The following is a 72,089-nucleotide window of genomic DNA, read 5'->3' as shown; positions in this document are numbered from 1 at the left end:
GGTGGGGGGGTCTCCCCAAACCACGTGAGCGCTGGTCGTGACTTCCACTCATCTTGAAATTCAGGTCCGTTTCAAGATAAAAAGAGATATTTTTCTTTCTGAAAAAGGAAATGGTATTATTTTTTGTGTGTGTAAGCAAAATCTAAAACCTAAGCACAGCAAGTCAGGTACAAAGAGCCCCAACTCCAAGATACACATTTCCTCCTCTGCTCTGGGCTGTCATTTGTCACCCGTGGAGTCCCAGTGGGATTCACCTCTTATTTGGGACAAAGAGGCCCTCCTGAGACACGGTGTTAAAGGAGCCTTGAGATGCCGTGATGAGCCCTTCTTGGAGCAGTGGAAAAGAAGAACCCAGCTTTCTACTGGAAATGCCTCCCTCAAATGTAGCGAAGTAGATGTGTGTGTGCCTGACTTTTATGCCGCATAAAAGGAAGCATAGAGAAGGCAAAGAAGGGCACACGGCTATGCGCCCACAGCTGCGAATGCAGATACCTGAGCGAGAGTCTTGGCGCTGCCCTGAGAATTTACCACTAGCAGACTCTGAACTGTTCACCTACGCATATTTAAGTAGCCCGGAGTCCTCTGTTTAGGTCATAAAGTAAGAATTTAATAAAAGGATTTTCCTGGACTGCCCTGGTGATCCAGTGGTTAGGACTGGGTACTTCCACCACACAGAGTGTGAGTTGGATTCCTGCTCAGGGAAGCAAACTCTTACGAACTGTGTGTCATGACCAAAAAAAAAAAAAAGATACTACAAACACTAAAAAAAGGTGGGGCGGATTTTCCATTTTCCTCCATTTTACCCATTCAGAAGGGTTTTCCATTGAGTTAGTCGGGGGGGGGGGGCAAGAAGAACAGATTATGCTGAGGTCATGGCAGCTTTCTTACAGCTGTCAACGGCTCCTCCTTGTTCATATCTGGGAGGCCCATCTATTTCTGTTGCTATGGAGATTTGCAGTGGGTTGAGGAAGAGCATGGACCTTTCCTTTCACCCCACAATTTCAATAAGAACATGTATGCTGATCTAAGCCTCAGCTATCACACGTCTCTATATCAATGAAGAGATCTACTCAGGTAGACATCTGAATCTTAAACCTCTCTCCATTCATGCTCCCCCAGCTCATCGATTGCCAGCAACACAATAACACACTTCTTTTATCAATATAAATTAAAGACAGAAGACTGCAGAACAGGTCTCCATCACTAGCAGCTTATGGGATAATTTCTGACCTTCAACCTAAGCTCTCATTTTCATCTAAACTTGGTCTCCTGAGCATGACTTCATCATGTCTGCAGCATATGATGTGCACTGGAAGCGTAATGAGAAAAGAAAAAATTGAAAAGTGGTCACTCAGCACTATTTCTCATACAAAGCTCCACAACCCAAACCATCTTTCTCAACCAACACTGAGTGATCTTCTTCAGCTGGCCAATAACTAAGTCCAATAGGTTATATAACATGTGCACAGATCCTTGTGTCTACAGAAAGCTGAAGGTGGGAAGGAGAAAAAGATAAAGGATAAAACAGGGAATGTTTTAAAGACATATGGAAAATACTGGCAACTATAAAGAAAAAAACTTTATCACCTGCACTCTATGAACTGCCAGTAATGACAATTAACATGTTGCCTCAATTCACTCCAGCTCTTTTTCTAGTTTTCCTCTCCCCATAGGTGAAATTGTACTGAAAATATAAATTTATTTCCTGATTATTTTTCTTTTGACATTATAAGAAGACTATTCCCACATTACCCGAGAAACCCCACAGACAAGATTTTTTCCTAATTAGCTGTTTTGCGCTTGCCCTCCTGTGATACAATCATTCATCACATTTTAAATGCTTTTGCTTCAAGGTTTCATTAGGTTCTCATTAAGCAGGGATTGCAAAATGATGTTCCAATGTGACTGAGTTTTGTGGGTGTTTGTTCTAAATCTTGAGTATGAGAAGATGCTATTGGACTGTCCGTCCACACATACACACCCAGGTTCAAAGCACAAAGAGTTAGCGCTGATGGAAACAGTCAGGTTACAAAAGCCAGTGCGAGGATTTCAGGCTGACAAATGCAGAGACAGAGAGCAGAGGGATTATTGGAAAAGTCAGATTAACTGCTGATCCAAAGCCCAGATCATACATCTATTAAGTCCTATCAGGTCCGAGAATCTCTTGTTAGAGGTCCGCAAAGGCAGTAGGCAACTGGTCCTCCATGAAGCTAAAGAAACACGGGGAAGTAGTAAAAGAATTTCACGGTTTAAAGAAAGATATGTTTTCTTTAAGCCCAGACATGGGCAACACCAGGATTAGATGAGCAATAACCAAAAAAGGTTTAGAAACAGCGTCACGGGGGACTCATCTGGTGGTTCAGTGGTTAAGACTCCATGCTCCCAATGCTGGGGGCCCAGGCTCAGTCCCTAGCCAGGGAACTAGATCGCTCATGCTGCAACTAAAGATCCTGCATGCTACAGCGAAGATGCCAAGTGCCCAGTGCAGCCAATTTTTTTTAAGGGTCAATGGCTATTATTAATAGTTTTAATCAGATTTTTATATTTCTTGAATCAAAGTCAATCAAAGATTTGCATTATGTCCCCCCTCAAATTCATATGTTGATGTCCTATCCCCACACTAGAATCGGACTCTATCTGGAAATAGTGTTGCTATAGATGTAATTATTAAGCTGAGGTTATGTTCTTATTGTTCAGTTGCTAAGTCATGTCCAACTCTGTGACCCCCTAAACTGCAGCACTCCAGGCTTCCCTGTCCTTCACTATCTCCCAGAATTTGCTCAGACTCACGTCCATTGAGTCACTGACCCTGTCTAACCATCTCATCTTCTGCTGCCCTCTTCTCCTCCTGCCCTCAGTCCTTCCCAACATCAGAGTCTTTTCCTGATGATTCAAAAAAGCCAACTCTTTGCATCAGGTAGCCAAAGTATTGGAGCTTCAGCTGCAGCATCAGCCCTTTCAATGAATATTTAGGGCTGATTTCCTTTAGGATGGACTGGCTGGATCTCCTTGCAGTCCAAGGGACTCTCAAGAGGCCTCACCAGCACCACAAATTGAAAGCATCAATTCTTTGGCACTCAGCCTTCTTTATCGTCCAACTCTCACATCTGTACACGACTACTGGAAAAAGCATAGCTTTGACTACATGGACCTTTGTTGGCAAAGGGAGGTTATACTGTACGTTAATGCCTACCCTACCCAAAATGATCAGTGACCTTATGACAAGGGGAAATTTGGACCCAGAGACTGAAATCCGGTGCGAACACCATGTGCAAGCTGCAGTTAGGCTGCCGCAGCCAAGGAACCACTGTCAGCAACAGCTCCCCTCTGCTGGCTTCAGGAGAAGGGCGGCCCTGCTGACACCTTGACCTTGGCCTTCCAGCCTCCAGGACTGTGAGACAACTTCCTGTTGTTTAAGCCAGTTAGTCTGTGGTACTTTGTTCTAGCAGCCCCAGAAAACAGAGTATAGAGGGAATCCTACAAGCAATTTCCTCCAACTTCCTATTTCATGCAGATCTCCTTCCTGATATGGATCGATATTCACTTCAGCCTCCGTAGAACACTTTCAGGGATGGGAGCAATGTCCATGGGGCAATGCATCCAATTATTGAATAACTCTGATTATTTCATTGTATGGGTGTCATACTTTTGCAATGTAATCGTTAGTAATGCTAGCTACTGTTAAGCCTTGCTATTTATTTTACATGAAGGTCTATTTGATGTTCAATAAAAGCATGCTGCATAGAAAATATGTAGGCATCTACAGCTTAGCCCGTAACGAAGGAACCAGCATTCATTCAGGGGCAGTGAAATTATTTGGAAGGAAACTATTTGGATGGAAATAAACAGCTTGGGGGTCAGACAGAGAAGGAGCTATGTCATATGACATCCCTTATATGTGGAATCTAAAAAGAAATGATACAAATGAACTTACTTACAAAACAGAAAGAGACTCACAGACTTAGAAAATGAGCTTATGGTTGCAGCGGGGGAAGGGATAGTTAGGGAGTTTGGGAAGGTCATACAAACCCTGCTGTCCTTAAAACGGATAACCAACAAGGACCTACTGCATAGCACAGGGAACTCTGCTCAATGTTTTGTGGCAGCCTGGATGGGAAGGGGGCTTGGGGAAGAATGGGTACATGTATATGTATGGCTGAGTCCCCTTTGCTGTTCATCTGAAACTATCGCATCATTGTTAATTGGCTATACCCCAAAACAAAATAAAAAGTTCAAAGTGCAGGGAAAAAAGAAAAAGAAAGAAATAGCTTCAGAGTTCTGGCCCCGCCAATGCAAACTAAAAGGCAAGAGCATACTCACACCCTCCCTGGGACTTGTAGAGCTTCCCACCCCCCACCACCCCAACAAAGAGCAAATCAATGCTAACTGGTTGACCGACTGAGTCATAAGCAGCACAGTTCCTGAGCCAGAACAAAGAGTTTTGCTTTCCTGCTACCAAAGGGCAGGGAAGGGAAAAGAGTAGCGCATCACAGAGGACCACCGGCAAAGGGAGAAATCCCTCCGGAGTAGTCAAGGGCATGGAAGAAACATCTTTGATGTGTTCCATTGCATTCTTTTGTTTCCCGACCAGCCATACATCAGGACGGATTGAGGCCTCAACTGCGGCCGTCTCCCTTCCGTCTGATTCAATAAGCATGTGTTGTAGATACGCTGACCATTTGCCCCAGAGAGAAACAACCAAGTGACGGGAGCAGATTAATCCTTGTGAGTCAACTGCAAGGAGGTGTCTGGAGACTGAGTGACTCATGATCAGAGATCAATGTCTTGGGAAGAGATGGCAAACAGATTTCATTTCCAGAAAGCCTGGCTCTGGATGCTGATGAGAAATTCTGTCCTCCTCTGTAAGGTGGCCTTCCTCCAACGTCCAGTGATGAGATCTAGCCGCCTCCTGTAGGAGCAGATTCTGTATTTTCACCCTCCGTGCCTATGAACAATGTTCTGATCCCTTTTCCCCTGGCAGTGCCAAGGGGACTCACACATTCACATAAACACTCACTGAGTGGTGCTCATTCCAGACCAGCCCATGCTCGGCGCTGCGACTCAGTGCCCTGAAGGAACCTGGGGAGAAAGCAAGCCAAACACACTGTCTTCACCTGCTGGCATCGGCGCCTAAGCTGACAGTTCAATGCATTTTTCACATGGGGATCGGAGAGATCGAAGCCCATACTCTGGCACTAGGTATTTGCTTGCTGGGGAACACTAGGCAAAAAATTCTGGAGGAATTTCATAAAATCTGACAAACTGATTGAGAAATGCATTTGTTGTTGTTCAGTCGCTAAGCCGTGTCGGACTCTTTTTGACCTTATGAACTGCGGAAACCATTTTAAAGGCGATAGCTAAGGTTAGGGGTCCTTCACTGCAAGAAATGAGATCAAGAGCTGTTTGGAGCTGTTGTGATTAAAAGAATGTGGTATCATGGAACAATGGAGTCCAAGAGAAAGCCAGAAATAAACACACCAATGTGAAGAAGCAATGTAGGACAGAGATTTGTTCTTACAAATTTTGTACTGACAAAATAGATCAAGAAAGAAATTTGTTCTTACAAATCAGTCAAGAAAGCATGGACTCTTCCCAAAAGGTGTTGAGAGGATTATTTCAATAAAAAGTTAATTTCACTGGGACTTCCCTGGCAGTCCAGTGGTTAAGACTCTGCTTCAACGGCAGGGGGCCCAGGTTCCGTATCTGGTTGGGGAACTAAGATCCCACACGCCACATGGCATGACAAATAATAACAATAGTAATAATTTTACTGATCAAATGATCCAATTCTGTCCCCCTTCTGGATCCAGGATGGGGTTGCACTTCCCATCCCTTCTGAATTAGATACACAGTCACAAGACTCTACAGCCACTGAAATGTGACCAGCAGACAAGCATAACCTTCAAGTACAGCCCTCGGCGGCCAGTGTGTGACCTGCCATGTTCCCCTCCCTGCTTCTGGGGTTCTGGATGTCCCTGTCTAGACAAGCCTCCATCAGCCTGGATGCCTGCACACTCAAGGTGGACAACAGCATCATGAGACATAAACTGAGGGTTAAACCTCTGAGATTTGGGGCATTTGTTTCTTCAGTTATAATCTAGCCTCCTCCCAACTAACATAAAAATAAGCCCCCAAATTAATAACCTAGATGTGAAAACTATACAATTTTTAGAAAAAGATGCAGGCAAATATTTCTCTGACCTCAGAGAACAGAAAGACTCCTTTAAAGGTTTTTAAACATTATAAACCATAAAGGATAAGATCAATGTATTTGACTGAATCCAATTTAAACTCATCTGTTCGCCAATACACACCATAAATTGAAGACATAACTACAAACTGTTAAAGATACTTGCAGTCTGTATAACCAGCAAAAGATCAGTTATAGAACATCCATAAAAATACTCCAGAGGTCAACACAGAAAAGACAAACAGGCAAAAAGTAAAATAGGCGAAATATGTGAAAAGACGATAAACATATGTAGTAACTGGGAAACTGTCCGTTAAAGTGATTTAAACCACTTCACCTGGTAGTTTTGGTAAAAATTTAAAATATGATAATATCTATGATTGCCAGGAGTATAAAGAAAAACTGCACGGAGGAGCAACTGAGCCAAGTCTAGAGCCTGAAAACATGCATACCTTTCAACCCAATAATAATTCTTCTGCTTACTGTATTTCCCAGGAACTCTTGCACATTTGCACAAGGAAATGTTTAATCAGAAACATTCAGGGAATTTCCTGGGGGTCCAGTGGTTAGGACTCCCTGCTCTCACTGTTGAGGGGCCGGGTTGAATCCCTGGTTGGGAACCTTAAGATCCCACAAGCCATGTGGGGCAGGCTTGTGTTTAATGGCAAATAAACAGAAACAATTCAAATATCCATCATCAGCAGAGCAGAGAAGTAATTTGCTGTACATGCAAAGGAATACTATACATCCGCTTGTGACAGTGTGGATGAATCTCAAAAACACAACATTAAACAACAACGGACACAATGAAGTTGCACAAAGTCATGTGGTATATGTGCCATTTATACACAGTTTGAAAATACACACACTTTAATAGTCAAATACATATACTGTATGTGTACGTTAAGAGTTCTGAAGGGGGCATGGAAATAAACCCAGTTAGAGAGGTACTGGGGTCAGGAACATAGGGGGTTTCTAATGCACATGTATCATTTTAATTATTGAGAAAAAATGAAACAAGTACAGCCCAACTTTAGACTGAATTGAAATTGGACAGTGCCAGGAGGTGGTTCACAAGTGTTCATTATGATATTCTCTGTACTTTTCCACTAATGAAATTTTTTTCATTTATGACTTCCTAAGGCTTCGTAATGAGCAAATGGTAGGATGAACCGCAGATCAGTGTTTTATTCACCTCCCCACACTTATGTTAACAAATGTACAGTCAGTTATCCCTAATTCTAACATTTCCGTACCTCTCTCACATATGCCAGCTCCGAAAGACCCTGGTTCTCAAATTTGGCTCCACATTGGCATCAGCAATGCCCCTGGGTTCCAACCCCAGAAAGTCTGATTAAACTTGTCAAGGATGTGGCCTGGGCAATAAGAGATTTTAAGGCTTGCAGGTGATTTTAATGTGCAGCCAAAGTGGAGGAAAAAAAAAATGCTTTCAGGAAAAAAAAAATGGAGAAGAAAACCCCGAGTTAAGAATCTTGGGGGGAGAATGGATACTTGCATATGTATGGCTGAGTCCCTTCACTGTTCCCCTGAAACTATTACAACATTGTTAATTGGCTATAGCCCAATACAAAATAAAAAGTTAAAAAAAAAAAAAGAATCTGTCGGGGAGAACCTCAGATCTATGACTGTTTTATAGCCTTGGGCAACTGCACTATCCATTTCTCCATCAGTATGGAGGGGATAATATCATCTATTTTGGGGGGGGTTGCTAGAAGGGCTTCCCAGGTAGTACAAGTGGTAAAGAATCCACCTGCCAGTGTAGGAGACACAAGAGAGGTGGGTTCATTCCCGGGTTGGAAAGATCCCCTGGAGGAGGAAATGGCAACCCACTCCAGTATTCTTGCCTGGAAAATTCCATGGACAGAGGAGCCTGGCAGGGCTCCATGGGGTTGCAAAGAGTCAGACAACACTGAGCATGCATGCACAAACACACACTCACACATACATACACACAAATTCACACACACACACACACACACGAAGAACTAAATAAGAATGACGTGTATAAATTACCCAATACAGTGTCAGAGTAATAGCAGTAATAAGCGATTTTTCTCCTGAGGATTGAGAAATGAAATTCTAATCTATTTTATGGAGGTAGAAATTATTACCATCCCAGATGATCTTATAAGAAATGAACACCAAGCAGATCACTCAGATCCTGGGAGAGGAAGGAGCATCGTAGCACCACCCTCTGCCCCCAGCTCCAGGCTTCTTCCCTCTTCTTCAAACCTGGGCCTATGCCATGAAAAAGCCTAACGTCCTATTGCTTTCTCAGCTTTTTTCATTTAAATGAGTGCTTGGAATTTTTAAAAGCCACAATTGCATGTTTAGGCCCAAAATACAGCCCTTCAGCCAATGACTTGGTCTGTTGATTCCTCAACACTTCTTCTTAACTTGTATCAAATTGAACACAGGGTATATGGGAACTCTGTCTACAGTTGTCTAAGTTTTCCTAAAAGGAAAGTTTATTTAAGAAATAATTAATGCCACTCGGAAGCTTGCCATGAAACCTTTCTAAGAGTCTCCGTCCCAAATCAACAAAAAGCTGAGATCTAAGAGTGTAGGGGAAAAGGGAAAGCAGATAGTCGTGGAGAAGTAAGCCTGGGTGTTAAAATATATCAAGGTATAAACATCATCAGTAGAAAGATTACAAATGGCACAACTAAAAAGACTGGATAGAAGAGCAACTAGGGGGTTGTTGTTTAGTTCCTAAACTGTGTCCAACTCTTTGCAACCACATGGACTGTAGCTCACCAGGCTCCTCTGTCAATGGGATTTCTCAAGCAAGAATACTTAAGTGAGTTGCCATTTCCTTCTCCAGGGGATCTTCTTGATCATCTTGGGATGATCTTCTTGGGATCATCTTCCAAGTCTCCTGGATTGCAGGTGGAGTCTTTACCACTGAGCCACCTGGGAAGCTCAAGTAGCAGGTAAAGGTAATACAAGCTAAACAATTCCCCTCTTATAAAGGTAATACACAAGACTCCTCTTATGGGAATCAAGAAGTACTGTGTAAAATAGATTAAAAAAAATTTTTTTTTAATAGTTAAAAGGGAATACCTCTAGGAAGTGCAGGTGGATTTGGGAGAAGAAAACTTTTATATTTTACCTGGTAGCATCCTGAATTTAGCTGCTAGATAGAGATATTAAGATAATTGCTGTGGGGACTTCCCTGGTAGTCCAGTGGTTAAGAATTCACCGTGTGATGAAGGGACATGGATTCAATCCCTGGTCTGGGAAGATCCCACATGCTGTGGAGCAACTAAGCTTGTGTACGACAACTACTGAGCCTATACTCCAGAGCCCGGGAGCTGCAGCTTCTGAAGCCCATGAACCCAGAGTCTGTGCTCAGCAACAAGGGAAGCCTCCGCAGCGAGAAGCCCAGGGCCGGCAACCAGAGCAGACCCCGCTCACGTCAACCAGAGAAACCCCGAGCAGCAACAAAGATCCAGCACAGCCGAAAACAAATGTAATTAATTAATTTTAAGAACGAGTCACAAGAAAATAAAATTACACAGTGTAATATATTTATATATATAAAAGCACAATGTAACTTTAAAAGTGCAGAAAATTACTTAATTGCTCAACAGAAGATCTCACCTCTACTTTCGTATGGCTTAATATATAGCATGTTATCATTTTGCAACCCAATGTTAAGCAGTAATTGGCTGATGTACCAATGTGTCAAATGCTTTTATAGGCAACAGACTCCAGCCTCACATTTACCTGCATAATTGAAAACAAATGATGCCTGGCAAATGCTTAATTATTCCTGAATTTCATATGAGAACAATGTCAGCATCTTGCAAAATAGAGTTTGATGAATAGCCTAGCTGCAGTAAACCTTTTAAAAGAAAAATACTGACTTTGATGATCTGAGATTTTCAGTTTATGAGGTCATTAATCATGGGAAGTGTTATGTCTCCTTTCTGCTAGAGAGTTATTTTCTACCCTTAGGGCCATAGAATGTTTATTAGACTTAAATAAGAAAATGGTTTCCGCTCATGGCTATTCAAATTCTATTAAAAATAATTTCTAATCCAGCAACCATTTCCCCTACCTCTCTGTTAAACATAGGAAAGAGTAAGCTTTTTAAAAATCTACCAGGCTGCCCTGTATAATTTTTCACCCCCTAATGTAGTGAGATGATAATAACACCCATTGATTTTTTTTAAAAAATCCTTTTCTTTGGTGAGACTGCTACAAGGGTAAGTGTCTCATGCAGTTTTGAATTTCAAGAGGACTCATCCATCTTTCAGGAGGAATCGGTACATGACAGTGCATGTGCTTTCTGAAAGTGCGTAACCTTTACCATGTTGTGTACCTACTTCAACCACATTATAAGAAAAAAGTTCTAAGATTTCCAGAACCCATGGAAGTTCATTTGGAATCACCACAGCCAATAAACCCAGTGAGCACTTTATTGGAAGCTTCCCCAAAGCCTGCAGTAGGAGCGAATGTCAGAGGCATCAAGGAGGAGGATGCTAAAGAAGCGAAGCCAGTTCATGCCGGAAACAGAACCTTGGAAGAGCTCAAGAACAGAGGCACCGTCTCCGAGGATGGAGTCACAGGGTTGTCTGAGAGTTAGCACAGTGGAGAAGGCCATGGCACCCCACTCCAGTACTCTTGCCTGGGAAATCCCATGGACAGAGGAGCCTGGTGGGCTACAGTCCATGGGGTCGCGAAGAGTCGGACACGACTGAGCGACTTCACTTTCACTTTTCACTTTCATGCACTGGAGAAGGAAATGGCAGCCCACTCCAGTGTTCTTGCCTGGAGAATCCCAGGGACAGGAGCCTGGTGGGCTGTTGTCTATGGGGTCGCACAGAGTCGGACACGACTGAAGCGACTTAGCAGCAGCAGCAGCACAGTGGAAACTGGCCTCCCAGGTCTTCGTTTCCTCCTCCTATTGGCTCCTCCCTAGTCTGCTGAAGACCAAAGACCGAGGCTTTCTTTCTAGAGGAGGTGCATCAGAGTTAAGTCTGTCTCTAGAGGCACCGGGAGCATCTGAGGGTGGAGGTAAGGAGTCCTACAGAGAACAGAAGTATGAAATGATAGGCTACATATTGAAAGAGTGTCTGACACCCTCCTCCCCTTGCTCAGCTTCCCAAACACTGGCAGCCAGCATTTCCTCTGTGAAGAAACTCATCAACTTAAAAGAAAGACCTAGATGGAGTGATAACTGAGCATCTGGAGGACCATCCCCAGAGGCCCATCAGTTGACAAGCCCCAGCCATGCCTACCGTTTCCAACCTGCGTATTTAGCTCCTTGCTAAACTGAAGACAGCCGAGGATCAGACAGATGAGGGATGGTTCTCCATGCAAATCTGAGACCAAAGGAAACAGACAAAATTAACTTGGAAGAAACAGACAATAGGGGGAACAAAAGAACACATAAGAACTCTAGGATGGAATATTCTCTCTAAGGGAAAAAGATGCTGTGTTCATGCAGTGAGAAGAGAATGCCATTTAAAAAGAGAAAAGAGACATTCAGAGACCAAGAACGCATTCTAAGAAATTTTAAATGATGGCAAACAGAAGTTAAAGAGAAAGGTTGATAGATAAAACTGAGCAAAATTCTAGGGAATTAACTCAAAAATGAAAGAGATGTGAGAAGTAGGAGAGACAAGATAAGCAAACCAGAAGATCGATCAGGAAGGTTCAAAAGCTGACAAACATGAGTTCCAGAAAGTGGAAGGGGAAAAAAATAGAAGGAAAGAGATTTTGTAAAGACGAATATGAAAGCATTTCTAGAACTAAGGGAATACGCTTTCATACTGAAGGGGTCTACTGAATACCTAGCACAGTATATGCGGGAGAAAAAGCATATAGAACAGATTTCTCATGGTGAAATTTCAGAACAACACGGACACACACACACACACAAAAGAAGCTAACGGTTGCCACAATGGAAACCGAAAATACCACATACAAAGCCTCAAAGATTAGAATTCTTAGAACTTCTCCACAGCAAACTAGGATTGCAAGGCAAACAAGCAGCCAGAGAGAATGATTTCAAAACAAAGCATCAATCAGGCCTAAGCCTAGAATAAGGATATTTTCAGACTATGAGGACTTTAAAAGTTATATCTTCTGTTTTCCCCCTGCAAGCTGCTGGAGAAGGTGCTTCATCAAAAAAAAAAAAAAGAATAAACCTGTGATGACATAAATGGGAAGGAAACCCCCCAAAAAAAGGGATTTACGTATACGGATAGCCGATTCACTTCACTGCACAGCAGAAATTAACATAACATTGTAAAGCAACAATACTCCAATAAAAATTAATAGAAAAGGAATAAACCAAGAAAAATATCTCAGGCTATTCAAGAAAAGAGGATTCCCAGGATAAAGGAAGTCCCTGGATGACAGCTGTGCAGAAAGCGACTCATCTAGTCACTTTCCCATCTTGATGGGATCAAGACGCTAAAGGGCTCCAGGAGAGTCAGCAGGCAGAGCATCTATTCTGCTTGACAGGAAGGAAAAGAAAGTGAAGTCGCTTAGTCATGTCCGACTCTTTGGGACCCCATGCACTGTGGCCTACCAGGCTCCTCCATCCATGGGATTTTCCAGGCAAGAGTACTGGAGTGGGTTGCCATTTCCCTCTCCAATCCTGTGTGACAAGAAGGAAAGATTTTTCAGTCTTCAGAGACTCTGGGGACGACTCAGAGAAAGTACAAGTACAGAGAAAGCAATGTAGATTTTTTAATGAGGCAGTTAATTCCAGGGAAAACTAAAAATTGAATAAGAGAGGAGTTGGTGGTGGTTGCCAGGGACTGAGTGGTTGGGAAAACAGGGAGCTATTGGTCTATGTCCAAGACGAGTAAGAGCTACAGACCTGCCCTACCAAGTGGCGTTGCAGTTAACAAGTCAGTATAATTAAGCTCATGTTAAGTGTTTCTATCACAAAAAAAAAAAAAAAAAAAAAAGAGGTGGGACAAGAGGGAACTTCTGGAAGTGATGTTGTTGTTTAGTCGTGGTGTCCAACTCTTTTGCAACCCCATGGACTGTAGCCTGCCAGGCTACCCTGTCCATGAGATTTTTCCAGGCAAGAATACTGGAGTGGGTTGCCATTTCCTTCTCCGAAGTGATGGACATGTTTATTACCTTGAATGTGGTAATGGTTTCATGTTGAGGTCCTTTAACAGACCGGAACCTGGTGGTCTGGAGTCAACGATAAGAAAGTAAAGGAGAGAGAAAGAGAGGCTGATATTCCTTGGTTTATGCAGAAAACCAATAAAGTCCCTGACACAGGGCTTGCTCTGTTCACAAAGGCCTCAGGCGCCCTCTCCATGGGGGAAGGCGCAAGGCACCTTCTCGAGAGGTTCTTAGAAGCCCGGGCAGGAAAGTGAAACCTGAGGACCTCTGCACTCCAAAGAATTAGCCTGAGAGACAGAGAGGGAGAGAGGGAGGGAGAGAGAGAGAAAGCAAGACACGGGGACCAAAGCTCTGATGGAGCAAAGGTGTTTTAATCAACATGGTGTGGGCATATACACTGTAGTTATTCTCAGCAAAGATAAAGATTAAAATTCCAGACTTACAAAACATAGGCGATCCAAATTAAAGAGAGAGAGTTGTAAACAATCACTTTTACCGTATGGTTCATAAGAAGGAAGAGGGTACTTTTCACCGTATTGAAAAACTAATGAAGGAAATGCCTGGATGCCTCAGCCCCGGGAGAGGCTTGCCTCTCAATTCCTGAATATTCAGGAATTAATAAAGAACAGACGATTCCTGACAGATCCAAAACAGCACACAGGAAGCCTCCTGTTAAATGCTTCCTGACAGTTTCACATAGTATTTTTCTTTGCCAGTATGGAAAGAAGAGATGGACGTGAGGGTCTCCATACGTGCATGCTGCGCGATAAGTCATCGTTTCAGTCATGTCTGACTCTGTGCGACCCCATGGACTGTAGCCCGCCAGGCTCCTCTGTCCATGGGATTCTCCAGGCAAGAATACTGGAGTGGGTTGCCATGCCCTCCTCCAGGGGATCTTCCCGACCCAGGGATGGAACACAGGTCCCCTACATCTCCTGCATTGGCAGGAGGATTCTTTACCTCTAGCCCCAGCTGGGAAGCCCATTGAGGGTCTCCAGATCCTGCTAATTTGTCATACGTGTACTAACCTTTCACCTCAATACCCCTTCCTTTCTCCTAATGACGACAACTATCTGCTTGCTTGTGTGTGATAGAGCTCTCCGTATCTACTTTATGAATGAGGTTTTGGTACTCAGAATCCTTTGATCTTACTCCTCCAGAACAAAGAAGGAGGTTGAATAATTCCAGTGACTATTTCCTGTCTTTATTACATATTTTTAAACAACTAGATATGGCTTCTAGGAAAAAGATAATGTCTGTCCAGCTGCACATTCGTTGCCCATAATTTGATAATCCATGCGGAAAACAGAAGCTGGCTAATGCTGACTCCACAGCAGGGACATGTACGGTAAAAAGCAGACGAACTTCAAAGGCCTTGGTAAGAACTTGGCTCTAATGCCTGTCATGTGACTCTTTCGACCTTTTCTCAAGAGTTTTACAATCTGTGAAATGAAGCAAGTTGGACTGTAATCTTGGAAATCTTTCCAGCTCTAACATTCAATGATCAGAACTTTAAATCTGGTGCATGTTTTTCAAAATTTGGAACCTTAGATTCCACTCTTTGAGAATTAACTGGGGAAGTATCTTGGCTCAAAACAATAACCAGTGGTTAACTATTCTGCTTGTGCCCTCCTTCTGCACATATTTAGCTGCTTCTCTACATGTAGTGTGCAGACTGATGCTGGGTTAGAGGCATAGTCTGAATGTGTCATTTCATAAAACTTTGGTAAGAATGTAAATTGTCTAATTTGGAAACAAGTTGAAATTGTGAACATTCTACTGCCCCTGCTACAACCAGCCTATTCTTGTCCTCTGATACATTTCACCATTCAGCTTGGACCTACAGCTTAATTATGACTCTCTTCTTGACTGTTTCCATAACTCATGTACTGGCTCCGTGGTTTACACCTGTAGTCAGATTCCATATTATAACTGTTTTATCCATTTCCTCGTAAAAGTTTCACAAAATGAGCACCCATTCCACACAAAATCAGTAGATGTTTGGAGGAAAGAACTTTGATGGTTTCATAAGTTTGAGAAAACATTGGATTTACTCATTAAGCAGGTTTCTTTATTTGAGTGTCTAAGACGCTTTACTGGGCTGACGCTCAGTGAGCTTCTCTGAGAGGAAGATACAGGGTGCTCAGTGACTCCAATGTGCACAACCAGGAAGTCCTCCCTTCCTGGACCACCTACCTGGATATGATCCATGTCATATATTTTGAAACAACTGTTTTCATAAGATACTCTTTTTAAAAACCATGATTGTCGTAATTTTTTTTCCCATAAAGTTTGACATCGTGGATGGCACATGAAAGAATCAAGGAATATTTGTACATCGTGCAGAATAGAGAGTTACTAGTATGAGTTAAATAATGAATCTTTTGGCTTCCCTTGTGGCTCAGCTGATAAAGAATCCGCTTGCAATGTGGGAGACCTGGGTTTGATCCCTGGGTTGACAAGATCCCCTGGAGAAGGGAACGGCTACTCACTCCAGTATTCTGGCCTGGAGAATTCCATGGACTACAGTCTATGGTGTGCAAAGAGTCGGACACAACTGAGTGATTTTCCTTTCACTAATGAATCTTTAGGTCATTTTATCAAGAAATTCTGACAAGGTTCCCACTTGGGATATAAAGCTACAGTATGGAAGAGGATTGGGCTTCCCTGGTGGCTCAGATGGAAAAGAATCTGCCTGCAATGCAGGAGACTCAGCTTCAATCCCTGGGTCGGGAAGATCCCCTGGAGAAGGGAATGGCTACCCACTCCAATATTCTTGCCTGGAGAACACCAGGGACCGAGGAGCCTGGCAGGCTACAGTCCATAGGGTCGCAGAGAGTTGGACACAACTGAGCAACTAAGGCTTTCACACTTGCACACATGGAAGAGGATTAAGCAACCAGCTCCTCAAGAGCTGATGTCCTGGCACCGCGTCGCTCCACCCTCCACTGCAGGAACAGAAAACCCACAAAAGTGTGGCGCGCTGTTGCTCGCTTGCAACTAGTGATTACAGCTCGTCAAATTACAAGCTGTGAATCGTGTCTTATTTTTTAAAATCCTAACTGAAAGTAATATGTGTGATGACAATATATTTAGCCATGGAAATACACAGTCCTAGCCAGAGTACCTTGAAAAAAATCACATCAGATGGAACCAGTGTCCCCAACCAATCCATCATACAGCTCAGGATAATCTCCACTGCTTAGCAATGGCAAATACTGTCCAAGAGGAAATAATCACCCGAGACAGCTGAATCCATCATTCTTTGAGAAGTCATAAATACAGTTGTCAGAGGTCACAAAAATATTTTTAAATGGTACTTAAGTGGACAATTACCAACTGGTGGGAGACTAATGTGGTTCTCTTTCGAATCTTTTTCAAATTTCATAAAATGTAAAGGCTTGGTATGCAAGCATGTATGTGTGTGTGTGCGTGTACATGCATGTGCAGGAGACATGGTGGAGGGCTAGGGGGCGGGGGGGGTTGCCCGTGAGGAACACTATGTCCTCCCATGAATGGCATCACAAAAATCAGAGGGAATGGGAAAAAAGGAAAAGTGCAGGAGGTTTTGGCTCAGCATGTTACAAAAACAGATGTCCATTTATTGATTAATAACATTATCTAATATTAAAAATAACATTTCATAGCAGAAGTGTTACTTTAATTCATTTTCCACATTAGACGCTAAGCTTTCTTATCTATAGATATGAAACACCAAAGGGCTTAATTTATTCTAAACTACTCAGAAGGAATTTGAAACGTTAAGCCAGCTCTCAGAATGACCTGACCCTAGTCTAGCACAAATTTATTACCCAAGAGATAATTCATGCTTGGCTCAACCAAATTAGAACTGTATTGGCAAGAGTCAGGGAAAGATACTAAGTTTAGGATCATACAGCATGCATTTTACCTACAAATAATACTTACTAGACATTTAAAAACATTATCTATAGACTTTAGAATCTGTTATGTGAACTGATAAAAGCTCTGCAGGCATTTCATCTACCACTCAAGGGGTTGAAAAATCTGAAGCCAGGAGTGACAGAGACAAACTGCCAGAATGGTATCAAGGCTGGGAGCATTCAGGGAACTCTATGAATGAACCCACCACCTAGAGGGGTTTTAGGGAGGATGGGGATGGCCAGGGGAAAAAAAAAAAAAAAAGAGGTTTTTGTATCTAACCAAACAAGATCATTTTGAGGAATAAACTGAGGAGCGAAACGGATTACTAGAATAACAAGAAAATGAAGAGTTCAAGAAGACCTGGTAAAGACTGAGGGAAGGGACTCAAGAAAAATCACAGGTATCGCTCAGCCAAGATGGATTCCAGCAAGAAGGATTCTGGGAGAAGTCTGCTCCAGTAACCCAACCATCATGCACTGCACTGCTGTTTTGAGAGCGGGAAGCTGGCTAAAACCCAGAGATTTGCCCAAGGTCACATGGAGCTGGTCAGGGAACTGCGATCCTGTTCTTTCTCACATCCTGGTTCTAGACGACGTTCGTGGTAGCCAGTTACGCCTCACTGCTCTGGGAACATCAGGTGAGATCAAAGGATGTTTGGGAAAGGATTCCCAAAGTCTGCAGCCCTGTCAGTTCCCACTTCTTAGAAACTTAGGCGAGTCTGCACATGAAATGTCCCGCCCTTTTTCTTCCTCCCACTTACACAGTGTTGAGAGGCTACTATGAGTCCACCACTGGGAATACTGAGATGAAGAAAACAGAATTCCCGCCCACAAGCCCTCAAGAAGAGAGAGAGAGGCACATGGAGCAAATACCGTATGAAAGCAGAGATTGAGACTGGGGTGATGTGGCTACCAGCTAAGGAACCCCAACATTACCAGCAGCTGCCAGAAGCCAGGAGAGAGGCATGGGGCCGATCCTCCTCGCCTTCCAAAAGGGAACAGCTGTGAAGACATCTTGATTTAGGATTTCTTGCCTCCAGCACTGTGAGAGAATAAACTTTTTGTTGCTTAAAGCCAAAAACAGAAGAATCACACAAACATGATTTGAAAGATAACTAGAGAGCTGGCTAAGCAACTTACTAAGTCGCTTCAGTCGTGTCCGACTCTGTGCAACCTCATAGACGGCAGCCCACCAGGCTTCCCCATCCCTGGGATTCTCCAGGCAAGAACACTGGAGTGGGTTGCCATTTCCTTCTCCAATTCATGAAAGTGAAAAGTGAAACTGAAGTGGCTCAGTTGTGTCTGACTCTAGCAACCCCATGGACTGCAGCCTACCAGGCTCCTCCAACCATGGGATTTTCCAGGCAAAAGAACTGGAGTGGGGTGCCATTGCCTTCTCCAAAGCAACTTAAGTAGAGAGTAAAGACATGTTTCAGATGGGTGGTTAAGAAACCCAAGTGGTATCATACACTGAAAGTCTGAAGTTAAGAGTCAAGTGCGTTATTTACAGGTTTAAAAAATGTTGTTTCACGGATGATTTGGATTTCTCCTTCTATGAGCTTATAGAAAACACTTCAGGAGATAAAAGATTGTTATACATTTCCATCTCTCCCTTCAATAATCAGATGACTGTAAAGACACATTCCAACCTTAAGATTTACCAAAGCTTTAGACAGGCTTCCATGAATCTCTCTCCTGCACCAGACACCTGCCGAGAGGCACCGGACCAGCTTCTCTTGACAACCTCCAGTGAGAGAGAAGTCAGTTCTCACTGGATTAGATTAGTGAGAAAAGTGAAATAACTGATTCAGGCAAAGATCCTTGCTGGATGCTAAGACCATCGGGTAAAATTTTTAGGGACAATGCCATCTGCATAGCACCAAAATTCACCACACAGATTATGTTGTGTTAATTGCAAACAGGAAATGATGAGACCTGGAGGTCACCCCCTCTTAACCGAGTGATAACTCAGCATTTCAAACGATGGGGCAACCTTCCACTCATGTCCCCGGATGGGATGCAACTCCAAGTACACGGCATCATCCTAAGACAAACTCTTGCCCCAAATCTGAATCCAATCACACTTCCAAGCCTAACTCTCAGTTTACAGAAAATACAAGTGATAGAAGTTAAATAGCACCATTTGTCTGACAGTCAGTCGAATCTAGAAGGTGGGGGCATTGTCCAAGGTAACGGGCCTGCTTTTTTGAGTCAATGTCACAGGGGAAACAAGGTGGGGGACTGCTCCAGAATAAAAGAGAATAAGATACACAACCAAATGCAATGTGTGGAGCTGGACGGGATTCTGGTTTGTAATTTGTGTTTCAAATGATGAAAGGTATTTTGGGAACAAATAGACAAATTTGAGTAGGCTGTGTATTAATTGATATTAGAAAAGTATTTTTTAAGTGTTTTAGATACAATAATGATATTTTAGTCAAATTAAAGTGTGTCCCTTATTCTTGAGGCTTCCCTGATAGCTCAGTTGGTAAAGAATCCACCTGCAATGCGGGAGACCCCGGTTCAATTCCTGGGTTGGGAAGATCTGCTGGAGAAGGGATAGGCTACCCAATCCAGTATTCTTGGGCTTCCATTGTGGCTCAACTGGTAAAGAATCCGCCCACAATGCAAGAGACCTGGGTTTGACTTCTGGGTTGGGAAGATCCCCTGGAGAAGGGAAAGGCTACCCACCCCAGTATTCTGGCCTGGAGCTTTATTCTTAGAGGAGAGAGAGCAAAAACAAATATAACAAAAGGTTAACTGTTGATGACTCTCAGTGAGTCTCTCAGCAGACGAGCATAAGTTAACATTCCTAAGTTATGACAAGCACAGGTAACTGTTTCCCTTAATCTGATGCTTTCCTCATTTATGTAGAGATTCGGAAATGAATGGAACCATGACTCCAGGTCAACATCTGGTGCCAATTTACTAAGTATCATCAGCATAAAACTGCAACATATTCCCAAATTATCATGACCTTGCCTAACACTGGTCATATTTAAATATTAGGTAAATTTTTTAAACTTGTACTGATCACACAGGGTTAGTGAATTCCCAATCAAAATGGATTCTGTTTTGCTCAGCAGCTAGGCAGTCTGGAAAACAAATCAAGCAAATTAAACCCAAAAAATTTTATTATAAAGACAATGTTTTTATTTCATCTTTCCTACTTTTGTCCTTTTCTTATAAAAAAAAAAAAAAGCATGAAGGTCTTTTATGATGGAGTAGATCAGCTTTGTCAGAAAGTTCTAGACTCTTTCTTTGTATAATAAAGGCATTAGCTTAATCAATGTCTTTGAAAGCTCAAGTTTGCGATTATCTAATGTCAAAAGAAGTCCAAAATAATTGAATTTCAACCATCAGTCAGAAAAAAATCAAACGTCTAGCTTGGAAACAATAACAATTTAATGGACAAATAAAACATCACCACAATAAATAAAGGATTGAAGCACTGCCCTTTCATTCAACATCATGAAAAGGCTTTTTGTTGTCATACATTTAAAACTGGTTAACACCATATTAACTTACTGGAAACTGGAGGAAAAAAAGAAAAGAAAAAAAGACTACCACAATACAGAGACGCAAAGCGAGCACTGCGGACAAATACGCAAATACGCAAAATGCACAGCACCCACACCCAGGGCTTTCTAGAGAGCCCGCCCCGTGATAACGCACCAATCCATCCAAAGTTACATTTCAGGCAACACGAGCCTTTTTTAAAAAACCTTACAAACATATAAATCCAAACTGCAAAACACCTCCTAAACATGACATTTACTCTAACTACAAATGGATATATGGAAATTGCATTCACAATGCCATCTAAACTAGATTTCAGGAAATTATAAGTGTATAGCTATATTGGGGCTTAAATTCACTGGGCCACATCCCACACATACTTTCCCGTCATATTTATCCTGGGCATACATAGTCTCCAAGTTAACAGTTACAGAATTAAAAACTACTGTTCTAGAAAAGTATCAATTTTTCCTGAATAAAGAGATTGGAACTGGTCCACTGTCCTTCACCCAAAAAATGTTTCATCACAAATAAGTAAAGTAACCTTAGTAATGCCCTTTTCTAAGAGTTATAAATATTTAAACGTTTATCATCAGCAATGAGTTTTAGGCTAAAAAACCTTTTTTTTTTTTTTTTTGGCCTACTTTCTGTGGGCATTCTATTCCCTCAAACCTAAAGTCTGCTAACCAATTTCTTCTTGTAAATATATACATTCAATGTCCCCTACCTCATGAAAAGAAGTTCATTAACTCAAGTCACATAAGCTTATGCTTTTATTTGAAATAAACTGCATGAGAACTTGAATCCATTCTAAAAGGGACTTAACAGGGATGGCAATATGGGAGACTGCAGGCTGCCCTTCCATTTTATATACTCCCTGGAAGGGCATCAGCTTGACATCTCTCTTGCCCATCCTTTTGCCTGAGCTACTGCACATAAACCTAAACCATTATATTTTGGTACAGCTCAATAGAACACAGCAAAATACTTAGGTTCTCGGCATATCAAACCATGAGCTGGAACAGCTCCTGAACTGTTCCTGGGTCTTCACTGCCACAATTTACGCCAAATTGTTACAGGATTAAGTTAAGTGAGTCCATACGAGAATTTAAAATGAAATGGGAAAAAAATAATCAAAATCCACATATAGTTACAGCAACTAATTTAAATGGAACCCCATCCAGGATAAAGGATGGTGCTGAATGAACAATGTGGTGTAAAAAAGAAGAAACTAAACTAAAAAGCTTGAAGGAAAAGCTCAAATTGGATCTCCACGAACAACAACTGCTCTGAGAGAATTTCAGAGAAAGCTGGAGAGCAGAAAATAAACATGGAGGAAAAAAAAAAGGGTGTGTGTCCAAAACGAGTGGCCACATTCTGCTTTGAGGTTTACTGATGCAGATTTCCCGGCGTTTTAAACTCTCTATAGTAACGTGACAAAACAGGCACATAGCTGAAACCACGCAAGAGGCCGGGTTCCTCTTGGCAAGTACCATGCACGGAGGGACCAACATCTGAGCTGGAGAGGATCCAGGGAAGTGCCAACTGTGGGCCAGGGGCAGGGGTGTGCACTGTGCAAATGGGTGTGCCCTGGGGCTGCCCCTCTCTTGGGTCTACCCTCCATCCCAGGCTAAGATGATGAGAAGAGGAACCAGTTCATGCCTAACCATCCACAAAGACACTGGCCGCCACAGCACAACACGTCGGGCCCTGGGGTCCGTCTAGCAGCTCTGCGTGGCGGCTGCCCTGTCTCTGGGAAGACTCAGTAGAAAAGCGCTAGAAGGCTGAGCTGATCCCTGTCTCTTTTTTGCTAACATGTAAGTAGAAACGAACATGTTACTTCCAGCATACAGGAAAACCCATCGAGTCAACATCTGGATGGAAAACAGACCACAGACATATGCCCAGTGGCTCTGTTCACGCCGTGGGCGCCGATCACAGAGACTGTGATAGAAAACAAAGGCTAAGTGACCTAACTTGACACGTGGCAAGAGGTGCCTGACTTCTCGGCGCACCCATCTCACTTAAGAGGACGGTGCCAGACAGTCTAGGAATTCGTGGCAGACGCACTGGCAGAAGCCGTACACCATCAGGATGACAAGGCTAGAGGGGACCAGGCTGACGAAGACAACCCCCAACGTGACCTTCTTGGAGACCAGTAAGTAGATGCCCAAGGGCAGCGAGCTGAAGTACAGCAAGCCCAGCAACCACACCAGCACCCGGATGGACGTCTGAAAGACCAGGGACGTGCAGTTCCACATGGTCCAGTTGTGCGACACAGCGGTGGTCACCGAGTCGAAGCTGGAGGGCCGGTAGAACTCGACCACGGGCGTGGAGCTGAGCGAGGGCGAGCTCTCCCGCTGCACCTCCATGATGGTGATGACCAGGCAGTTGGAGGACGCGTGGGAAGGGCTGACCAGTGAGGCCAGCCGCTTGGGGGTCAGCAACAGCTCAGTGGGGTTCTCGGGCAGGCACTTCTTGCCTTTGCCACCGCTGCAGGTCAGGTTCAGCAGGATGTTGTTGTCGTCGGGCAGGCTGCTGACTTCATCATCCGGCAGGCATGTCTCGAACCTGCAGAAAGGGCAGACGATGACGCCGTGCGGGGAGTCCCCGAGGTCGATGATCTTGCACAGGCATTTGGCACACACGCGGTGGCAGCACTCCAGCACCTTGGGCTTCCTCTGTTTCAGGTTGTACCGGTTGTAGCAAATCTTACACTCCAGCTCGTCTGAGACCTGAGACTCGGCCGCCTCTTCTGGTGGCTGACTGGCCATCCCGGGCTCTGCGCCTCCCGTCCTGGGCCGGACGGGTCCCGTAGAAGGAAGGCTTGGACGGCGCCGTCTCTCTGAATTATCACATCGTCCGAATCAGGCAGAGATGCACACAGGCAGGAAAAGGAGGGACAGAAATCGGCCGGGCATTTTCAGTTTCTGCATATCACACTCTGTCTCAAACAGCATATTGACAAAGGCCACGAGAGGGGTCTGCAAAGGAAAAGAGATTCTAATATGGTGAGCGGTTCGCTGAAAAGTGCTTTACGGAATTTTCTGAGCTTCCAGCGATTAGAAGTGGCAGACTTGAAAGGTTAAATCCCCGGCATCTTTTCACGTGTTTCTGCCTCCAGGATATAGGAAAGTGTTATCTCCATGCTTAGCTTTTTTCAGTCCACAGATACGATAGTAAAGAAGGCATTAAGAATCTTAGTGGTGTGAAGTACACTGCAGAGCACTGTGGGTTGAGCTCAATAGAGAGATTTTTCTCTCTGAAATTGTACAAATTCTGGCCTATCTGAAGACAGAATGGTACACTTACCAGAAATGCATACATTTGCAGTTAAACTCCATTCAGTATAAATTAACTCTTTTAGAGGCTCATTGGTAATAAACTCCGATTGCCTAAATAATCCCAATAGTGCTTCAGAACACACTGAGGGAAAACTTAAGGATAGATGTTTAAAACGTGTTTTCAGAAAGTAATTTATACAGATGAGAGTGTATTTAAATACAGCAGACTATTCTTACCTTCCCAGTGTAAAGAAATCTGTTACAAGTGTCTTCCTTATTTGACTATTCAATTTCAAACTTTCTGTTTCTATGCTAGTCTTGCAAACCATGGCTGTACACACACACTCACTCAAAGAAGAGTGAAGCATAAGACACCTAAAATAAGCATTATATCCAAGTCAAGTCTAATTGCCAAGACAGAGAAGAAAACACAGAAATGGAGTTGCTCAGTCGTGTCTGATTCTTTGCGACCTCATAGACTGTCACCTACCAGTCTCTTTCTCCCGTGGGATTTTTCAGGCAAGAATACTGGAGTGGGCTGCCACTTCCTTCTCCAAGGGATATTCCCAACCCAGGGATCAAACCCAGGTCTCCTGCATTGCAAACAGGCGCTTAACCATCTGAGCCAAGAGTGTTTAAACGCAGAACACACGTACAGTTATGTCTCAAAACATGAAGAATCATGCACGCATGGCTACCAAAAAGTACTCAAACTCCAGCCACTTGCCTACTTTAGCTCATGTAAACTCTGTGGTGAACAGAAAGCATGATAGTTGCTGTTACTGCTGACTTTGGACAAATGGCTGAAGACTGATGTCACATAAACAGTCCATTCTAAATTATTAGGGCTAAAAGAAGAAGCGAAGTGAAGTCGCCCAGTCGTGTCCGACTCTTTGCGACCCCGTGGACTGTAGCCCACCAGGCTCCTCCCTCCATGGGATTCTCCAGGCAAGAGTACTGGAGTGGGGTGCCATTTCCTTCTCCAGGGGATCTTCCCAACCCAGGGATCGAACCCAGTTCTCCTGCACTGCAGGCAGATGCTTAATCCTCTGAGCCACCAGGGAAGCCCCAGGACTAAAAGGGAGCAGCAATATGGGAGCTCTCCAAATAATTTTTATTTTGCTTTAATATATGTGACTGGGGGGTAGTAGATTTGTGTTGGGCTTCCCAGCTGGCGCTAGGGGAAAAGAATCTGCCTGCCAATGCAGGAGACTTGAGAGACACAAGTTCAATACCTGGGTCCGGAAGATCTCCTGGAGGAGGGAATGGCAACCCACTCCAGTGTTCTTGCCTGGAGAATCCCATGGACAGAGAAGCCTGGTGGGCTATGACCCACAGGATCGCTAACAGCTGGACACGGCTGAGCGACTTAGCACACAGGCGTGTGTGAAGATTTGTCTTAAATTATATTTTGCTTGGAAAAATATCAGAATGTATTTGAATTTCTGAGAAGACCCCCAAGGACATAGCAGCAGAGGGAGGTCATAAGAGTTCTGAGAAGTAGGATGCAACTCTGCCAGCATTTTAAATTTGCTGTGGACCCTACTGCCTTAACAGAGAAAAGCCGGTGTGCAGGTAAACTGGGATGATTTTTTAAATCATGATTAACTGGTTTGTGAACATATATTATCTCCCTTCTAAATTATGACCTTAGTTAATTTTAAACTGACTCAATATAGTACAAGGATGTATAGTGTAATGGTTAGTAAGATGTACTCTTGGTGGGAAAAGGAAGTCAGTCAATAAGTTAGGCTCTCACCTCTGGCATCAGCCAAAAAGTATAGGTAGAGTTTTTTTCTAATAGAGTTTACTATGGCACCCCACTCCAGTATTCTTGCCTGGAGAGTTCCACGGACAGAGGAGCCTGGTGGGCTACAGTCCATGGGGTGGCAAAGAGTTGGACACGACTGAGTGACTTTCACGTCACTTCTCTTTACACTGTATATGAATGCATGTATTTCAAAACTGCTATGAAAGCTAATTTCTCCGTACTTACACTTACTGCAAAAAAGAATATATAGAACTTATTGTGATCATTTCACAATATATATGTAACTGACATCATTATGCAGTACACCTTAAAGTTACAACATGCTTAGTCACTCAGTCATGTCTGACTCTGTTGTGATCCCATGGACTATATCCCACCAGGCTCCTCTGTCCATGGGATTCTCCAGGCAAGAATACTGGAGTGGGTTGCCGTGCCCTCTTCCAGGGGATCTTCCCAACCCAGGGATCAAACCCAAGTCTCCTACATTGCAGGCAGATTCTTTACCAGCTGAGCTACCAGGGAAGCCCCTATAATGCTGTATGTAAATTGAATCTCAGTAAAACTGAGGAAATGAAAAAAAATTTAAAGGCTCTGTGTGTGTGAGAATACATTACATTGTCAACATTTGACAGTCAGCTGGTTACTTTAATACTTTCTATACCCAAGCTTCCTACCATTAGAGGAGTATCAGGAAAGTTCTATTAATATGTTGAGCCAAGCACAATTTTTAGTTCCTAATTCTGGGAATATAAGTTATTCACTGAGCCAATGTGTGTCTGAAAGTCGCTCAGTCAGGTCCGACTCTTTGTGACCCCATGGACTATAGAGTCCATGGAATTCTCCAGGCCAGAATACTAGAGTGGGTAGCCATTTGCTTCTCCAGTGGATCTTCCTGACCCAGAAATCAAACCGGGGTCTCCTGAAATTGCAGGTGGATTCTTTACCAAGTGAGCTATCAGGGAAGCCTCGCTGAGCCCATACTGAGCTATTATTTTAAATAAAGCTTACCTTTTTCACAGAACCACTCTTCATTCCTATGAACGTGTTAAGAGTGTTATGATCATAACGTTCTAAAAATTCATACGGGGGCTTCTTGGTAACATGCAAAAAAAAATACTAAATGTTTAAATATCCAATCAAAAAGGTACCTACTTTATCTCTAAGGAGTTTTCCATTAGCTTGAGATACTTCATCAACTCCAGGCTCTGAAAGCGGCACTTCTGGGCAGGACCGGCTGACAGCCTTGAGGTCGGGTCACATCCCAGGAAATGCAGCCAGCACAAGTGTTTTCTTTCTGGAATGGCATAAACAGGGCAGTGACTATTCCTCTTGGGAGGATGGGGTACCAAGCACTAGGATTCTTAAATACTTCACATGTCTCATTACAATTCTAAGGTGCCCCTAAGTACTCAAGTAATAACCTAAAATCTGTAACTTCATAGGGTTACAATTAGTGGGAGCTGTTAATTTGATCATCTAAAAGATGGACACTGCAGCTCACTACCCCCCTGCACTCACTCCATAACGGTGGGCCTCAATTCAAATGCTGAATGAAAGAAACTAGACCCCAGAGAGCACACAGTATATGACTCCATTTCTAGAAAGCTCAAAACACAGGCAAAGGTAAGCCGCCGTAAGGACGCAAGTTTAAGTGGTAAAACCAAGAAGACAAGCCAGGAAGCGATTAGCATGAAAGTCAGAACAGCAGATACAGCTGGGTGTGGGCTGAGAGGCTTGACCTGGGCGGTACCTGTGAGTGTCCCCGTCGTCCAACACCATCGGGCAGCACATTTTTCTGTACTGGCGTTACTCTCACGGTAAAAAGTGTATTTTTGTTTGTTTTTTTTTAAGTCCATGGCTAAATACATTTGCTACTTTGATAGCCCAGAGTTTTCTGTCCATGGATGCTTTGGATCAACTCATTTTTTTCCTCTGTGATCTGTAAGTTCATTCATTTTTTTTTCTCACAAAATTGAGATGTCAATTATTTATGTATCACCTAAATATCCAAGCATCGCTATAAATCAACATACAAAAGGATGGAGTCTTTAATGTGAGCAAATCTTGAGCATTACTTGATGAGAAAAACTCCTAAACGCAGGTCTCACCAGACACAGGGCAAAGAATCTGGCATGCTAAACTGCCTCAAAAATGAATATGTGTGGTTATGTGAGGTGAGGGATGTGGTACCTCATCGTGTTAATCACTTTGCAGTACATTCGAGTATCAAATCATCACACTGTGAACTCTGAACTTACATAATATGTGTACCAATTACATCTCAATAAAGCTGGAGGGAAAATAAATACAAAAGGTAGATTTTCTTTTCCTAGAAAAATATCTATTCAAATATCTAAAGCTGATATTCCTCATTAGCCATTTTAGTCTTTAATCCTTTTATAGATTATCTAGGGTAAGTATATACAAAGAGATAATCACCTACTATAATTCTTATAAATTAATTTGAGCTTTTGGACAAAGGACTAAATATTTTCATTGCCCTAAATGTGTTAAGGTCCACATAGTTAAAGCTGCAGTTTTTTCAGTAGTTATGTATGGATGTGAAATCTGGACCATAAAGAATGCTGAGGGCCGAAGAATTGATGCTTTCGAACTATGGTGCTGGAGCAGACTCTTGAGAGTCCCTCGTACAGCAAGGAGATAAAACCAGTCAATCTTAAAGGAAATCAATTCTGAATATTCACTGGAAGGACTAATACTGAAGCTGAAGCTCCAATGCTTTGGCCACCTGATACAAAGAGCCGACTCATTGGAAAAGACCCTGATGCTGGGAAAGATTGAAGGCAGGAAGAGAAAGGGATGACAGAAGATAAGATGGTTGGATGGCATCGTCAATTTAATGGACATGAGTTTGAGCAAACTCTGGGACATCGTGGAACAGGGAGGCCTGGCATGCTGCAGTCCGTGGGGTCACAAAGAGTCAGACACAACTGAGCAACTGAACAAAAAGTGTGTGGTGGTTACTACTTGACTCAAATCCACTTTCTCCACTACTCAAGTCCTTTGCTATTAAAGATGCAAACTTGGCTTGTATTTCGAACCAAAGTCCCTCCAGTAGACATCTGTTGTCCACCCACCCAGGATCTTTTTTTTTTCCTTTAGACCACGCTGCTCCTTCCCACCTGCCACAGCTTCTTTGAGGAAGCCTTCCCCTCACTCAGATTCTGTGATGGTGACGATGCCACACTGCCTCCCATCTCTCCCAAGGTGGGATACGTTATCCGGCCTGCCTCATCCCAGGACTCCACAAACCCCGTGCTCACAGGGACCACAGTCTGGGTGGGCATGCGACTCAAACCAGCCCTGTCACAGCGCCTTCTGAGGCTTTTTCAGTGTAAAGCTTGGAGGAAAGAAAAAACACGCTGAATGCCAGGGCAGGGGGGACAGGCCAGAAATAAATGTATCGAGGAACTGTCATGCCATCAAGAGGGAGAGAAGCAGAAGATGGGCCAAAAAGAGAGAGAGAGAAGTAAAGGAAGGCAGAGATGCAGATAAAGGCAAGACTTTTCCTGAGAGCTGAACTGAGCTTCTGAACCTAATCTTGTGTGAGGCTCGCGTGAGTCAGTAAATCCCCGTTTTTGCTCATGTTAGATTTTTTGGTAGGATTTTCTGCTACTCACAAAGAGCCAGGATATAATTACCATGCTGCATTTAACTTTGAGAATTTACTGTGTATTTATATCTAGGTTTCTGCTTAGTACTACAGAAATTATAAATAAATAATTGAGTCAAACAAGCCAAAGCCAATAGGAATTCTTTAAAAGTTTCATTTGCACATGCGTATGCATGTGCATGCATGCACACACACACATTTATATACAAAAGCACATAAACATTATCACTTGCGTGTGTGTGTGTGTGTGTGTGTGTGCTCAGTAGTGTCCGATTCCTTGAGACCCTGTGGATTGTACCTCGCCAGGCTCCTCTGTCCGTGGGATTCTCCAGGCAAGAATACTAGAGCGGGTTGCCATTTCTTCCCACCCAGGGACTGAACCCGTGTCTCCTATGTCTCCTGCGTTGGCAGGCAGACTCGTTATGACTGAGCCACTTGGGAAGCCCCCCAAAGTCATCATTTTCAGTTTCAGTTCAGTTCAGTCACTCAGTCATGTCCGACTCTTCGCGACCCCATGACCCACAGCACACCAGGCCTCCCTGTCCATCACCAACTCCCCGAGTCTGTTCAAACCCATGTCCATCGAGTCAGTGCTGCCATCCAACCATCTCATCCTGTCGTCCCCATCTCCTCCTGCCCTCAATCTTTCCCAGCATCAGGGTCTTTTCCAAGAAGTCAGCTCTTCGAATCAGGTGGCCAAAGTATTGGAGTTTCAGCCTCAGCATCAGTCCTTCCAATGAACACCCAGGACTGATCTCCTTTAGGATGGACTGGTTGGATCTCCTTGCAGTCCAAGAGACTCTCAAGAGTCTTCTCCAACACCACAGTTCAAAAACATCGATTCTTTGGCGCTTTCTTTATAGTCCAACTCTCACATCCATACATGACCACTGGAAAAACCATAGCCTTGACTAGACGGACCTTTGTTGGAAAAGTCATCATACATATTGTTTATTTATTAGTAGTCTCTCTGTGTGTTCCCTTTTTATTTGGTTAATATCTCCTCTTCACTCCCCTTCACTGGTATCAGCCTGAAAGGCACTCCCTTCCCTCCAATAACTCATATTAACTACCTGCTATGTTTCCTTCCATATATATTCCAATGTGCATATTATCTATCCACGTACATATAATTGGAAAGACATTATAAGCACAGTTTTTCCCATTATTTTTACTAACTATTATACTATATCCAGTTTTCTGCATCTTGTTTTTCCCACTCAATAAAGACTCAGAAAATCTCTCAATTCAACCAGTACAGCCCCAAATTCCTTTTTAATAGCTGTATAACATTTCACCATTGGGATGGATGCAATATAGCCTACCCTTCCTCCCCTGATAAGCATTCATGTACCTCCATTTTATCCTCCACACTAACATTACTGTGGAACACAATCTTGGAATACACACCCATGCATACAGCATTTCATTTTTTCAAGAGAACGAGGAGTGGAATTCCTGGGTCAAACAGATATTACTCTGCACACATGCTGCTGGACTGTCTTCCAAAAAGACTGTCACACAGACTTCAAAACTCAGTAATGTAAGAGCTCTTCTCCCCTAACAACAATAGATGATATTGATGTAATTTATATGTCATGATGTGAGCGTGACTGTCTTCTCATTTGTTGGCCTTCAGGATTTGTTCTTCTCTGCATTCTGTCTTCACGTTGTTGTTGTTTAGTCGCAGAGTTGGGTCCGACTCTTGCAGCCCCAGGGACTGTAGCCCACCAGGCTCCTCTGTCCGTGGCATTTCCCAGGTAAGAATACTGAAGTCTGTTGTCATTTCCTTCTCCAGAGGATCTTCCCGACCCAGGGATGGAACCGGTGTCTCCTGCATTCCAGGCAGATTCTTTTCTGCTAAGCCAAGTCTAATCTGTTGGCCTTCTGCATCTGCTTGACATATATTAAATCCTCATGCATTCTGAGATCTATCTCCGATGATCTACTATATTGCACTGATCTGTTTGTTAAGCCATCTGTTTCGACCATAGTACTTGAATACCATGGCTTTTCAGTATGTTCTGATACCTGGGAAGTTATGTCTCCTTGAGGAAATCTCCTTGATTAATTCATTCAACTATTTATTAAGTGTCTCATATGTTCCAGACACAGTTACAGGTGCTGACGATTCAACCGTGAGCAAAATCCCTTCTCTCCTGAGCTTATATTTCAGTGGTCTAGAGGGAGGCAATGGAGGAATTCTTTTCTTGGCTATTGGTGGTACCTAACCTTCTGTTATAAACTTTCATTTTATCAAATTGGAAAAAAAAAAACCTGTTGGGATTGGAAAAACATCAAATGTATAATTCAATATTAAGACTTCCAAGCAATTCCAATTCCAGTAGCAACTATATTAAGACTTCCAACCCAAGAACATGGTCTTTCATTTGTTCACAATCTTGATCTGTGTTCTTCAATATGATATTTTCACTTTCTCCATGTTTCATGCCTTTCTTTTAAAACTATTCTTTAGTATTTTTAAGGTTTTGTCACTATCCTAATTTGTCCTTACTCTTCATTTCTAAGAGACTGGTGCTATTACGGGGACAAGAAGGATTTTATTTATTTTAAATTCAGCCACTTATCAAATTCTCTTATGTTTACAGGATTTACTGGGGGTGTCTTGGATTTGCAAGGTATACAATGATATCATTAGGGGGAAAAGATAGTTTTAGCTTGTTTTTTCTAGTCTTTATTCCAGTTATTTCATTTTTCTTGTTTTAATGAACTTACCAGAACTCTAAGACAATGTTCATAATTCCCACTAGAATGTAAGCTCTGTGAATCACAGCCTTTTCTCTTTTCTATTCATTCCTGAGAACACAGACCAATACCCTGACCCAAAGGAGGTGCTGAAAACAACATTTGTTAAATAAATAAGTGATAGCAAGGTTGTTTAGTTCCTAATACTAACTGTACATTTTTTGTGTTTTGCTGTTTAAGATGATATCGTTTGTTTTTGTAAATGGTCCACTATACTAGGGCTTATACACCAGGGCTTCCCTGGTGGCTCAGATGGTAAAGAAACCACCTGCAGTGAGGGAGACCTAGGCCCGACCCCTGGGCTGGGAAAGTCCCCTGGAGGAGGGCATGGCACCCCACTCCAGTACTCTTGCCTGGAGAATCCCATGGACAGAGGAGCCTGGTGGGCTGCAGTCCATGGGGTAGCAAAGAGTCGGACACAACTGAGCGACTAAACATATACACGTATAAAACTCATCTATAGCTTCACATGATCCCACTGCCTTTCTAAAAATGATGTTTATTTTCTATTGTTGATCGCACTGGGTATTCACTGCTGTGAGCAGGCTTTCTCGAGCTGCAGCACACAGGCTTCTCGTTATGGCGGCTTCTCTGGTTGTGGAGCAAGGCGCGGGCGCACTCTGGCTTCAGTGGTTGCAGCACCGCGGCTCGTTAGCTGCGGGTCGCAGGCCCTAGGGGGCACAGGCTTCAGTGGTTGTGGCGCATGGCCTCAGTTGCCCATGGCATGTAGGATCTTCCCCAATCAGGGACCGAATCCGTGTCCCCTGCATTAGCAGGCCGACTCTCACTCACTATACCACGAGGGAAGTCCGACCGTGGCCTTTTTAACTGGAAGATCCTCAATCACTTTTCCAGTGTCTTTTATGGTATTTATTGTCTTACTCAAATTTCCTACTTTTTCCTGAGTCAAATTTAGACATTTATATTTGGCAAGGAAATAATCCATTTCAGGTTTCTGAACCGTTACTGTCCTGGAGCTGAATGCAGTTACCTTCTTTAATATTTGCTTTTATTTATGCATTGGTTTGGCTGCACTGGGTCTTGGGTGCACCATGCCGGATCCTCTATTTCTGTGTGGCATGCAGCAGGATCCTTGCTTGCAGCATCTGGGATCTCGTTCCCTGACCAGGATGAACCCTGGGCCCCTGGCATTGGGGGCACGGAGTCTTAGCCACTGGACCACCAGGAAGTCTCAAATGCAGTTATCTTTGTCATCTTCTTTGAATTGCTCCTGTAGCTCTGATTATATCCTTTTTCTCATTTCTAGTCTGTAAATTTTTCACTCTCTATTCATTTCCTAATCAGACACAAATCTTTATGTCTTATCTTACTGTTTCAAAGAACCAGCTGTTTACAGCTGGATCCCAGGGACAAAGGAGCCTGGTGGGCTCTACAGTCCATAGCGTAGCAAAGAGTTGGACATGACTGAGGCAATTTAGCACATGTAAATTTAGCATATGTATTTATCCTTTCTATTATTTTTTATTTCATTAACCTCAGCTTTTATCTTTGTTATTGCCTCTTTCTGATTATTTTAGTTAGTTTCGTCATTCTTCTTTCTCATTTCATGATGAGGTACACTTTGTCTTTATACTTAAATAATGAACACAGCCCAAGGCTGTAAACTTCCACTGCCTATAGCTTTCATTCTACCTCATAGCTTTTAGAATAAATCATGCCCCCTTTATTGATTTCTAGATATCATGTAAATTGACTTGCCTCTTCCTTTGATACAAAGGCCGTAAAGAGTGATTTTAAATTTCCAAGTAAAGTCTCTTTTTTATTACCTTCTCTTGTTCATTTCTAACCTTACTGGATTATGATCAGAGAACAAGATCTGTAAAAATCTCTTTTCCTTTGGCTTTGTTAAGGTCTTCTTTGTGGTCAAGTATATAATCAAGGTTTATAAGTAAACCAGAAAAGAATATTCTGTATTCAAAGGATGTAAGGTTCTTGCATATCTATTAAATCTAACTTTTTTACTTATTCAATTTCTCCATCTTAGAGGTCTGCACGCAGTTAAGACAGGTTGAGACAAATGAGAAAAGCTTACTAAAGTGTCTCATCATAACTGCATTTCCAATCCTCTGCTTTACAGATTTAATGGCTATGTTCTTTATATATACAGGTTTTTGTATCTTCTTCATATACTGTGCTTTTTAAGAATCATTAAACAATCTCTTTCCTTATCCTAATTACGCCTTTAACTTAAATATAACTTAAATACTAAACCTAATATTGCTAGTTCTTCTGACTCTCTGTATTGACCTGGGATCTTTGTCTACCGTTTTTTTTTTTTTTTTTCAACTTCCATTACTTTGTTTCAAATGTTTCTTAAAAATATCATATAGCTAAGTTTTGCTTTTGAATTTAGTCTAACAGTATCAAATATTTAATGGGAAAATTCAGTTCATTCACATTTAATGTAAAGACTATTTGAACTTACTCTTTCCTTTCCACTTTAATTAAATGGTTAATTTAGAAATTTTTTAAAAAAAGAAAGAAAGAATTCCTCCGCTATTATCTCTGCTCACCTTGAACTATTTCTGATTAACTTTTGTTTGGATGCTTTTCATCTGATACTCTTTTCTTGAGCACTTTTGTTAGAAAATGGGTGATGACATCTCTGAATTCTTACGTAACAGTAAATTCCTTTTACCCTAAGAGAGAGATGGTAGCTTGACTGTGTATGTGATTTTGAGGCTGCTGACCTTTTGTCTCCATGGTCTACGGAAGTTACTCCACTTTCTCTAGCTTCTGGGGTCATCAGTGAGAAATGAGTTGCTAGTCTGATACTCCTTAAATGGTAGGGAATTCATTCTCTCTTTCTGGAAGCTTTTAAGATTTTGCTTTGTATTCTTAAGAGTTCAAGAATGTTTCCAGTATATACAGAGAATTTAGAAATCTTGCCTGGAACTTGATGAGCCATTTGAATGTACAGACACAAGTCTTGATTTTCAAGCTCAGAAAATCCATTTCTTATATTTATTTAGTTATTGCCTTTCCTCCATCTGTCCTTTTCTTCCCTCTGGCTCTCCTGTTACTCACATGTTATATTTCCTACATCCATTTTCTCTTGTGATTTTGATCCCTTTCTTTATATTTTTATTCTATGCTTTCAGCTTCTTCCACTTGAGAGCCCGGGCTCTTCATTCAAGTCTCCGGGAAGACTGTCATCTCCTTCCATTCATTTACTGAAATGTTTGATGGGAAAATCATGCTTTTCATCTCTAGGAAGTCTTCTTAGGCTGCATTTAAATCTCCTTATGTGCTCTTACTATATTTTGCCAGGTCGGTGTCTGTCTCCAGCTGCCACTCTACCACATTAACCATGTGCTCATGGAACCATTATTTCTCTCTGTTATATCCCTGGGATTCTGGCTGGGGAGCTGGAGGACCCACGTGACTACACTTCCATAAGGGGACACAGGGGTCTCTACTCTGTGACCTCGCAGAGTGACAGCAGGCAGCCACCATTTATCATCATCCTGCCTAAAAGACTTCCTTGCATACTTTGAAGCTGCCTAAGAGATCCTTGCAATTTTTGTGTTAGAAAGTTCTTGGTCAAAACAAAGTGCCCTGTATCTTCTTCTATATATAAACTTTTATAATTTTTACTATAATTACTTCTGTTAATTAAGAGACTTTCTCTAAGAAACTCAAGAATTTTAGAAATATACATAACCTTCATAATAATGAAGGGCACCATCATTCCTATTTAATAGACACACGCTGTGCTGTGCTAAGTGGCTTCTGTCGTGTTCAACTCTTTGCGACCCCATGGACTGTAGCCCCCCCAGGCTCCTCTGTCCATGGGGATTCTCCAGGCAAGAGTACTCAAGTGGGTTGCCATGCCTTTCTCCAGGGGATCTTCCTGACCCAGGGATCAAACCCTCGTCTCTCGTGTCTCCTGCTTTGGCAGGTGGGTTCTTTACCACTGTCACCACCTGGGAAGCCCCAAAGGATATGTAAATGGACACAAAAGGTAAGCATTTTTTCCAAGATCACATAAGAAATAAGAACAAAGGGAGCTCAAAAAATAAGCCATCAAATGTGATACTATTTTGTTGCCTGTCCAGGGCTCTATCCTCTGTCTCACTCCAGTGTCCATATAAATTATATTTATATGTCTCAGGGTGAATTTAGTTTCTTCCAATATTTCTCATACTGGTTTCATTTAGCCTGAATCATGCTCATGGAGTCCATCAACCATTTTAATTTGGCATTAACAGGACAGGTTATATTTTCTCCCCTTATGAAACAGCAACACTGCCAAGTTTCAATTCTCATTTCCTGGATCCTCCTCCGATCCTGGAAAATAAACAGTATTCACATTCCTTCCTGCATGGGTAGACAGTATATTCTAAAGGGTTCTCTAACCAAAAAACTGATACAGATTGAGCAGCTGTCACTTTCCTTACCTATGGCTCCTGTTTTTAGAGATGGTGCTAAAGACTTGCCTCTATTTTTAATTTCTTTTTGTGCAAAACTGGAACATCGTTATTCAAACATCTTCGGTTTTTGATCATCAGTTTTTATGACATCTTAAATTCTTGACTAATAGCTCTAACCCACTTTTTTTCACCCAAAAAGTGAAAAGCAAGATGAGAGATCCTGGCACTTGCAGCACCATCCTCCTTTGTGAATAACCAAGGCAGGACACTGATTTTAAGCTCAGCTACTAAAAATGACACATACTGGCCATATAATGCTAAATCGCATTCACAAATCCCTACACTCCAAATCTTAGTATTTATGGCTCTTGAGTCTCAAAGTAAACTTACACCATACATGTGGCATCTACCTTCAAGAATGTCCAGTCTTTCCATCCAGAGATTCATTAAGTTAGCTTCCAGTTAGAGTCTGAAAAACTCACATTACTGTTAATAATTACAAATTTCCAATAATATGCTGGTTTCAGTCTCAGTGATCATAGTGCCCCCTTACGGAACATTAACAATATTTAAGCTTTTGTATAGCATGATAAGCTCATATTGGTGGAGGTGGGGGGTTGCTGTGCCTTTTCATTAAGAACAATCCTTCTTGTTATTAAAAAAAGGCTCTAACTTAGAAAACCCTGGAAGGAAACGCTCAGTAGATGCCGAACACTCATTCTTGAAGGATCACCAGCCGACTCTAAAACGAATTTAACCTCCAACACCAATAACCCTTAGTGGTTGCTTGGCAGCCTTCTGAGCATTTCCAGAAAACTTCCGTCAAAGACTGAAACTCTTACTTTACCCTTCCTCCACGACCAGGCAATTTAATTTGATGGGGAATCATAATCTATTTATTAGAATACAGCAAAATTAATGACTGAGCGCTCCAGGCTTTACTTCTGGATGAGAGGCCACTGTTTATACAGATGGAGGAGGGATTTAATGATTCATCATTTGCCAACTCTCTTAAACCAGTGTGTATGTCCAGCAATGAGGGAGAAAAGTCAGGCTCTCCTCACCCTATGTATATCCACACCTGCAGTCTCAGGACATGTGGGGAGCCAAAAGCATGGCCATCTCTTGCAGGCAGTCTGAAATGAGTCAGGAGACCCAGATGTGGGGCTCGGCTCGGACACTGACAGGTTATATGATCTTAGACTAAGAAGGAACACCTGTCTCAGCAGTTGTTGTAAGGATTGAATGAAATCATACGGGTAGAAATATTTTACATAAGTAAACACTATATGGATGCTGTCAGAAATTTATAAATAATGTATCTACTGATATTTTTAAGTACTTCGGCATTCTAAACCAGTAGTGGTTATAAGAATATGCGCTGAACCAACTTACCCAGGTTTTCTATCTATAGATAGAACACACACCAAGTAAAACGTAATCTACCAAATTTACAGGATTCTAATAATCTCCACAACCTTATGAGTTGAAAGGGAAATTTTATTATTTTTTTTCATGGGTATTCTGTCTGTATAGGACATGAACAGATAATGTATAAGTCTTATTAAGTTTGGGCTTCCCTGGTGGCTCAGATGGTAAAGAATCTTCCTGCAATGTGAGAGACCCAGGCTTGATCCCTGAGTCAGGAAGATCCCCTGGAGAAGGGAATGGCAATCACTCCAGTATTCTTGCCTGGAGAATTCCATGGACGGAGGAGCCTGGTGGGCTACAGTCCACAAAGAGTCAGACATGACTGAGCGACTACACTTTGTTTCATTCTTTCTTTTATAAGTTTAGATTGCCTGTCTGGTGTCTTACTTTACTTGGAAGAAGCAAAAGTAGGATATAAGAAGATCAAGTGTTAATAGGCACATAGGCTGCAAAGTACATTGTTAAAAGTGACTGAATCCTTTCCCATTAGACAAATCTCTTTGCCATTAATCATCCTTCCCCCATAATTGCCCTTGGCCAAATTTAATAAAAACCTCTAACCATATCAAGAAAGAATAACATGATCGAAGAGACTAATGTAGGTGCTTTGCAACATTTCTACAACTTCTAACTTAGGTAGAAGTAAGTTAACTATTTTAATGCGGATTTCAAATAAAACTAATGCCACACATACACACACACTCAAATGCTCCTTCTTCTCCCAAACCAATGTAACTGCCTTTATTTTGGAAAACAGAGGAAACATACCTACTGGTCAAAAACACTCCACAATCATACTCCTGAAATCATAGCTGAAAATCAAAGACTTTCAAAACATTTTAATCAATATTTTAGTAATTGATAGGAAAGCCATCTTCAATTCCTACAGAAAATACTTAAAGGAGCAGTAGTTGGATTTTAATTCCGATAGACTCATGATGTAGCCCTCTTTTCATACCACCTCTTTCATTTAATTTTTCAACAAGTATTTACCCAATACCTATGATGTGTCAAGCTATGTGCTAGACGTTGAGGATACAAAAGCAAGTAAGATGAGATTTCTGAAGGCAGACGTCGACCATAAAGGTAATAAATGGATCCTTTTCTGCCTTCATCTCGTTTCACCTCTCTAGAGTTTCCCACCCACTGCCTATGGGCTTCCTCCCCAAACCCTCTCTTCTCATCCCTGCCAGGATGCCACACTTACTTCCCCAGGTCTCTTCAGGACCACCATTCTCTGCCAGCTCCTTCTCTACCACGTCTCTGAAGGTTGGGGCACCCGAGCACTTAGTCTGGAGCCACTGTTCCTTCCTATGTGCCTCAGATCATCCCATCTGCTCCCACAGTTTCAAATGCCCCCAACAGCTCCCCCTGATTCTGGGACTACAGCTCACACCTTTCCCCCGAGTTACAGACCGCCTACTAGACCCCGCCCCTTGTCTTCTAACATTTCAGACCTGAATTAAATCCAAGACCAGTTTTTGATCTTCACTTCTAACCACACCCAATACAGTTTCTCCATCATAATGAATGACACCACCATTCTCTGCTTTTTAAATTAATGATTAGTTACTTTGTAAATTGGGGTAAAACTGCTTTATAATGTGTGCTAGTTTCTCATTCTCTGTTTTTCAGGCCACAACCCAGGAGTCATGCTTCAGCCTACCCTGCATCACTCCTCACATCCAACCCATTGGGGAGAAGAGTCAGTTCTGCCCACAAAGTGTGTCTCCAGTCTTCCAACTGCACCCAGGTGTGACCTTGTCCACTACAATTGTTGTGTTTGACTCTTTGCAATCCCATGGTGGGACCCCATGGGTGACCTACGTGGTCACCCCACATAGCCTGCCAGGCTTCTCTGTGTCTGTGGAATTTTCCCAGCAAGAATGCTGGAGTGGGGTGCCATGCCCTCCTCCAGGGGATCTTCCCGACCCAGGGATCGCACCCACATGTCCTGCATGCCCTGCACTGGGAGGCAGATTCTTTACCACCAGCACCACCTAGAAAGCCTGTCTGTTAGGACATTGTCTCCTAAATGATCTTCCTGCTTCTATCTTGCCCACTACAAACTATCTTCTTTGCAACTCAAATATGAACTTCTAGAAATGTAAATTAGATTATATTTCTATAGACATTAACCTAAGGAGGTATACTTTGTCAGTAAGGTTTCTATATTTTCTCTAAATATTGTTTAATATATGAATATTAATACTAAGCAAAACAGTTACCATCACTGACTAGTTTTCCATTACATAGAGATTAGAGTCCAGACTCCCTGCCGCAGGGTGCTCACTGCACAGTCTGGCCTCTGCATTCCCTTCAGTCTGGATTCACCACTCATATCACCCTCCTGTCACATCCCCGTTTGCTAAGTTCCAGGAATAGTCTAAACTCATTCCTGCTTTAGGCTGATCTGCTGCTGCTGCTGCTGCTGCTGCTGCTGCTGCTGCTGCTGCTGCTGCTGCTGCTGCTGCTGCTAAGTCGCTTCAGTCGTGTCTGACTCTGTGCAACCCCAGAAACTGCAGCCCACCAGGCTCCCCCGTCCCTGGGATTCTCCAGGCAAGAACACTGGAGTGGGTTGCCATTTCCTTCTCCAATGCATGAAAGTGAAAAGTGAAAGCGAAATTGTTCTGTCGTGTCCGACTCTTAGCAACCCCATGGACCGCAGCCCACCAGGCTCCTCCATCCATGGGATTTTCTAGGCAAAAGTACTGGAGTGGGTGCCATTGCCTTCTCCGTAGGTTGATATGAGATGTCCTTAAATCATACCATCTAGAAAGCCCTCAGTATATGTTGAACAAATGAATGAATTATTTTATCTTCATCATTGAAAATCTCGTTTTCATAAATATTTATCCACAGTCAGCTTCAGGTTTAGGCTCCTAGATACTCATTAATAAAATTCAGAGATTACAACTTCTATAGGATTGTTTGTCTGCAAATATCAGGACATCAATCTGAAGAGGTATACTGCTGCTGCTGCTAAGTCGCTTCAGTAGTGTCTGACCCTGTGCAACCCCATAGACGGCAGCCCACCAGGCTCCTCCGTCCCTCGGATTGTCCAGGCAAGAACACTGGAGTGGGTTGCCATTTCCTTCTCCAAGAAGAGGTATACTTTGCACTTAAAACATTTTAAATTTTCTCTAAATGTTTCCTTATACACTAAGTAAAAATGACCACTACTATGCTTGAAACTCACAACTTTCTCAAAATTATAAAGTAAAAGCTAGAAAGGTATTCTTGCTATACTGTTATCCTAAAGTAAAAACAAAGTCACAAATGAAAATATTTTTCCTTTTCATCTCTCCCAAAAGTGTTTTGCTCACTTCCCATAATTCTAAGGAATATATCCTCTCTCCTCCAACCTCAACAGAAATGCCTACATATTCTGAACATTTGTACTTACCAAGGTCCACCTGTGCTCTGACTCAGTAAAATGTGATCAATCCGAGGAACAAAATACTTCAATTAATAATGGGCAAAGATTTTTAAAGGAAAAAAATCACTTTCTAAATTCTACCACATTTACTATTTGCCTTAATACAAGCTTGGTAAGCAGAAACAGAAATTAGATTAAGTGTTATTGAATTTATTTGCCCTGAAGGGCTTTTCTCAAAAGGCCTTTCGGCCTCAATCTTAATGAACGTGTCACTCTGCAACACAGTTACAGAAAGTGGCTTTATTGATCGACACATACTCAACTGTGAAGATTAGCATAAAGCAAAGAGCTTCAAAGTTTTTTTAATGTGATAAAAATGATGTTTGTATAAGAAAAGGAGCACACTGTTAGGAAATAAAGTTTTACATTTATTACACATTAGGGTTAAATGATTTTGTTGTGTGTCAGACATACTAAATACTCACATCTTCAAAAGATAAGAAATAAAACATTGTTTCCCTTCTCGTCAGTGCAGAAAATAATGGGTTTGGGGAAGTCTTTAAGTCATGAAAAAAATTTCCTCCTAATTTTGTGGTGTTTTTATTTAGTCATTTAAGACTCTTCTGCAACCCCATGGACTGTAGCCTGCCAGGCTACACCATCCTTGAGATTCTCCAGGCAAGAACACTGGAGTGGGTTGCCATTTCCTTCTCCAGGGGATCTTCCCGACCCAGGGATCGAACCCTCATCTCCTGCATTGGCAGACAGGTTCTTTACCACTGAGCCACCTGCTCAAGCCACCAGGGACTTCAAGAGGGGCAGCACTACACTGAAAGGTAGCTCAGGAACATGGCATACTCTCTTTTCCTGGATTTTATCTTCAGTTGTTAAAAAAAAAAATTAGTCAATGTTTAAACATCTCATCCTTGACAATAAATATAGAAATAGACACATTGGAGCTCAGCGCTGGAGACTGGGCTCTAGAGTCATGTGCAGAGCGGGGATAGCCAAAGTCGTGAAAGCAAGACTGGCAAACCATGAGCTTCCCAAGCAAGTCAGAGAGAAATGTGGAGGTGAGATCAAACAAGATCCGGGCACATTGCTGGTGGGTTGGGAAAAGAGAGGAGAGGGAAGCAATGGAGAAGAGGATGAGAAGAAAAACTAAAGGTCGCCCCTTAATCCAAGGAAAGAGAGGGGGACAAGGAGCTGTCAACAGCAGCAGCAGGGCAGCAACACCAGCACTTAAAGGAGACCTCACAGAACCTCAGATAACTGAGAGGAGACAGAGCCTGTGGGTTTAGGGTGAAAGTCTGGCCACAACAGAGGGAAAATAAGAGCGAACTCAGCACTAAGACAACAGAGAGAGGGAGCGAGAAGGAGCATCAGAACAGTCCACTGATCGAAGTGAACTTTGGATGATTCACCAGGAGAGAGCATTTCAACATTTCTGACAGTGTTAAATTTGAGCTCTTTAAATGTGTCCCTTTTTTTCCCCACTTGGCACTAATGAAAAATCAGAGGGTATTAAATCAAATTTCAGATTGCAGGCTAACTAAATAATATTGCATTGTGAACACTTAAATGTCAGTCTTGCTTGATAGCAGTGATTTAGCCATGATTAAAAACAAATGTTTTAACATAGATTAAAAACTATGGAAAGCTATGTGAAAGAATCTCACTGTTGAATTTGAAAAACGTGTTTTTCTTCCCTAATGAAACTGGAAACCAGAGCATCATGTATTCTACAGCTGCAGAAGGAGACCACTTATTCCATAACAACTGTACATCAGAGCCTTTCTGCCAGGGAGATAAAGATGCCTGGGAGGGAAGGATCCAGGACTGGGTCTGACATAGAATGGGCACTCATTCACCACCTGCCAAAGGAAAATATTTGAGGACATCTGTCCTTGAGATTTGGGATTTAGATTCACTCAAAGAAAAAAATAATAATAATAACAATAAAATAAAGACATCTGGGAAGTGCCATACGGCTGCAGTTTGACTATCAAGACAACAGCCAAGAGGCTCTTCTGAGCATGTACAGGGCCCAAGTCTAGGAGGCCTGAAACATCCACTATGTCAAAGATCTGAAATTCCATGACGGTACTTTAAAAACAAAGTGATCACCTCTGGAAGATGCTAGGAAACCAACACCTTACTCTGAAGATGGATAACAAACAAAGGGAGACTCCAGCATTTACCCTGCTTTTCCTTTACAAACAGTTGCTTAGAGGAGCCGAATAACTGATGAGGTCGAATTCTTTATAGAAGCCTTTCAGTGAATAAACAAAGAAAGAACAATAGAATCATATTATCTTGCAATCCCTTATGAAATAATTGATGTAGGTCAGGAGTCAGCAAAAAAAAAAAAAGTGGCCAACAGGCCAGAACTACTCTGGTAAGTAAAGGTTTATAGGAACACAGTTATGCCCAGTTATTTACATGTTACCTAAGGCTGTTGTGTGCAATGATGGAGACCATATGGCTCTCAAAGTCCGAAACATTCACTATCCGGCCGTTTATAGAAAGAGTCTGCCAGCCCCTGATGAAGACAATAATTACCAATGATTGCTAAAACCACCAGGCACAAAGCAGATGGGGGAGTTTATAATGGATGCGTCAGGCTGACGACACTTGTTCCCAGGTCAAACTTCACCCTGCAAACAGGAAGGCCAGGTAGCACGTGCCTCCTGATGTCCTGCAGTAGAAAGTTTGTGTGTGTGCTCAGTCAGTGGTGTCCAACTCTTTGCAACCCCGTGGACTGTAGCCCACCAGGCTCCTCTGTCCATGGGATTCTCCAGGCAAGAATGCTGGAGTGGGTTGCCATTTACTCCTCCAGAGAATGTTCCTGATCCAGGGATCGAACCCATGTCTCCGGCACTGCAGGCGGATTCTTTATCACTGAGCCACCAGGGAAGGTCACTACAAAGTATATGCCCCCTACCCCAAAATTTTGCCCAAAAATGGAAAATCTGCCAAAGCTCTGGTTTTAATTACCAGTTTACGGGAAATACAGGGGACAGGAAAATTAAGCTACACTAGGGCAATATAATCAGCAAAAAGTCATACTGTAGGAAATTCTACAGGTGAAGAATTTGGTTTCTGCAATAAATCACAAGAGGAGGGAGAAAAGGGTGAACCTATAGATTAAGAGTCCTGAGACATTTACCAACTAAGTGCATGCGTAGTCCTTATTTGGATCTGATTCTAACACACCAACTGAGACAACATTTACAAGACAATCGGGAAATCTGAATACTCATCAGATATTTGATGACAGCAAAGAATGCTGTTTTCTGGTGTGCTAATAGCATTGTGGTTATTTTTTTTTTTTTTTTACAAAGGCAAGTCTCTTTATTGTTTTAAAGATACACTCTGGCATAGTCACAGATGAAATAATAAGACATCTGGGCTTTGTTTAAAGTAATCCAATGGGGAGGGGCAGATAAAAGATGCTAGATTGGCCATATGTTGACCATTGTTAAGCCTTCATGATTAGTAAAATAGGGATTCATTCTACCATTTTCTCTACTTTTGAATACATTTAAAGTTTTTCCATAATAAAAAGACAAAAATAAAAACCACTAGCCAAGCTTTCTGTCCCTACTTGCCAGTGTTTGTGTTCAGGGATACTTATTCTGTCCTGTTGCCCATCCACCACGGATGTGGGCTTAGTCGCTCAGTCGTGTCCGACACTTTGCAACCCCATGGACAGCAGCCCGCCAGGCTTCTCTGTCCACAGGGATTCTCCAGGCAAGAAGACTGGAGTGGGTTGCCATTCCCTTCTCCAGGAGATCTTCCCAACCCAGTAACTGAATCTGCAACTCCTACACTGTCGATGGATTCCTAACCACTGAGCCTCCAGGGAAGCCCAATTAATGCCTAAAACAGCATAAATGAAAAGATTTGACATAAGTAACAAAAATGGTGCACTTTAATCTTTGCAATTTCTAAAACGCTCTAATGGTCACATTTAGGCAAAATAAATAAATTAAAAAAATAAAGGTTTGGGTTTTTTTGTTTTTTTAGACGTGTGTTGGTTTTTTTTTTGGACTTCCCAGGTGGCGCTGGTGGTAAAGAACCCACCTGCCGATGCAAGAGACATAAGAGATGGGAATTCAATCCCCTGGGTCGGGAAGATGCCCTGGAGGAGGGCCTGGCAACCCACTCTAGTATCCCTGCCTGGAGAAGCCCATGGACAGAAGAGCCTGGCGGGCTACAGTCCACGGGGTCATAAAGAGCCGGATAGGACTGAAGCGACTTAGCACGCACGCACGCACGTTGGCTGTTTTGTTGGTATTATCATGTTGCTGTTCCTTTATTTTTGCCAAAGCTATAGCACTGGGGCTGGGGGGAGGGGGAGGGTCACTGAAAGCGATCTGGCAGATGGAGGCAGAAGTGTCTACACAGAAGGCTCTGCTAAGTCATTAACCGACTCAAGGACACTGCTGACTCACTGTCATCTCCACCCACAGACAACTTCACCTTTTAAGGTTATTTTTCTAAAGGAATGCAGTGGAGACGCTGTGGCAGTTTGACATTTGATAAATATGCTCTGTGATAAGGACAGCTTAGGGTAAATTTCCAAATTGGGCCACAATAATTTGTCTATTCCAACCCCAGCTCTGTCTAATGAGCAGACTCTGGGATCTTGGAGTAAATCATTTGAAGAAATTACTTACCCTTTCTGGGTCATGACGTTTTCATCCAAGAAATTAAGATTCTGGACTTGATGGATAAAGACCTCCCTGTTTCAACATTACAAGGATCTAGGATTAGGGCTGGCCTTTCCATAGGTATTAGGGTGTCAGCAGTCATTCAAATGACAGCTGAGAGCATTTGAACAGTCTAACTTTCTCGCTATTCAGAGTTTATTAGACCTTACTAAATTTTCCCCTTAGGATCTGACACCTAGAAAGCAGCTTATCGATATTAACTGCTACTAATGTAAATTACTTCTAAGAAAAGTAGATTGCTGTATAACAATATAACACTGGTATATCAGAGTAGGTGAATGTAATTTCTGTGTATCTAACAATTTTTTGAAGACTTTAATTATTTTTTAGAGCAGTGTAAGATTCACAACAAAATTGAGAGTAAGGTACAAAGATTTCCCACATACCCTTTCCCATCACACCTGCACAGCCCCCCACATAATCCATATCATTCATCTGAGCAGTATATTTGTTACATCTGATGAATCTTATCTAATTATTTGTAAAAGCTATTTTCAAAATTGATTTTTACTTTCTATAATATAATGAAAAGTATTAGATCCAAAATAAACTAGCTCTAAAAATGAAACGTTCTGTGTTGTTTCACTTAAAAAAAAAAACCTAAACAATAATTTGACACTATAATTTAAATATCTGTGTTTTCCAAATCATAAAAACAATATGATTCTTTGCTGTTGTTCAGTCACTCAGTTGTGTCCAACTCTTTGTGACCCCCGGACATGCCGGGCCTCCCTGTCCTTCACTATGTCCCGGAGTTGCTCAAACTCATGTCCATTGAGTTGATGATGCCATCTACTCATCTCATCCTCTGTCACCTACTTTTCCTCCTGCCTTCAATCTTTCCCAGCATCAGGGTCTTTTCCAAAGAGTCAGCTCTCCACATCAGGTGGCCAAAGTATCAGAGCTTTAGCCTCAACAATAGTCTTCCCAATGAATATTCAGGGTTGATTTCCTTTAGGAATGACTGGTTTAATCCCCTTGCTGTCCAACGGACTCTCAAGAGTCTTCTCCAGCACCGCAGTTGGAAAGCAGCTATTTTTTGGTGCTCAGCCTTCATTATGGTCCACCTTGCACATGCATACATGACTACTGGAAAAACCATAGCTTTGACTGTTCAGACCTTTGTCAGCAAAGTGATCTCTCTGCTTTTTAATACACTGTCTAGGTTGGTCATAGCTTTTCTTTCAGGAAGCAAGCATCTTTTAATTTCATGGTTGCAGTCACCAAATGCAGTGTTTCCATTGTTTCCCCATCTATTTGCCATGAAGTAATACATATTAAAAAACAGAGACATTACTTTGTCAACAAAGGTCCGTCTAGTCAAGGCTATGGTTTTTCCAGTGGTCCTACATGGATGTGAGAGTTGGACTATAAAGAAAGCTGAATGCAGAAGAATTGATGCTTTTGAACTGTGGTGTTGGAGAAGACTCTTGAGAGTCCCTTGGACTGCAAGGAGATCCAACCAGTCCATCCTAAAGGGGATCCATCCTGGATGTTCATTGGAAGGACTGATGTTGAAGCTGAAACTCCAATACTTTGGCCACCTGATGCAAAAAGCTGACTCACTGGAAAAGACCCTGATGCTGGGAAAGATTGAGGGCAGGAAGAGAAGGGGACGACAGAGGATGAGATGGTTGGATGGCATCACCGACTCAATGGACATCGGTTTGGGTAGACTCCAGGAGTTGGTGATGGACAGGGAGGCCTGGCATGCTGTGGTTCATGGGGTTGCAAAGAGTCAGACACAACTGAGCGACTAAATTGAACTGAACTGAACTGAACTGATAGGACTGGATGCCATGATCTTCGTTTTTTGAATGTTGAGTTTTAAGCCAGCTTTTTCACTCTCCTCTTTTACCTTCATCAAGAGGCTCTTTAGTTCTTCTATGCTTTCTGCCATTAGGGTGTGTCATCTGCATATCTGAGGTGATTGATATTTATCCTGGCAATCCTGATTCCAACTTGAGATTCATCCAGCCTGGCATTTCGCCTGATGTGCTCTGTATATAAGCTAAATAAGCAGGGTGACAATATACAGTCTTGACATTCTCCTTTCCCAATTCGGAACCATGTCCAATTTTAACTGTTGTTCCATGTCTGCTGTTCCATGTCCGATTCTAACTGCTGCTTCTTGACCCACAAACAGGTTTCTCAAGAGGTAGGTAAGGTGGTCTGGTATTCTCATCTCTTTCAGAATTTTCCATAGTTTGCTGTGACCCACACACTAAAAGTCATTATCAAATTTTTGTAAAATTTCCTTATATAGTCATGATTGATTTTACTGTAAGAAATAATTCAAAATAAAGCATTCATAAGACCAAAATTATAATAACACTGCAGGTCTGTTTATGCAAAACAGTTTTGTCTCTTAGCTACTGATATATTTTGAGTAAAATTTCCCTGGTTCAAATTTTGCAAGATGATTTTTCAGTCTTTCCAGGCTAGTTATTGTATCTTTAAGAGACTCCTTGATTATTCCAAGATTCTAATCTAGAGAAAAAAGATTGCACGATCATACACCTGCCAACTTAGATCAAATAAAGTAATGACACTGAGAATACTTTTGTGGACTCCACTTCCATAAAGAGTGAAGTCGTTCCTATCAGACCAGCAATCCCATGAAGAAAGAGAGGATACAGTTTTAAAAAGCAAAAAGCTGTTCGAGTCCTTAAACAGCAACCCAAGCAACCAGGACTTGACAGACAAGTTGCTGGAGAAAAGGGAAAAGCACTAATGTGGGTAACTTGCCACGATCTGCCACGTCGATGGTCAAGGGTACACAATTTCCGGGGGCCAGTAGACCATGAAGAAAGTGGTGGTGCAAATATTTTGGTTCAGCAGTATGTGCTCAAGAATTAGAGTTCAGGTTTACCAAAGTGAGTAGGACTGGATGAGCCAAGACGCCAAAGAAAAGACATGTGCAGAGAGCGAGACTAACATTCTACAAAATATTTCCCTTCAGGATTCCTAAGCTGCGCACTCTGAGAAGCCAGAAAACCAGAGAAAGTGGCACACATGTGGTTAAAATACTAAGCAGAGATTTTGGTAGATTTGTAGGACTGAAGAAAAAAAAGTGGGGCTCAGGCTCACCAAGGAGGAAGCCCCCAGCAAACACCTTAGGTTTCAGCTGGGATCTCTAAAAGCTTGTGCCTGAATAAAAGAATATCAAAGTAAGATATTCCTCAAAAAGAATAAAACTCTGGCGCGGTGGACAGGAATCCACCCGCCAATGCAGGGGACGCGGGTTCAATCCCTGGTGGGGGAAGATTCCACATGCCTCAGGGCAAATAAGCCCGCGTGCTATGACTACTGAGCCTGCACTCCTAGAGCCCGTGCTCCCCAACAAGAAAAGCTACCGCAAGGAGCGCCCCGAGAACCACAGGGAAGAAAAGCCTCATCTGTCACAACTAGAGAAAGCCTGCGCAAAAGCAGTGAAGACTCAGGGCAGCCAGAAAAACAAACGAAACTCAGAATCACATCCTCCCAATTCTTGACCGAATCAAAACAAGCAGCCCCTTAACTCTGTCTTCCAGAAGAAAACTTACTGCACTCTGAAGAAAGACGGCATCATTCAGAGCTTCTTACAATTTTTACAAATACATGCTCTGACATTCTAGCAAAAATATCCTGTGAGGGGACAAGAGCAAATGTCTAAAATCAGGGCAGAGGAGTGGGGCGGGGAGACATGAGATAAAGCGACCCACTGGTGATCCAAATACTGGAAGTTATCTGACGTGGACATTAAAAGAACTATGATTAATATGTCCAAAAAAAAATAAAATGACAAGTGAAGAATTACACCGGAGAACTGGGACCTGTTTTAAAGAGAAAAAGGAAAGGTAAAAATCAAATAAAGATTGTAAATCTCAAAAATACAATAGCTAGAACAGATTCACTTTGGCATGATGAAGAGGTTGATAAATCATCTCCCCACAAAGCAACTATAAAGCCAGTCAGAACTGTCAAATACAATCATTTCAGCATTCTGAAAATTCCAGCATACAACAAACAGAAGGAGAACTCTGGTGAGCTTAGCCTAAGTAGCAGTACTCTTGCTTGGGGCCCCTCCCGTCACCCCCCCAGCCCCTGCCCAGCAGTACGCCACTTCATCCAGGGCATAACCAATTGCGAGAAACAGCAGCTCCGTTGCCACTGTCACGGAAGCTCACTTGATATGAAACAGTGTTGTTCAAGGTGGTGATCTCAGTTACAAGCTAATAGAGACAGCGTTTCTACTAGCCCAAGAAAACAATTATTTGAGACAAGCCATAGACAGGGTGTTCCGGAAGTTAAGACGGCAAAGACAGGCTTGAAAAATTTTCCACGTAGCCTGGGGTTAACCAGAGGCTGAGCACATACATCGCAGAGACTCATGTGTAACACACAAACACATTCACAGCAAACAGTCTGAATACCTGCATGACATGAGTGAAGAGAAGACATGAGTGCCTGTGGAAGTAAAAACAAGAGCAGACTTGAAAATCCCCTGAACTCGAATGGACTTCCCAGGCCACACGCAGCTCTGTTCATAGAGAGGGGAAGCCTTCCTGGCTTGAGAAAATTGTGCACAACCTCTGTCTTTGGCTGAACCTACAGCTATGCAGGCACAGAAAAGATCCCCAGGAAGCCAAGCTTTAGAAATAAAAGACGAGGAAAAAAAACTCAGCAGAGACATCAGTGTGTAGACTCATCATGGGGAGACAGACTTCATAGCAGGTGTCTAAGTTACCTAAAGGTCAAAGGGAAGAAGTACCATGACCATTTTAAAACATCTTGAGCAGAAAAATTAAAATACAACATCAAAACTTCTAGGATCCTATTAAAACCACGGTTTAAAGGAAAATGTAGAGTTTTGAATGCATACGTTAGAAATGCAGACTGAAAATCAATAACCTAAGTATCTTTCTCAAAAAAGGTAGACAATACCTAAGTATAGTCCAAAACAAGTTAAACTGGACACAAGAAATGGTATATAGAAATATGTCTAGGCCTGTACTTAATATAATTACATCCATAATACAAAACTTTACTACAGAGAAAACTCCAGTCTCAGATGCCTTCACTAATAAATTTTCTATCAAACATTGAAGACAGAAGTAATACCAATCTCTTCCAGAGAACTGAACAAAAAAGGGAAATACTTCCCCACTGATTTTATAAGACAAGCATATCCTTGATGCCAGAACAAGGCAAGTTCATTACACAAAAGGAAAACCACAAGCTAACCTCCCCCCCCAAACATAGAAGCAAAATTCTTAAAATATTAGCAAACTGAATCCAATAAAACACAAAAATGATAGCACATCTGTTGGGTTTATGACAGGAACACGAGATTGTGTTAACGTTTTTTAATATGATTACCATGTTGACAAAATAAAGGAGAAACAAATTATAGGACAATCCCAGTAGCTGCAGAAAAAGCATTTGATAAAAGTCAACACATGTTCATAGTTAACTGCCTATCAAATTAGAAATTAGAGAGTTTTCTTTAACAAAAAAGTTTTTAATCAGACTCCTAAGTAAATACCATACTTTACTGAAAGCTCTCCTTCCTGATTTTGGGAACCAGAAATATATGCCATCATCACTACTATACAAAATTATAACTGAGGCCCTGGTGCAACAAGGCAATAAAAAATAAATAAATGGAAAGTATAAGAACTGGACAATAAAAAATAAAACTCTTCCCTACATAAAATGATCGTGCACAGAGAAAATCCAAATGAATCTATGGGCAAACTATTAAGACTAAGAAGTGAATGGAGGAAAATCCTGGGAAATGAGGTCAATACAACAAAATCTATCACATTGCAACAGATTTGTACAGGCAACAAAAATTAGAAGATGAAATGGTAAAAGATGTCATTTGCAATAACAACAAAAAGAATATAAGTTAATGAAAGATATACAAGAATGCTACCAATAGAACTTGAACACATTGAAGACAACCTGTAACATTCATTGATTAGAAGAGTCAATATCGTAAAGATGGTAAACTCTCCCAAACCAATCTACAAATTCAATGCAGTCCCAACCCAAACCTCGGCCAGGTCTCGTGTGTGTGGAAATTGATAGGGTGATTCTAGAATTTTTATGTAAATGCTAAACACCAAGAAAAAGACAAAAAAAGAAAAAGAAGAAAAACAAAAATGAAAGACTTACTCAACCTGATATCAGAACAACAATAATTTAAGGCATTTTATTAAACAAATAGCCCAATAGAACAGAATACAGAGAGTCCAGAAACAGATTCACAAACATTACATGATTATTTGATTGATGAAAGAAGGGCCGCTGCAATTTAGGGGAGAAAGGATGATCTTTATAATAGATAATGCTGAGTCAACAGGATATTTACACAGATAGAAATAACCTTCACCCCTACCTCACACCATATACAAAACTCAATTCCAAGAGGAATACAGATCTAAATGTGAAAGGTAAAACATGATTACACAGGTGAAAATGCTAGTGTCTTAATGAAAATGCATGGAGCTATAACCTTGTATGCCTTTCTGGCTGCACGCTAACTATCAACGACAGAAGTTTACTTAAAAAGAAAAACAAAAAAAAAAAAAGAAAAAGAAAAACAATGCTTCCTTAAGTCTCTACATGACACATAAAACACAAAGCAGATAAAAGAAAGTGATTCTGAAAAGTTTACACACAGCAACCAGAGAGATTTTCTAGAACTCAAATACGATCACTTATGCCCCTGCTGAAAATACCGTGCTTTGTTTAGTCCCTAAGTCGTGTCCAACTCTTTGCAACTCCAGGGACTGTAGCACACTAGGCTCCTCTGTCCTCCACTATCTCCCAGAGTTTGCTCAAATTCATGTCCACTGAGTCAGTGATGCTATCTAACCATCTCATCTTCTGCCACTTCCTTCTCCTGTTGACTTCACTCTTTCACAATATCAGGGTCTTTTCCAAAGGGTCAGCTTTTCAAATCAGGTGGCCAAAGTATTAAGCTTCAGCTTCAGTCCTTCCAATGAATGTTCAGGGTTGATTTCCTTTAGGACTGGCTGGTTTGATGTCTTTGCAGTCCAAGGGACTCTCAAGAGTTTTCTCCTGCACTACAATTTGAAATCATTAATTCTTTGGTGCTCAGCCTTCTTTATGGTCCAACTTTCACATCTGTAAAGAATCTGCCTGTCAGCGCAGGAGATATGGGTTTGATCCCGGGGTTGGGAAGATCCTCTGGAGAAGGAAATGGCAACTCACTCCAGTATTCTTGCTTGGAAAATTCCATGGACAGAGGAGCCTTGTGGGCTATAGTCCATGGGGTCACAAAGACTCGGACATGGCTGAGTTCACACACATGCACTCACATCCATACATGACTACTGGAAAAACCACAGCTTTGACTATACAGACCTTTGTCAGCAAAGCGCCGTCTCGGCCTTTTAATACACTTTCTAGACTTGTCATCGCTTTCCTTCCCAGGAGCAAGTGTCTTTTATTTTCATTGCTACAGGAACCATCTACAGAGATTTTGGAGCCCAAGAAGATAAAATCTGTCACTTCTTCCCCTTTTTCCCCTTCTACTTGCCATGAAGAGATGGGACTGGATGCTATGATCATCGTTTTTTGAATGTCGAATTTCAAGTCAGCTTTTTTCACTCTCCTCTTTCACCCTCATCAAGATGCTTAGTTCCTCTTTACTTTCTGCCATTAGAGTGCTATCATCTGCATATGTGAGGTTGTTGATCTTTCTCCCCGAAATCTTGATTCCAGCTTGAAAATATTATAATGTCTTCCTAATCTGATTTCCGCTTCCTCACCAGCCACTCCCTCATCCCCTTCCCACTTCACTCCATCCCCTCCCCAACTCTACCTATTCAAGAAGCCATAGTCTCCCTAGAATAGATTCTAGGATTTCAATATGCAAAGTCCTCTCCTTTTAGCTCTTGCCTACTCTCACCAACCTGGCTAGTTTGTTTTCTATGTTTGTGAGTCTGTTTCTGTTTTGTAGAAAAGTTTATTTGTATCATATTTTAAAGTCCACATGTGATATCATGTGATATTTCCCTTTTCCTGACTTCCGTCACTTAGTATAAACCTTCGGCCCATCCATGTTGCTGCAAGTGGCATTATTTCAATCTTTTTCAGGACTGAGTAGTCCTGGGTGTTCACTGGAAGGACTGATGTTGAAGCTGAAACTCTAATACTTTTGCCACCCGATGCAAAGAGCTGACTCATTTGAAAAGACCCTGATGCTGGGAAAGATTGGGGGCAGGAGGAGAAGGCGACAACAGAGGATGAGATGGCTGGATGGCATCACCGACTCAACGGACATAGGTTTGGATGGACTCCGGGAGTTGGTGATGGAGGGAGGCCTGGTATGCTGCGGTTCAAGGGGTCACAAAGAGTCAGACACGACTGAGCAACTGAACTGAACTGAACTGACATTTCCCATTGTCTCTCTCTATATATACATATATACATACACCACGTCTTTATCCATTCATCTGTCGATGGATATTTAGGTTGCTTCCACGTCTTGGCTATGTAAATAGTGCTTCTGTGAACATTGGGATGCATGTATCTTTTCAATCTTGAGAGTCTTCTCTAGATGCACGCCCAGGAGTAGAATGCTGGATCATATGGCAGCTCTTACATTTTTTTTAAGGAACCTTCAGTAACTCTTTTAAAAACGGCACTACCACACTATATTTCACCTAAATCCCACAATTTAACCACAGTTATTTTTATTTTTCTATCCTGATTTCAAAAGATGGCTCCATCTAAAAAAAATAACTGCTACATGAAATATGTCTTATAAAACACATCAAATGATGAAAATGTATTTGTAGAATCAGTTTAATAAGAAACTCCAATTATATTCATGGAAATATCACTGATGCTGTAGTTAGTATGTCTGACATTTTAATATGCTAACCTATTAAACAGTATATATATCATTTACTTTACCTATGTAAATGAATATATTCTCTTATAAAACCAATAAATTCATGGGCTAAATATAGGGTTGACACCTTCAAAAGTAAAAATATGCTTACCTGAAACTTAAAATTACATATTGGACAGCATCAGTCTAAAGATTAAAATGCCAATACTATATCTAAAGAGCATGGTTTGGAATCACCAGTTGTCATGGTGACTATAAAAAAATGGGTGAAGCCTGTGCATGAAGGTCACAGGAAGTATTACTCGGGATGTATGTAACCCAGGTGCAGTATCTAAGCCTTAAATCTGTGATCCATAAGGAGCTGTATTTTAATGAAAAACAGTCAAACAGTAACTTGAAATCAATGTGGAATGGGATGATAACAAAAGTTCACCTAAAATGGTACCTCCAGCTTACCTGAAATAATACACTTCTTCCTAATGGGTAAGTGCCTCTACAGTCTAGAGAAGGTTTAGAATTAAACAGAGACTCTCAGGCGGCACAGGAGTAAAGAACCCCCCTGCCAATGCAGGAGATTCAAGAGACTCAAGTTGGATCCTGAGTCAGGAAGAATCCTTGAAGTAGGAAATGGCAACCCACTCCAGTATTCCTGCCTGGAAAATTCCACGGACAGAGGAGTGTGGTGGGCTCCGGTTCACGGGATTGAAAAGAGTCAGACTGGGCGTGCACAGCAGCATAGAGACGACAAGGAAAATGAGACTCATGTTAATACTTTTTAGAATATTTTAGAAAGATGTTTTATATTAACTGGAACAGTTTGTGCATAATTATTATGCTTTTAATGTTTAAAGGAATCTGACATAAACTGACATGTGATTCTCCTTAAAATGTGAGCTATATTTAGACATATGATTTATTTAGATTGAAGTGTTTAAAAGGATTTGGCTGTCTATAAAATATTAATTTTGTAAGTGATGGAACAGTCAAAGGAAATTGAGCTAAGTATTTGGAAAGGCTTCACTCATTTGAATCATCCATTTGCCCATTGAGCATCTGATTTGTTTAAAAAGAAAATCAAATATATTAAATAAATATATACAATTGAAAATATTTTAGGGTTTAAATTTAACTAAGTTTACAAACGAGACTGCTGGTTTAAGGAACTCAATCTGTTCAATTTGAACTAAAGTTTCATCAAAGAAAAAGAGATGGTGATTGCTCACATTTAGCAGATTTATAAGCGGAATAAGAAGATATGTAACTTAAATGCTTAGAGGCAACTCGATATTTATTGTTACCTGTAAAAACATCAAATTATTACCAAAATTGTCCTTTCTGCAGACAAAATTTACTCTTAACAGCTAATAAGACTTTACAAATATTAATTCACTTAACCCTCACAACCCAACGAAGTAATATTCTCCCCATTTTATAAGTCAAGAAATGAAGGCACAGCATTATTAAGCCACCACCCTAAGGTCATAGAGCTAGATGGTAGCACAGCCAGAGTTCAGATACAAGCTGTCTGGCATCAAAATTCACACTCTTAACCATTGTGCTTTGCTGACTCTCAGACTGCCCTTGAACATGAAAGACAAAGCTCATCCTGACAAAAATAACTAGTTGTTCAAAAAGGTGAGCTTTTACATGCTGTTAAGGTGTTAACGAAAAATCTCGTTTCTCTTTTATTCCCAGTAACTATCAAGAAAGGTTTGTGCTAGGAATTCCAGGAAAAACCCATGATGCACAAGGGAGTGACCCAAATGAGAACACTTTCCAAGGCTTCTAACTGCATCCTGACCCTGTGACTCCAGGCCGCTGGCGTTCTAAGACAAGGAACTCTCCCACAGCGACAGAGAACATGTTGCTCTGACTCTCAAAGAAGTCCAGCCTGAGGGAAATGATACTTATTGAGTTACTTTTCATTGCATTTCTTTTCATCCTGTAACATCTCATCTGGCCTCTTTTTGGGTGTGTGTTGCGGGGAGGGGGCGGCGTTAATTCTGAATCCAGGGCACAGCACAAAATAAAACAAAATAAATTCAGGAAAGAGAAGATAATTCCTTTTAATTTTGTTTTTAATTCTAAAAATAGATTGGGGGGGAGACTTCGCCCCCTCCTTCTACACCAAAACCCCATTTAGGAGTCTGTGGCAATGAGCATAAACAAGGACTATGGTTTTGATTACCTCCTGAGAACCATCTCCCCCTTCAACACTGACCACACCTACCACCCTGAATCTTTCCTACCAAGCAGCCACTCTTTCCAAAGCAAAGGTAATTAAAATGCATGTTCACTGCAGCAGGAAGGCGTTCTTTGTTGACTGGCAATTAACAAGGCAAGCACAGTCAATTTCAGACTGTGATTTATCACACAGATGATGGTTTTAAATTTACCAACCCTGTGTGATCTTGGATAAGCTATTTATTAGCATTTTTATAGATGCAGAAAGAAAAGTGATTGTGAAGATCAAGAGATAATTTGTGTTACATACTAAATGGACTACTGGAGTGCCAGGTAAGTGATCAATAAATGATAGCTGTCACAATATTTATTATTAAAAGAACCTACAGAGCTGTGTTTCCTTGCTTGCTTTTATGGACACCTGTCTCTTGTTTAATTTTGCTTTTCATATAGCTTAAATAAGAAAAGCCCCCTGAAATTAAAACACTTGATCACTCTTCTATGGAGACAGTGAGAATATGAGTTTACAATGGGGTGGGGTAGATAGAAGATAAAATAGTAAAAGCATTGTAAAGACAAATGTAAGTCATTTTTAAAGATCCATTTTTTGCTCTCTTTGACTTGAATAATCAAAAGTTTATGCATAACTGCAAGTATAAACTTAAGCTCAGTTCAGTCACTCAGCCGTGTCTAACTCTTTGCAACCCCACGGACTGCAGCAAGTCAGGCTTCCCTGTCCATAACCAGTTCCCGGAACTTGCTCAAACTCATGTCCATCGAATCGGTGATGCCATCCAACCATCTCATCCTCTGTCGCCCCCTTTTCCTCTCACCTTCAATCTTTTCCAGCATCAGGGTCTTCTCTAATGAGTTAGTTCTTCACATCAGGTGGCCAAAGTACTGCAGTTTCAGCTTCAGCATCAGTCCTTCCGATGACTATTCAGGATTGATTTCCTTTAGGATAGACTGGTTGGATCTTCTTCTTGAGAGTCCAAGGGACTCTCAAGAGTCTTCTCCAGCACCACAGTTCAAAAGCATCAATTCTTCGGCACTCAGCTTTCTTTATAGTTCAACTCTCACATCCATACATGACTACTGGAAAAACCATAGCTTTGAATAGGTGGACCTTTGTCAGCAAAGTAATGTCTCTGCTTTTCAATATGCTGTCTGGGTTGGTCATAGCTTTTCTTCCAAGAAGCAAGAGTCTTTTAATTTCATGGCTGCAGTCACCATCTGCAGTGATTTTGGAGCCCCCAAAAAATAAAGTCTCACTGTTTCCATTGTTTCCCCATCTATTTGCCATGAAGTGATGGGACCAGATACCATGATCTTTGTTTTCTAAATGTGGGGTTTTAAGACAGCTTTTTCACTCTCCTCTTTCACTTTCATCAAGAGGCTCTTTAGTTCTTCTTCGCTTTCTGCCATAAGGGTGGTGTCATCTGCGTATCTGAGATTATTGATATTTCTCCCGGCACTCTTGATTCCAGCTTGTGCTTCAAAATTAAGCTAGCTAGAGTTTTTTATACTTTATACACACACACACACACACACACACATATAACCTTTTAAGATATGACCATCAGGAATCCAAATAAATTGAAAATGAAACTGTGATCTTTGATTTCTTATGTTTTATTTCAAATAACTAAAAGTGAAAGTGATTTTGTGGTGCCCTGATGATACATTTTGGAGCGTGGATAACTGAAGGAATGCTACTGTTTCCCCGGTGGTGTTAGTGGTCTCTCTGCCAATGCAGGAGACAAGAGAGGCGAGTTCCACCCCTGGGTGGGGAAGATCCCCTGGAGGAAGGCATGGCAACCCACTTCACTATCCTTGCCTGGAGAATCTCATGGACAGAGGAGCCTGGCAGGTTACAGTCCACAGGGTCGCACAGACTTGAACATGACTGAAACAACTTAGGATGCACGCATGCAGGAAACCTGAGTCACTTTCCTAAGACCCTAACATTGACACTTTTAAGGTCCTCAATACTGACTTTGGAACTAGGTTTTAAAATAATCATTTTATATCACATTAAAAAAATCTTTTAGGCATTCATTTAAAGAAAGCACATTTGTATTTATCTTATCTTTGGAAATGAATAAGGCATAGTTCTTGTTTACAGTCTGGCACACATTTGGTAAAGAATCCACCTGCAATGCAGAAGACCCTGGTTCGATTCCTGGGTTGGGAAGGTCCACTGGAGAAGGGACAGGCTACCCACTTCAGTATTCCTTGACTTCCCTTGTGGCTCAGCTGGTAAAGAATCCGCCACCTGGTTCAATCCCTGGGTTGGGAAGATCCCCTGGAGAAGGAAAAGGCAGCCCACTCCAGTATTCTGGCCTGGAGAATTCCATGGACTGTATAGTCCACGGGCTTGCAAAGAGTTGGACAGGACTAAGCGACATTCACTTTCATTTCACACACACACACAAAATATATATATATGTGCGTGTTTTCAAACAACATGCTAAGTTGTGTTTTGGTTTGTTTTTTAAATAGGTATAGACAGAGTTCTCTTGGAAGAGAATGAGTGAGAAGGGAATATTACCTGGTCCTCAGGACAAGACAGAGCTACTGAGAAAAGACCAGATGAGCCTACAGCACAGGAAATGACACCCATTATCTTGCAGTAGCTTACGATTCTGCTGCTGCTGCTGCTAAGTCGCTTCAGTTGTGTCCGACTCTGTGTGACCCCATAGACGAAAGCCCACCTGGCTCCCCCGTCCCTGGGATCCTCCAGGCAAGAATACTGGAGTGGGTTGCCATTTCCTTCTCCATACCATGATTATAACCTGCAAAAATATTGAATCACTGTGCTGTCCACCTGAAAACTAATATAATACTGCAAATCAACTACACTTCATTCTTTTTAAGAAGGTGAGCCCAGACTGATGATACTCCACATAAGGCAATCCCAAATAGACAAATGTAAAAGATACCTTTACATGAATATAGCAAAGCTAACACCACCGAAAATATACGTTCTTTTAATATATGAATACAAATAAGAAGTGAAAGAACAACTATCTTTGAAAGTATCTTTTCCATAAATTAGTCTGTTCTAGTTTTTAAGTAAGGAAAATACTGACGTAGGTCACAATATGCTATGAAGAAATAATTCTTGCTTTATTTTTGAAGAAATAATTCTGGCTTTAGGTTTTGTTCCTTTTTATTAAAATAAGGGGGAAAAAAAAACGAAGTATCGTTACAATTGACACCTTTATTTCCACACTTGGTATCAATTAATTAAAAAGCAAAGTTTGCTGCATTCCTTGACATAAAGAAGCCAGGATTCTGGTACCTTTTTGCCTGCGTGCTTGTGTGTGCTCAGTCATGTCCGACTCTTATGACCCCATAGACTGTAGCCCACCAGGCTCTTCCGCCCATGGAATTCTCTAGGCAAGAATACTGGAGTAAGTTGCCATTTCCTCCTCCAGGGAATGTTCCCAACCCAGGAGTCAAACCCGTGTCTCCTGTGTCTCCTGCATTAGCAGGTGGATTCTGTACTGCTGAGCCACCTGGGAAGCCTCTGCACTTTTAGAATAATATAACAGAAAGATCACATCAGTTTCCTCCTTCTTAAAATGGGGATCATAGTAGTACCTACTTCACAGAGTTCTTAAGAAGATTAAATAGATTAATATTTGTGAAGTATTCAGAAAAGTGCCTGCCCACTAAAAAGCACTTGCAAGGGTTTGACTGATAGAAAAAAGATGGAACTGCAATCATGCTAACCAGGGTCTGAGGAAACCATATGAAACAAGACAAAATGCCAGATGAGACCACACAGAAACCTTTCATTAGAGATTTACAGTTCAAGAGTTTGAGTAATCATCTGTCCTTCAATTCAACTATGCCTGACACATCACGTCGTAATAAAATTGTGTAAAATGCCACGTCTTCCTTGAAGGAGCTACGATTATAATAGAGAGAAGATGGTTCACAATAGACTGATACTCAGAGAAGCAATTTCTCATTTAAACGCCCCCAAATACGTGGGACAAACCTATAGTTTCCTTTGAAAGCTCCATTACTGTCTTGGCTGTTTAGCTGGTCTCCCTGACCAATTATGAGCTTCCCCGGTGGCTCAGATGGTAAAGCGTCTGCCTGCAATGCGGGAGACCGGGGTTTGATCCCTGGGTCAGGAAGATACCCTGGAGAAGGAAATGGCAATCCACTCCAGTACTCTTGCCTGGAAAATGCCATGAACGGAGGAGCCTGGCAGGCTACAGTCCATGAGGTCGCAAAGAATCGGACATGACTGAGTGACTTCACTTTTCCTGACCAATTATACAATATAATCATGCAGAAAATCTTTATTCTTATGTCCTAACTTGCAGTTTATAGTATTCAAAGTGCGCTTACATCCCAGTTCAGGGGAGTCACTTTTTACTCAGTTGGGAGGAAAAGTGGGGGTAAGTGGCCAGAACACCCTCACTGCTGTAGGAGTGACCAGTCTCTGGAAACCATATAAACACTCGCTGGGGAGTTGCTTTAGGATTCTGGACCACAAGCTTCTGAAGAGATGATCTGTGCCATCCATCTTTTACCTCCCCTTCACCTCAAGCCCTGAAAGGTCTCAGTATACATTAATCTCAAATCCCTTGGACAGCAAGGAGATCAAACAACTCAATCCTAAAGGAATTCAATCCTAAATATTCATTGGAAGGATTGATGCTGAAGCTGAAGCTCTAATACTTTGGCCACCTGATGTGACTCATTGGAAAAGACCCTGATGCTGGGAAAGATAGAGGGCAAGAGGAGAAGGGGGTGACAGAGGATGAGATGGTTGGATTGCACATGAGTCTGAGCAAACTCCAGAAGACAGTGATGGACAGGGAAGCCTGGCGTGCAGCAGTTCATGAGGCTGCAGAGAGTCAGACATGACTTAGCGACTGAACAATACTTTTTAACTCACTGAACGCTCCACCTTGAGATTCTTTGGCTTTCACTTCAACTGGTTATGAGGTAAAAAGCAGAGATCTAGATCTAGGCAGTTGGGGAAAATAGCACTTCATCACCTAACAGGATTCCAGATTTTCCCATCCACCACACGACCTCTGTATATGTCCAAAATGTGACATTAAGGATTATAACATGGCCTGGATGGGAGGGGAGTTTGGGAGAGAAGGATACATGCATATGTATGATGTATGGCTGAGTCCCTTTGCTATCCACCTGAAATTCTTACAACATTGTTAATCAGCTATACTCCAATGTAAAATAAAGACAGCTTAAGAAGAAAAAAAAAAGATTATAACATGAATTATGAGTTTTTAATACACACCATTATAAAGTAAGTTTTCTAATATTCTAGTTGAAAAACAAATTAACCAACTTACATTTTCTAAAAGCCCTGGAAGGTATAAAATTAGTTACAAAGCATTACAGAATTAACTGGTAACTTTTCTCCATAAGAAAAGGAAGGCAAACATAGAATATTTGGGTATTAGGTATCATAAACAATGAGTTACACATATAATAAGAAAATTTGTAATAGTTGGAAAACAAGCAATTCCTCAACTATAAGATCTCAGATGACTTTATCAAGCAATACAGAATAAAGAAAAGGAATCAGCTGATAAACATTTGCTGACTGATGTCCAAAACGATTCTATATAATTGCTACAAAGAACTGGCACATATGGAAATCAAGCGTTGATCTCGAACTATGTTTATAACACTCCAATTCTGTGCCAGACTGAATAAATATATGCATTTCCCATTTTGTAAAGTGATTTACAAAATGGCTTAAGAGATCTTATCCTCATTTTAACTGAGAGCAGGAAAAAAATGAAACACACGCCCACAAAAGTTTCTCAGCCTCTGTCAATCTCTACTAACTGTCCACAGCACAAACAGCCCTTCCTATTACCACAGGCATGGATCTCCCATGCCTTTTCTCAGCACCGTGGTTACAATCAACACTCACCACACACAGCAGGTCAGCGGACAATACCTTCCATTTACAGCATTTTTTCCTTGAAGTCCCACGGCTAACATTATTCTCCCCAGCCACAAATCCAAATCCAAGTATTTTGGCAATGAAGAAATGGTGTTTTAAAAAACTATCATCTTTTTCACAAATACACTTTTACAAATGCTACAGCACATTGTACGAGATGCTAAATTACCAGCCAGTCATCACGTTATCACAGAGCTAGAAATTGCTAGAGAACGCTGACCCAGAAACAGCCAACAAAGCCTCCAACGGCCTAATGTTGCCCATGCAGGCTCATACAGTTAAAAATATGACTTTCAGTGGCACAAGAACAATGTTAATCTGACTTAAATGAGAACATTTCTTGACTCCTTTTATCTCTTTGGACATGCTCCCTAAGTCAAGTTACAGAATACTTCAGGCTGTGTTTATAATTATCAGACCAAATTCTACAATGTATACCAAAAATTAGGACCAGGGTTTTAATTATTAAATTAAGACTATAAAATTACGATGTTACAAAATTATAAAATAATTTTACAAAATTAAGACTTTTCTAATTTTAAGGCTCTGAAGCTTAGAAATGCAAAAGATTTCTACTACTGTGAATGAGCCAGGGACAACTGGCATATTACACCTAAGGATGCTCTGTGCTGTTCCCTACTTCCACCAGGTGGCCAATCTCAACCATGGACCTACTCCACACTCCCATCTGCATTTTCTAAGGGGGTTCTATAGATATCATAGCATTTTTTTTTTTTGGCTTTCATTATTTGGTCATGCACATACCTTGTGATGCTAGTAACATATATAAATATGCCAAATTATTGTTTTTCACTTCACTGACAAAAGCTTCATTTCTTGCTTCAGAGCTTGTGTAAATAAACCATTAGGACAAAGCTGCGCTTGCAATACACGCCTGTTTATTTCTGATGTTTACTGACTTTATTTTCTTGGCAGAAAGTGACCCAGTTTTAAAGATGCCACACTATATTGAATCCTGTACCTTGGGTGAGCTCGTAGCAAAGGCAAAACGCGAGTGATCACTGTGCTGAATTAACACTGGCTATCTCCAATCTTCAGAGTCCAAACTAAGGACCACAGACTAGAGATCATAGTGAGGGGTCCATGTAGCTGAAAAGCAGGTCCAGAATCCTTGCACTTGCATGTTGGATTTGCTAACAAAGATGTGAATAACGCTGTACTGTTGCTGCCTCAGAAAGAACACAAAACTAATTAGTTTTAGTAAAAAACATGAAACGATATTCTGTCTATAGAATAGGACAAGGCCTCAAGGTTCATCCTAGCTGCCTTTCATGCTTAAATGAAAAAATGCTTATTTTTCCTCTCCTGGTTATCTTCTGAAAACAGATCAACTTCATTTTAATCAATGTACCATTTCACTACCATCACTGCAGAGTGTCTGTGAATCACTCTACAGGTTAAGATTCAGTTTAATAACAAAACCAATTGTGAAATAATCTACAAATTATTGCTGCAACTCAATTCTTTATAGTTTCCAATACAATCTTCTAATGAAGTGACATCACTTAAAATTACTAGCAAATATGAACAGATTCAGAAACCTAGTTATCAGCCAGCTAACAGGTGTTGAAATCCCAAAAGAGAGAAGTATCAGATAATCACTTTATGTCTGACACCTCAAGTAGCTTTAATATCCGTAATTCTGACCAACTTAACTGCAATTCAAAACGATCAGTGCCAATGGTTTCTTCTCATTAACTACCTTTAAACAAAAATACAATTTCTTGCTTTCCATAAAATTTTCTCTGACCTCTTCCAAAAAGATTATTTTGCTAAGTTGGGTATACAATTCAATATCTTCCTATTATCCCCTATTTCAAAAAAATTAACAAATACCTATTTCCTTCTGCACTGATCAGCTTATTTCTTAAAAATGAAAACTGTCTTCTTTCACATGAGTACACCTAAAGACGATATCTGCTGCTGCTGCTGCTAAGTAGCTTCAGTAATGTCCGACTCTGTGCAACCCCATAGACGGCAGCCCACCAGGCTTCCCCGTCCCTGGGATTCTCCAGGCAAGAACACTAGAGTGGGTTGCCATTTCCTTCTCCAACGCATAAAAGTGAAAAGTGAAAGTGAAGTTGCTCTGTCCTGTCTGACTCTTCGTGACCCCATGGACTGCAGCCCACCAGGCTCCTCTGTCCATGGGATTTTCCAGGCAAGAGTACTAGAGTGGGGTGCCATCACCTTCTCCAAAGATGATATCTAAGTCTTCACAATTCTATTTTTAATCTACTCTATGTCTGCTACAAACTAAATATCACGAAATGATGGCAGGGTTGAGGCCCGTTGAGAAAGGAGAACACTACCCATAACTTGAGCAGGTCTCCATCCAGTAACCCTATGCTCTTGGCAACGGATCGTAACCCTCTCACCACACTCATAAACAGATGCAAACACCGCCCAGACACCTCCCCTCAGAGGAGCTTTGGTTTGCTTCCTCACATATAGAAACCAAAAAAAGGCATTTCCAGTTCCTTAAAGCATGAACACATTACCTTCCAGAAACAACAGCGCTGACATGGGTGCCAAGCATCTAATCTACAAAAGTACTGGTCCTGTTAACTCTCGTAATGCCGGAGGGAATCCCAGGCTACCTCTCCCATTTAGTTACAGGTGCCAGCACCCATTCCAAAGATAAAGGTGCTCATGTTCAAAAGCCCAGGGAACTTCAAAAGCGCCTCAAAATGCTCCTGTCCCAGGCATCGAAACCTGGGCTCACTTTTCAGAGATTGTTGTTAACAATAATAATAATGAAGTCTCATTTGTTCCCTTGGCGACCCATAGCATCATCCCTCCCTCAAAGACGATCAACTTGGCGACATCAAAGTCGCAGAGGGAAATATATTCATATCTTTTTGTCTCCCCCCGCCCCCCTCCCGCCAAAAAAGCCTCGATAACACCCCAAAAGAGACAGAGAAGGACGGATAACGTAGCCAGGTATCACCCGCGCCTCTCCGCACGGCCTCACCCCGCGCACCCCGCTGGCTCTGGTCACCCCAGCGCCCCACACTCGGTCGAGCGGAACCGGGACTGGCCGGGCCCGTCGGGCGCGCCGGCCGCGAAGTTTGCCGCCCGCCGCCGCGCCCTAGGGGGCCGTCCGGGATTGCGGGGCGGCCCGGCGGAGAGACCGTGTCCGGCGGGGGCGCACCCTTCCCCGGAGACCCGCTCCCCGCGGCGGGTGGACGCCCCCGTCCCCACCCCCCGGCGCCCGGCCCGAGCCTCCGCCCCCCCAACCCCCGGGCGGCGGGCGCGCTCGCCTCACCTGACCCGCGGGCGGCCGCGGCAGCGGGTGTGTGAGCGGCGGCGGCGGCGGGCGGCGCGGGCCCGGGAGCCGCTCCGGCGGCGGCGGCGGCGGCGCCCGGGAAGGGAGGGAGGCGCCGGCGGAGGAGGAGCTCGGGCGAGGAGCGGGCGGACGGCTTTGTTTCCACGGCGCGGAGCCGCCGACCCTGCGTCACCATGGCAACCGCCGGGGGGGGGCGGGCCCCCATCCCGGGCCCAGCGAGGACCCCTGGGCGTCCGGGGTCCGGGACCCCCGCCCTTCCTCCTCCCAGTCTGGCTGCTCCGAGGGGACAAGGACCACCACCACCCCCCCAACCACCCCCCCAAGGAGCCACTACCACCGCACACGCCCCTCTCTCAAGGGCCCAAAGCGTTCGTCTGGCCCCAGCAAGAGGGGAAGAGGAGGCGAGAGGAGCCCACCCTGGCCCCGATGCCTACTGGCATCCCCCGTAGGCACCCTCTTTGGCTTCGGTCACTGGACATTCCCAAAGCCCACCACCACCGACCACACCACCACCACCCCACCTTTCTCCTCTCTGGCGCTGTGCCCTCAACGTGGAAATTCACTGAAGGGAGGAGAAAGCGGTGCAAACTGAGAAAGTGTGGAGCAACTGGTCCCGGTGCATCTGTTGCGAGCTGCCGCAGAAGCCCGGCGCTGCCAAGAGGCTCCGGCGCCCCGCCGCCTCCCGCCCTGACCGAGCTGCGCCTCGACGGGTCTCGGCGCGCTCCACCCAAATCCGTATGTTTCGTGGGGGGCTCCAGTAAGAGAGAGAGAAAGAGGCTTCGTGTTTTTTGTTTTTTTTTTTTTTTATTTTTATTTAAACACTGGATATACTTGTAACCTCACCCTAAAACAACTTGGAGGCTGTCCTTGTGAATCTCTGCTGCTGCTACTGTTCGGCTACTGGCCGCGACCGCTAAGCGCCTACCTTGAGCGCGGGCTCGCTCGCTCGCTCTCTCTGTGCCAAGCCCCGGAGCCGTGCACTGCAGGTCGTGGTGCTCCGGGGAAGATAAAAGGGTGAGGCTGACCTTGGCACACGGTAGGCATCCTCTCCTAAGGAAATTCTTGGAGAGGGAGGGAAAAGTACCAGCACAGTCACAGTAATACTTCCTCTGAAGGACAGAGCTGGAGGACAGCTACCACCGGGGTGAGTCATCACCCCATCCTATGTTTTCTTGAAAGATCAGTGATTGAACCTAGGACCTACAATGTCTTCATTTAGACCCCGGGGAATATGGCATTTATTTTCTGGCACTTGTGAATCACCAAAGGAATGTCAATAACATAATAAAACCCCAGGGTAGCTGATGTTTTCTGGATTTGCTCCGTATCTGAGAAGCCGTAAAGCAAAACAAGGTTATTACCAATGGAAGCCACACATTTTAATTAATGAAAATAGAAGATCCATTTTAGGGTGAAGAGAAACAGCTTGTTCCTCAGAACAACTGGCCTCTTTCCTGTACTGGGAACATTGGTGCTTCCAGACAAAGTCCAGAGACAAGGACTTCTCACAGGCTGTTAAGCAGTCTGACAGTATTTGTCAAAATTTTAAATGCACATCCCTTTCTCTTGGGTAGCTCATTTCTCAGAAATTTGTCATGCGGAAATACGCAAGTGTACAATGATAGATTTACAAGGATGTGCATTCCAGCAATTATTTATTAGCAAAAATTTGAAACAACGTGTTTGTCCATCAGGTAAATAAGTTTGGCACACTCATACCATGTAGTCCAAAGTGACATGTTCAGTAAGTGCAAAATGCTCACCAGATTCCAAACACTTGGAACAATAACCCCCCAAAAGTATAATATCTCATTAATAATCCTTATATTGATCTCATGGTGAAATAACATTTTTAATATATAGGGTCAAAGAAAACATATTAATAAAATTAGTACAGTTTTTTTTTCACTTTAACATGCTTACTAAAAAATTTTAAATTATGTAAGTGGCATATTGGACTGCTCTGTTTTAGAGCTAGTTTTTATACTAAAAATTAGCAGGAACTCCAAAGTTAACTTTTAGTTAAAACAAGATATAATTATCACATTAATGTTTTCATACATGTGTCATAATATAGCAATTTATGTTAAATATTTTTTACTTATTGAAAATGTTAAACATAGACAAATGTTAGAGATAAAACTAGCTCATTTGTTTATATTTTAGAAAGACTTTACCACAAGTACCTGGGCCTGAATCCCAGCTCTACAATGTACCAGCTATATGACCCAGGCAAGCAGTTTAATACATCTGGTCCTCAGTTTCCACATTTGTTAAATGGGTTCCATAATAGTACTTACCTCATTGAGTTATTTTGAGAATGAAATAAGTGAATGTGTGGAAAACGCTAATTATGATGTCTGATCATATACAATGCTGAATAAATTTTAACTATTATTTTTATTATACTTTGTCAGATCTATCACTTATTCTATTAATTTTCAATTCTGGTTAGTCTAAATTTGTCAGGTTAGTCATAACAAATCTTTTCATCTTCCTTTAAGTAAGCTGATTGGCACTGTGACTGAGACATGAAATTTAACTCTCCTCACCCCTGAACTGGCTATAAAATTACTATCAAAATCAAGAAGATATTTTAGCCCATTTAAAAATAAACAAAAATTTTCAGTTACATCATCAGTTATATGTTTCAGAGTCTCCAAAAGATGCTCAATTAACATTCTCAATTCCTTTATCAGAGTGACTCTCTTGGAGAAAGAAAGATCCAGCCAGATGACAAGAATGTCACCTAACTTGAAATGAGCTCTGTGCATCAATTCCTTCATCACTGGGAATTTCTTGGAGACATAAAAAAAATCCAGCAAGCAACAGGAATGTCACCCAGCATGAAATGAGCGTTTTGTGTAAAGTGTTGGTTGACAAAAGGCTATGCATCCCCAAATGGCTCTAGTCAGCTTTCCTACCAATGCCAAAGCGAAAGTGTTAATCATTTAGTCATATCCAACTCTTTATGACTCCGTGAACTGTAGCTCGCCAGGCTCCTCTGTCCATGGAATTCTCCAGGCAAGTATACTGGAGTGGGTATCCATTCTGTTCTCCAGGGGATCTTCCTAACCCGGGGATTGAACTTGGGTGTCCCACACTGCAGGCGGATTCTTTATCATCTGAGCCACCAGGGAAACCCATCAAATGCCAAACCAATCCATAACTGCTCATAGGAGGACTAATTTTTCATTGCAATCCATTCCACAAAGATAAAATTAATTTTGAAATTCAGTACTTGAAAGTAACAATATATTTACTGAGCTATCTGGCATATCAATCTCAGTGTGAGAAATTGGCTGCTGATTAAAGAAATGTATCCTGTAAAAATCCTGGAGGATACAGGCAAAAGTAGATAGGATTGAGAAGTACTGTCCATCTTATCATTTCTTAGCCCCTCGTGTGTATTGTGCAGCCCAATTAAAAATATATACATATTCTGTGCCAGTGGGGAAATTGGCAAGGAAACAGGGAGTTAAACAAACAGATACATCACAGTTCTTTGCCAAGAGCTCCCTATGGAGAGATTCCACATGATATCTTAGCCAAAAGTATAATTTGATATCGACCAGATCCCATTAAAGTTAACTTTTGATGTGCTTTAATCTGGTTTAAATAAGTTTTGTTTTAAATCAATTAATTTGGGGCTGTGTTCAAAAATGTCACCGTTTAAAGATGTTGCTTCCTTTTTCTGAGTCATTAATAGAGCCTCAGACCTTTTTCCAGGGTTCTCTGGTGTCAGACTTTCCCCACACTCATAGCTTATCTCATTCCAGTGGCAAAAAGTGTGTCAGAATATTAACCAGTTCAACATGATGTTTTAAATTCATAGGTCATTTACTTATTGATCCCTGACATAGCTCTCAGCAGACTGGAAATGATTTGTTTCTGGTTTTCTCGCCTATAAAATGAGGGTACTGAAGGCTGCTCTTGTTAGCAGCAAAGGATTTCCTAAGTCTAAATTAGATCGTTCAGTAAAGCTCATTGATCAAAGCTTCTGTGGAACTCTAATGCTGTAACACTTTTGAAGTGAAAGACTAGAATTGGTGTCAAAAAGAAACCATGTGCTGTACACATCATTATAATAGTAAAACGATGTGAAAGGCCTTCTTTGTGACTATTCTTTTGAACATTATAAATGAAGAACTCTGTGCCATCAAATTTCCTGGATATTGTAACCAGACAGGCTCTCCGTGGATGAGGCACACAACACAGGGAAGGGAATATGGCTTGGGACCCTTCCACTGAAACCTCACCATCAGTCTGAGAGCTTACCTTGCTCTGCTAGACAGGCATAGATGACCGGAAGTACCCACATGTAGGCTTGTTTACTGTGGCCAGACGGGGTAGTCCAAGCAGAGGGGAGAGAGACAAACTCTGCTCAGTAGGGTGGGAGAACTCCAGACAAAGGGCAGGATACAGTGACCAGGTAAAATACAGGACACGAAATTTGGGGGATATACCAATACTTTACTCCTTGGAAGGAAAGCTATGACCAGCCTAGAGAGCGTATTAAAAAGCAGAGACATTACTTTGCCAACAAAGGTCTGTCTAGTCAAGGCTATGATTTTTCCAGTAGTCATGGACGTGAGAGTTGGACTATAAAGAAAGCTGAGTGCCAGAAACTGATGCCTTTGAACTGTGGTGTTGGAGAAGACTCTTGAGAGTTCCTTGGACAGCAAGGAGATCCAACCAGTCCATCCTAAAGGAAATCAGCCCTGAATATTCATTGGAAGGACTGATGCTGAAGCTGAAGCTCCAATACTTTGGCCACCTGATGCGAAGAGCTGACTCATTGGAAAAGACCCTGATGCTGGGAAAGATTGAAGGCGGGAGGAGAAGGGGACGACAGAGGATGAGATGACTGGATGGCATCACCAACTTGATGGACTTGCGCTGGGGTAAACTCTGGGAATTGATGATGGACAGGGAGGCCAGACATGCTGTGGTCCATGGCGTCGCAAAGAGTCAGACTGAACTGAACTGAACTGAACCAATACGAAAACATTTTGATGTGTTTATCCTAAGTTCAAATCTAACGGGGTGTCCTCTATCTGTATTTGCTAAATCAGGCAACATCAAGTACAGTAACAGCTCTGGGAAAGAATCTATTCTAGTGGGCAAAGCAAGATCTCTCAGTGACACCACGGTCAGTGACTGCTCATGGCGGTGCCCGTGAGTTGTCCACCAAGGAAGTGAGGGCCGATGTGAGGGCACTCATGGAGAGGAAGAACAGTTATTAGAACAGGGAACAAGATCGAGCCTACACTAACAAGAGTGAGCTGACTGTGAGTTCCAAAATAGTGGGCAGCAAGTGTGGTTCTCCATGTTTCTGCCTCCATACCATTCCCAGAACCAGACAGTCCAGAGAACCCAGAGGTGTATCAAATTTCCCAACAGGAGATAGAGTCTTAAAAAAAGCCACCCTTCAGCTTCTAACCGTAAATGAGGCTATCTCCCCATTTAGCAGTTTTTTGCACATCCCTCTGGTTGATGGAGAATGGACTTGTGGTGAGCAAGATGAAAACAGGGAAACTCACATGTGTATCAGTTTACTAGATCAAGTGGCAGATGATTTTGAGTTGGACTGGGTGGGTGGTGACAGATGAAATGGAGAAAAGTAAAAAGAT

At 42.1% G+C, this 72,089-nt stretch overlaps 1 protein-coding gene across 1 annotated transcript; it reads right to left on the bottom strand.

Moving 5' to 3' along the window:
- On the bottom strand, window positions 21,369-66,490 carry RNF182 (ring finger protein 182). Its single transcript, XM_018039305.1, has 3 exons — window positions 66,436-66,490; window positions 26,938-27,079; window positions 21,369-23,714 (listed from the first exon to the last, which is right to left on the bottom strand). Exon 3 carries the CDS (start codon window positions 23,502-23,504, stop codon window positions 22,755-22,757), a length of 750 nt encoding a protein of 249 aa, XP_017894794.1. The 5' UTR covers window positions 23,505-23,714; window positions 26,938-27,079; window positions 66,436-66,490; the 3' UTR covers window positions 21,369-22,754.

Source organism: Capra hircus, chromosome 23 (genome assembly GCF_001704415.2).
Source record: "Capra hircus breed San Clemente chromosome 23, ASM170441v1, whole genome shotgun sequence".
Classification (NCBI taxonomy): Eukaryota; Metazoa; Chordata; class Mammalia; order Artiodactyla; family Bovidae; genus Capra; species Capra hircus.
This window is presented reverse-complemented; position numbering and strand designations above follow the sequence as displayed.

Coding starts and splice junctions, on each gene's coding strand:
- RNF182 (XM_018039305.1), bottom strand. CDS start 23,504: ATGGCCAGTCAGCCACCAGAAGAGGCGGCCGAGTCTCAGGTCTCAGAC.